This window comes from Leucopleurus acutus (assembly GCF_964270905.1).
Source record: "Leucopleurus acutus genome assembly, chromosome: 1".
NCBI classification, from domain to species: domain Eukaryota; kingdom Metazoa; phylum Chordata; class Mammalia; order Artiodactyla; family Delphinidae; genus Leucopleurus; species Leucopleurus acutus.
Genome location: NC_139142.1, coordinates 180,584,482 through 180,656,570, shown reverse-complemented (window position 1 = coordinate 180,656,570; position 72,089 = coordinate 180,584,482). Strand labels below are relative to the sequence as shown.

Below are 72,089 nucleotides of genomic sequence, written 5' to 3'. Positions count from 1 at the left end.
ATGCAAAAAGAACACCCAATCACAATCTAACTGAGATATATAACCTTTTCAGAGCTTCTATCACTTAAAACAAAATTGAGACATTCAGAGCAAACAATTGAACTCAGTTACTCAAATGAGGCACAAACAAGAATATGTCGTTTATTCCATCTTAAAAGATCCATTGTATGAAGAAAGATCCAGTATAAGGAGAAAGTATTTACAAAGTCAGATAACATGAAAGGCAGAAAATCTACATTGTATCTAAGTATTCCCTTGTTCGATAACTATATAGGAAGTGGTTTTGTTTTGCTTTGTTTTTTATATATGCAGGACATTTTCAAAGCATTGAGATACGATCATGAATGAACGTAGAAGTTCCCGCTCTCCTGGAAATTCACATGCTCATGAGTGAGACAATGAACTGATAAGTGTACCAAGAAGTCGAGTATAATGTCGAGTAATGAAAAGTGTGATGTAGAAGAAAACAGAGCAAAGAGATAAGAAGCATGATTGGGGGAATTATGATAGAATGTACCTCTCAGAAAGGAGGCTTTGAGCAGAATGAAGCTAGAAGGGAGTTACACCAATACAAAACATTTACAAAGAGATTATTCAACAAAATCACTGTGGAAAGAAAGCCTTAATTACCAGGGAGAAAATAGATCTTTATATTACATTTTAAAGCAAACTTTATTCCAGAGAGCTTAAATTAGTTAAATGTAAAATAGACAATTTGTTTAAAAAACAAAGAAACATAGATAAATATTTATGTAATATTAGATTAAGAAAGGATGAACTAAACATGTAAGCAAAACAAAAGCTCTAAAGAAAAAAGCTAAATGATACAAAAATGTAAAATTCTGGCATGCTTGAATTTTATGATATAAACAAAAGAAGTAGAGAAGTGACCAAATGATAAAATACTCGAATATGTCTATTTTCAATGTCAATATAAAGAATTTTCAAATTAAAAAATACTTTCAGGTAGTATCTGAATAATAATTAAGAAGCAATTCACAAAAAAAAGAAAGAAGAACTACCAATGAAGACAAAAAAGAAGAAGTTCAGCCTAACCTGTGTCAAAGAAATGAAAATTGCTTTTTACATTATGCTATGATATTTCTCTTATCAACCTAAGAGAGCAGGTATACACGATAGAAATATTTCAAGTAAGAGGGATTTTTAAAATTTTATAATACAAGAAAAATATGTTATAATAGCTTCGATTATTTATGTCTCCAAACAAAATAGTGAACTCGATTAGAATCATATTCTTCATTTTACTCACCAGAATGAAAAGCAAAGGCAAATTGCTCCATTAATACAGGAGCAAAAGAACTGAAAACAGGCTACATTCTTAAATCTTCTAAATTATATGCATTCTTTTAATCAAGAGTCTCTGCCATCTATGAATCCATAGACTTTTTGTGAAGAAAAAACCTTTTTATTTTATTGAACACTTGGATGATAGTATTAACTGGGTTTTTTATTTTTTTAATTCCTGGATGGACAGAAGGAAATGTTCGAATAGTAAATCCCAGAATGGTGTGGACCCAGGATTGCTGCCAATTATGTTAGCTTTCCCATTGGGAATCTTGGCAAACTGAAAAGGGATCCATTAGGAAATGAAATCTGGAAGTATTGTGTCCGGTGAGTCCCTTCTGGGCCACCACCTGTGGTGCACTGGGCTCAAGATGAATTCTGCATCATCACAGGATACAGGCTGTACTGGGAAAAGAAACCCTAGGAGGCTGGATCTGCAAGAGAAGAGAAAGCATGAGTCCTCTGACTGCCATCATCCCACAGAGAGGTACACAGCAGCCAGAGGTTCTGCTCCTGTCTTATGGGTCTGTGTTCTACTAGAGGGCTATTGCTTCCTGCCACTTAAGCCTTTTATAGGGCAAAAATGCGAAAGCAGCCTTATCAGTGGGACAATACACAGGCTACGTGGAGATGGGGTACCAGCTGTTCACTGGTCTCGTTTGATAATGCCAGCTGCCCAGCACCTGAAGCCCAGATGGCAAATAGGATTTGTAGTACCCTGACTTTGGGAGGTACATCAGGTCTGGTGGGAAGCTGAGCTTGGGAGCAGTCCCTCCCACTAGGAGAGGGAACATCTCCTAGTCTCTGGCAACTATCTAGTTAATCCAGAACCAACACCCAGAGTCACTTTCAGGCAATTTTGTTCACTGCATCACAGATAGAAAGGGGGCTTGAAGCTCCTGGCCTGAAGATGTACCAGGTCAGGTTCAAAGATTTGTTTCCAAGTAAATTTCAAGAGACACAGACGTAGAGGACAAATGCATGGACACCTAGTGTGGGGAGGGGCGTGTGGGATGGATTGAGAGATTGGGATTGATGTACATACATTACTATGTATGAAGGAGATGGCTGGTGAGGGCCTACTATATAGCACAGGGGGAAAAAAAGTACAATCTGTTTGCAGGATATATATTAAGTTAATCTTAAAAATGCATTCCAATATACATTAGGTGCAAACGAATACTGTTTGATTCCACTCATACAAGGTACCTAGAATAATAGTCAAATTCATAGAGTCAGAAAGTACATTGGTAGATGCCAGGGGCTGGGTGGGTGGGGAGGGGGAATGGGGAGTTAGTGTTTGATGGGGACAGAGTTTCAGTTTAGGAAGATGAAAAATTCGGGAGATGGATGATGGTAAGAGTTGCACAACAATGTGAATGTACTTAGTGCCACTGAACTGTACAGTTAAATATGGTTAAAAGAGTATGTTTTAGGGCTTCCCTGGTGGCACAGTGGTTGAGAGTCCGCCTGCCGATGCAGGGGACATGGGTTCGTGCCCCGGTCCGGGAGGATCCCACGTGCCGCGGAGCGGCTGGGCCCGTGAGCCATGGCCGCTGAGCCTGCGCGTCCGGAGCCTGTGCTCCACAACAGGAGGGGCCGCAACAGTGAGAGGCCCGCGTACCACAAAAAAAAAAAAAAAAAAAAAAAAAAAGAGTATGTTTTACATTCTATGACTTTTACCACAATAAAAAAAATTTTTAAAGAGAGAGAGACGAAGTAAATTTCAATCTAAAGGGAATCCCTAATTTTTTTTTATAAAACTAGCTAGACTTTATTAACACTAGAGTGTTTCAAACAATACATTAAGTGCTTTACAGCTATTATTTTATTTGATCCTCCTAATAGCAGCATGACAGAGAGGTTATATTTTCCACTTAACAGACAAGTCAAGCACAGGAAGGTAAAATAAATCTTCCAGTTCCACAGATCTTATATGTAGCAAAGTGGAGACTTGAATTTAGACTAGAATGAGCGTTAAACCAGTTTTCTTAACTCTTACTCTGCTCTATCCATCTTAAACTATAGATTACTCTTGTGAAAGTGTTTATAAACTGAAGTCACTATACGATTTTTTTTCCTATTGGGTACATATCCTGGTACCAAGTCTTTAAATATATATTTATTGAGTGAAAAAATAATTGACAAAGGGCTAAATGAAGAAAAAGCAGGATATTTTAAACCTACTGAATATACTCTGTGCCTAAATGTCTTGGCTTTGATTTCAGTACATGTTGAAAAACTGCTTTACAGGTTGGACTTAAAAATAATTCAGAGAAAAGAGAGTTTGTGTCTGGTCAGCTGTTATAAAGTAAATTTTATCCAGTGAGAACAACCTCAGTGCGCTAATGCCGTGGATCAAATGTCTCTCTATATATTTACTACAACATATAAGGACATAAGTAAAGACAGGAGGAATGGCGATGAGTATTTTAAGTCCTCTAAATTATACCTAATTAGTTAGAGGAGAATATGTATTTGAAACACAAAGTAATCTGGAATAAACTTGTTTTATGATCATGAATTTGGGCCAAATATCAAGAAATTTGGAAAGTGATCCAGTTCCTTTTACCTTCAAGAAAGAGAAGTAGGTGGTCTACTCCTTTCATAAATCTAGGAGAACATATGCAAAAACCAGCTGAAGACACTTGTAATGTGTTGGGTTATCCATGCAAACAACAAAAAGGAAAGTCATTCCTCCTAGGGTGTTCCGTTTCTCTTGGTAAGAATTGACCGAGTGTGAACTAAGAATAGTGGCTCTACAAATATCTAGGGCAGATGGAAACAGAGAGTACAAATGTAATGAGGTGCTTGAGAATTTCCTCACAAACACTATTCCAATCTTTATGATCAGACAAAATTTCTCCTGAGTCACCTAAGGAAGTGGAACAGTTGATGTTGGAGAGTCATGGCCTGGAGTCTCAACTGCTTTCTTGGCAAATCCTATGAGTAATCATAAGGGTAATGCCCCTTTTCTACTTCACAAAGATGTTTTGCAGATTAACTAATTAAATGATTATGAAGCGTTACATCTTATTAAGTTTATTATGATCGTTAAGTTCTCGTGATGAAGAAATAGATTTTGAAATTTGAATTTCAGTAGGTAGTATTCTTCCCTCTGGATCTGTCATGAATCCCAGCTATGTTCTAGGGACCATCTCTGACACCTTTTCACTCTCAATTGTTAAAACAACACTATCCACTAGCACTTTCTCGAGGCACAAGGAAGAGTTAAGGAAGATGTAGGTCTATTTGATGAATATCATCTGCACAAGCTTTGCCACTAGTTCCGTAAATAAGATAGTATGTCATCAATATATTTTTTCTAGTATACTTTAAAAATATAATATAAATACTATATTAATATATACATGAAACAAATATATAAAATAAATGTATATTTATTGTATAAAATAAAATATGTAAACAAAATATATTTCTATAAACATATAAATGTAACAAATATAAGAATAGCCAACATTCACAGAGCATTCAGTTAGGTACTGTTTAATTGCATAAGTTATTTCACAAAATCTATTCAACAATCCTCCTTTTTTTTTACTGATAGAAATTCATTTAGTACTTTTTTCCTATCTGGTAGCATCAGGTGGGTTGAGTTCACCTATCCTTTTACCTACTTTGGACCAGAAGGAACTCAAAACTGTGCTACCAGATCCCATAAATAATTTGTTCATTACACCTTTCACTTCATCAGAATCACCTGAATGGATCTGCTGAAATCATTTGTCTAAAGTTGCATCTCCCTCAACTTCTCATCCCTCTTCATTGAACTTGCCAATCAATTTACCCTAATTTCTCATATTAGGATACTAGATATATGTTCTTTGCTTCTGCAATGAACTGTTTTGGCTTAGGTACATCTCTAACTGAAGGACTTCTTAAAATGTTATTTTACACATGAGAAACTGAGGAACAGAGATATTAAGTAATTTGCCCCAGGCCACACAACACATAAACTGTGGAGCCATATATATGAACCCAGGTAGTCTGAATCCAAACTCCCACCTCAACTGCTAAGCCTTCCTCCTTCCTGACTGCCTTCACATACCTCGTCACCACCGGAAAATGCTTATGATCATTTTATTTTGCACACAGAAATACAATTTACATTTCTTCCATAAAAAAATGGAAAATTTTGATTGAATATAGGCCAAAATTTGTTATGGTGGTGATATTTTGGAATTACTTTCTTTAAAAAAAACCACTCCAGGGCTTCCCTGGTGGCACAGAGGTTGAGAGTCCGCCTGCCGATGCAGGGGACACGGGTTCGTGCCCCGGTCCAGGAGGATCCCACATACCGCGGAGCGGCTGGGCCCGTGAGCCATGGCCGCTGAGCCTGCGCGTCCGGAGCCTGTGCTCCGCAACGGGGGAGGCCTCAACAGTGAGAGGCCCGCATACTGCAAAAAAACAAAAACAAAAACAAAAACAACTCCAGTTAACGTTGTTTGTATAATAAGCTTTTTGTTTGTTTACACACAAAAGTATATCTTCTGCTATTGCTAAATTTCTGAATGATATTATTGTCTTCTTTCCTTATTAATTCAGGGAGTGTCTGTGTGTGAACACTTTGGGATGGGGGGAAGAGTAGTGAGGGAAGGATTGTCGGCTTTAGAACCTCTGGATGAAGTTTCCTGGAGATATTGACAACACCAAAATTTTGGCCTCAGGACATTGTTTAGGTGACGGAACTTACTGGGACATTGTTTAGGTGATGGAACTTACTGGCAAATGAACAGAGGAAAATGAGCGAAGATGATTTCAGAATGCTGAACACCTCCGCTGTACTATTTAAAGGATTTTTAATCCTTGATATCACTAGTGATCTCTTTAATATAACATGACCGTCGTGTGTGTGTGTGTGTGTGTGTGTGTGTGTGTGTGTGTGTGTATACGTATATATGAATTATTCTGTCACCTCCTCTGAAAAGACTAGAGCACAAATATTGATTTAGATTTTGGGGTTTTCTTCCAATGCAGAATATGATCAGTAACTAAGAAAAATAATCCAAAATATATGGATCTGACCTGTCATTAAAAAATATTGGAATCACCATAAACTGTTTTTTGTTTTTTTGTGGTACGCAGGCCTCTCACTGTTGTGTCCTCTCCCGTTGTGGAGCACAGGCTCCGGACACACAGGCTCAGCCGCCATGGCTCATGGGCCCAGCCGCTCCGCGGCATGTGGGATCTTCCCGGACCGGGGCACGAACCCGTGTCCCCTGCATCGGCAGGTGGACTCTCAACCACTGCGCCACCAGGGAAGCCCTAAACTGTTTTTTTAAAGATAATTTTTTAGCTAGAAGGCAGGCAAAAAAAAAGTCCGTATAGAAAACAAACTAATGGTTACCAAAGGGGATAGCAGATTGGACGGAGATAAATTAAGAGCTTAGGATCTTGGGATTAACATATAGATATTACTATACATAAAATAGGTAAACATAATAAGGACCAACTGTATAGCACAGGGACCTCTGCTCAATGTTATGTGGCAGCCTGGATGGGAAGGGAGTTTGGGACAGAATGGATACACACTTATATATGGCTGAGTCACTTTGCTGTGCACCTGAAACTATCATGACATTGTTAATTGGCTATACTCCAATATAAAATAAAAAGTTTAAAAGAAAATAGGTAAACAAGGACCCACTGTATAACACAGGAAACTATACTCAATATCTTGTACTAACCTAAAAGGGAAAAGAATCTGTAAAAAATATAGATATATATGTATAACTGAATCACTTTGCTGTATACCTGAAACGAACACAACATTATAAATTAACTATACCTCAATTTTTTAAAAGTATGTTTTATTAAAAAACAAAGTCCATAAAAGTGCTAGACTTCATAAAACATGCATCAGGAAAAAAAAATACTTCTAGAACTTGAATAAAATTCAATGCAGACTCCACTTAAGAAAACTGGAAGAGTAGCACCTATTTTTTTTTTTTAAAGATTTTTTTGATGTGGACCATGTTAAAGTCTTTGTTGAATTTGTTACAATATTGCTTCTGCTTTATGTTTTGTTTTTTTGGCCACGAGGCCTGTGGGATCTTAGCTCCTCAGCCAGGGATCAAACCCACAGCCCCTGTTTTGAAAAGCGAAGTCTTAACCACTGGACCACCAGGGAAGTCCCCTAGAGCAGCACCTATTTTAAAGAAAGCAGGGAGAGTTTCTTGCTGTGACATTTGGTTCTGCTGCTGTCATTTCTGTGATGATGAATGGAATGTTCGCCTTCTGAAACTGAAGAGTCCAGAGGAAATCTGCCTAAAGTCAAGCTTGTTCAGTAGCTCCGAGGTGAACCTCAAGCCCAGTATCTTTCTGTCTCTCTTTGCCTTTTGTTGGCTGACTGCACAGCCCCGATGTGCTGCTACGTACCTCCTTATTTACCCCAGCTGGAAAGGGGTTCGCTTTTACTCGAGAAATAAAAATAAATAGGACTCTAGGCCAAAGAGGTGAAAGATGGGGAAGAAAAGAAAGATATAACTGAAAGGCATAAAAATCACAAATTATATAGATAAGCAAAATGTGTTGCTTTTCATAATATAGCCCCAAATACCCTAAGATCCACAGTTACAGATAACAGGGCTGTAATGAGTGACTCAGGAAAAATCAGAGATGTTAGGAGTAGTTGCTGAGTCTGTGGGAGTTGATTTTGCAAACACAATGTCTCAGGTAAGATCCCTTTGGTGGCTGTAATCCAGCACGGGGATCCTTACCATACCTATGACTGGTGTCAAGGTCTCTGGATGTGTTCCTTGTGGGGAGGGGAAAAAAATGTGGCTGGCCTTTTAAACTAATAGACCTAACACTATTTTTGAAAGTGCATAGTAAATGAACTGTGACAATGAATACAGGTGACACAGGTAAAATAAATCATAACATTATATACCTTTCAACGTTGTTTTCCCAAATGAGCTATATGTCATACCATTATAGGTTTATAAATAAATTTTCTCCAACTTATGTCAGATTTACCATCTTCACATATGAGCTTGATAAAGCATCCTTAAAAGATTGCAAAGGGACAAACTTTCAACAGCCAAAGTAACTCTTAAAAGGTCTTTTTGGATTGAAATTATAGAATCTCAAGACAAAAACTTAAACGGTTTCACCTATATTTGTCACATATACAAATCACTTGTCTCTAAACCACTGATATAAAAACATTTATTCTGGGCTTCCCTGGTGGCGCAGTGGTTGAGAGTCCACCTGCTGATGCAGGGGACACAGGTTCATGTCCCGGTCTGGGAGGATCCCACATGCCGCGGAGTGGCTGGGCCCGTGAGCCATGGCCGCTGAGCCTGCGCGTCCGGAGCCTGTGCTCCTCAACTGGGGGAGGCCATGGCAGTGAGAGGCCCACGTACTGAAAACAAAAACCAAAAAACATTTATTCTTGGATTGACTTGGGAAAAACTTCATGAAATCTCAGTTATCTTGTCTATAAAGTGGCGATAATAGGAGCTCTACCAAAGTCATCAGGATTAAGAGAGTTGGAAATTCACACAGAAAAGAAATGTCTGTTCAAACAGTCTTGATCCAAATTCGGCTCTTTCGAATTTGATGAGATTGTCATCCTCAAGACACGGTTGCTGGAGGATTACACCTGGTATTGGGGGAGAAGGAATTGAAATGCCTAGAATAGGGCAATGTCAGGCAGATATGTTCTGGCCGTTAACACGAGACAGACACTGAAGTCAGCTTGCTCTCACGTGCACCTGCCTCCTACAGCTATCCCTTTGAAAAGTGTCAAAGTATCACACACATGCAAAACATTGGGGAAAAGCATCTGCATTCTCAAAAGGCAAAGTTTAGCTCATAGAACTGGGGATGTTTTATGTACCACCCATGGCAGATGGTCCTTCCCCTCTCCAAGAGCTAGGAAATAGTCTGACATTCTCTCATTGATCCCTAAGCCTCTAGTTTAATGGGCCAAGTGCATTCCTACCTCAGGACATTTGCTCTTGCTGTCCCCTCATCTCAATGGCTGTTCCCCAGGTCTTTGCACAGCTCACACCTTCACTTCCTTCTGGTCCCTTCTCAGATGAAATTACCATGAAAACCTACCTTAACTACTCATTTCAAGGTCCAGACTCCACTTTCTCATCCCTGCCCAACACCGCTTGCCCACCTTCCCTGCCCTGTGGAGACAGAAAAACCCAACTCCCTCAGTTGCTGTCAGTTTATTTAACAGTTAGTCATCACTCATCCAATGCTCCCAGAGTGCCAGATTTGCTAAGCAATTTATGTACATTACATCTCTAAATCCTCACCAGGGCTCTCCAAGATCTGTATCATCGCCTCCATGTTACAGATGAGGAAAATAATCCTAGAGAGGTTAGGCAATCTGCTCCGAATCACAGGGCAAAACCAGGTAATCTATCACCAACCAACACTAATCAACTGAGCATCTCTGATGTGGGAGGGCATTTTGCAGGCTGAGGATATATAAATTGACCATACCTCACCTTTGCTCTCAAGGAACTTCCAATCCAGAAGAAAGGCCAGAACAAGGTTGTTTACAACATAGGACAAGTGAAAGAAACAGACAAAAACTGTAAGGACTCAAAGGAGGAAGGAGTCACTGTAAAACAGAAGCAGGAAGATTTCACAAATGTTACGGACTGAAAGTGCATGTCCCCAAATTCGTGTGTTGAAGCTCTAAGCCCCTGTGTGATAGAATGAGGAGGTGGAACTTTGGGAGGTAATTAGGTTTAGATGAGGTCGTAAAGGTGGGGTCCTCAGAATGGAATTAGTGCCCTTATTAGAAGAGACCAGAGGGCTTGCTCTCTCTCCCCCTCTGTCTATCATGTGAGGACACTGAGAAGGTGAGAAGGTGACTGCCTACAAGCCAAGAAGAGACCCCTTACCAGGAACTGAATCAGCCAGCACCTTGACTGTGGACTCCCCAGTCTCCAGAGCGGCGAGAAATAAATAAATGTCTGCTACTGAAGCAGCCCAGTCCAGGGTATTCTGTCATAGCAGCCTGAGCTAATACAACACAAGAGCAGTGATTTGAGCAAACCATAAGGAGAAGTACGTAGCGTTTTACTCAATGAAGATGCATTCCAAGCAGGGGGAGAATTTCCCTTCAGCAACACAGTGATTTATTGATTGATATCATATTAAACAAGCTCCAGGTAAAGCTAGATTTAAGAAAAAACAACTTAAGAAAAACAAATATCTGTGTTGCTGTTTAAAGATATTCAGAATAAATCTAGAACAAATATACATTCAGGGAGGTGGAAATAATATATCTGCGTAAACTAGAAAAATGAATGGGTGAGATGGTGCCACATGTAGCCCACTGGAAAAGAATATTGGCTATGTAATATTGGAAGTGAATCTTTGTAAAATCCCACATTTTCCTGTGGTAAACTGGAGTCCCTGACTATGATTTAGAGATGTATACATTTCATTTTGTCACAGAGTTTTAGAAAGAGGTTTTTTTCTCCCCCCAGAGGAGCACCCGTAAGTGACATTTATTGTCTCTGTGATTTTAGTTCAAAATCAGTTCAAGTTATGACATGAACTTTCCAACTGCCAACAGTGCAAAGTCAACTTGGGATCTGAAAACCTGAGTGAGGTTTTTCTGCCTCTTACATCATTATTACCAGCAAGAAAGGCTGGGATTAAAAGTTAGCTGACAATTGAGTTCATTATGCCTACGGCAAAAATATAAAGCGCGTTCTCCCACAGCTGTACCAGTTCTGCCCTCCTGGACGGGTGTAAAAACTCGCTTGAGAAAGTGAAGTTGGAAAGTGTGCCTTAAGACAACCAGGGACTGGCTCAGTGCTTCTGAGTTTTGGCTGTACCATATCACCTGGGATCACGTGGGAACCTTTTAAAACTTCTGATGCTCAGATCACTGGGAGTACGATGCAAACATCTACATATTTTTTAAAGCTCCCAAGGTGATGCCAATGTACACTTAATGTTCAGAATCACTGCTTCCATTTGTCTGGTTAGTTTCAGCCCTGCATGAACATTAGAATTACTTGGGGAGCCTTTACAAAACAATGACGGCCAGACACCACCCTCAGAGACACTGATTCCGTGGGTCTGGGATCAGCAATACTTAAACACTCCCCAGAGGCTTCTAATAGGTATCCAGGGTTGAGCACTGTTGTTGGTACTGATCCCACATCTGTCACTATATCACGCAGCTCTTTGTCAGGAAAATGTTGATTGAAAAATTATAGGCAGGCCCTTCTGTAAGACAAAACCCCAAAACGAGAGGGCTAGAGTTCCCCCCAGGATTGCAAAGGAGAAGAGGAGTTTGTCCATGGCTCTGAGTCAAATGTGTTCTTAGACCAATTAGACAAATTTTACTACATCAACTAAGACTGAGCAGAAATCAGATATTGATGGAGAAAATTTGATAAGGGTAAGTTCTTTGTTACACGGAATTTTCAGGTTCAGAAATATCAAACCTTCAAAAAGTTTTTCCTTAGAACCTTCTTCAGGTTAGAGGGGAAACAGGATTTTAATGCTCTTTATACTTTCTGCTTCCTTCTTCTTCTCTGTGTAGATGGCTTTGGATTATTGAACAGCCTGCTGATGCTGACATTCTGAGGGTCCATCAAGCCCAACCTTCAGCATGTCCAAAGCTGAATTGTCCTCTGCTCACACTAAATCCCTTCAACCTTCCGATGCCACCATCTCCAGGAGTGGCTCCACGATTTCTTTCTCTGCCCAAACTCAAAGCTTGGGGTCCCTCTAGGTCACTTTCCTTCTTTCCTGGATCAAGTGAGAAATCACATGACGTGAATTTTCCCCTCACAAGTCTACTGTTTCCCTTCTCTCCCCATCTGTACTAGACTCTTGTTCTCTTCCAAACCTGAATTATTGAATATTATCACCCTTTTCCCCTCACTTCCCTTTTCAGTATATTTTATTCATCACCAACACATGACCTTGCTTGAGCACACTTTCATCTTGTTACTTTCTTGTTCATGAGCCCCCCATGACTCCCTATTTTCTACCGTTCCTAAACTAAACCTTTTTTTAAGACATGTCGTCCATCAATTTTACGCTACTTTTCAAATCTTAGATTCCCAACTACTCCCAAAAGCATTTCTTCCTTTATTTCTTCATTGATGTCTTAAATTGCTCCACCGCCCCCTCTACTTACCCAAATCCTACAGACACTTAAATGCCCAATAAAGTAAATATAAAAGCCACTGTCACAAAGAGCCCTTGTCTTAAAGTTCAGTACAAGAATTGAAACAGGCTGAACTTAATGTTTAGATGACTCATCCTGTCAAGGGAATTACACACTGCGTTTCATGCTCCAGACAGAATGAAGAACACCCATTGGAGGTGAAGGAGAGCTGACACCCATTTCCACTGGAACCACCTTTGCATACCCAGTTCTGCTGGTCCAGCTGTGGTGACTCTTGTTAACTTCAAAGGCTGCTCGTGCCAAGGAAGTCCAGGAGAGCAGGGAACAGGAAAGAGCGATGCCCCAGAAGAATTGAGCCCTGGAAAGGGGATGCCTCCTGAAAATATGGTTTTTAAAAAAAGACAAAAATTGTAATTTTTTTGGTTCAAGTAATTAACCAAAGTGCTCTCCCACTCAGGGAGTGGAACTCCATCTCAGGGAAAGACAGTCGAGACCCACGAAACATAATATCATGAAGCACACCACTTGAGCACTTTGTGATTTGAAGATTTATAGGGAAAACAGAAATTATGAGCTGTCGGGAATTCATTTCACAGATCACTACCGTCACACAGAATCCTTCTGGACTGCTCCTCCTAGGATGAAGAAGTTTCCAGAATGGCAGTTTTCACTGAGTTTCTGCAGAAAGAAAAAGACTCCAGTGGGGATGGTACACCGCATGGCATGCGATGCCTAGCAAGCTGAAATTACACCACGGCCCGGCGCCTTAGGAAAAGGACACAGATGGCTCCCCAGGGTGTGTGTCTGTGTTTTTATTTTCAGTTTGGGGCCTGTCAGGATGTGCAGTGCAGGTAAATGATTATCTCCTAGTGATGTCAGGTCTTTGTAGAAAGTTTGTTTCCTTTGGATATTAAATCACCCAGGGTTGTATATGGCTGTTTCTATTAATAAAATATGTTCTGCTGAGTTTGGGGATATATTTCTTTTCCTTATTTTCAAAGGAAACATTGAATTGCTTTTCTGGAGCAAGGTTTTCAATCCCTTCTGCATTTTCCTTGCATCTACACTATTGTCATTGAGGTTACGGAGCTGGGGAGAAAAAAATAATTTCAAGAATAGGAGTGAGAGTCATGTTATGAATAAAATTTATGTGGTGAGTCTTTTTTTACCTCCGGAAATCAACTTTCCTGTCGCTTCCCACATTTTAGAGCCTTCCCTCTCAGCTGCTTTTATACCGTGCCTAGTCCAATTGTAGCATCTGATACGCTGCGTTGTTATTTTTGTCCATACCTTGCTTCTCTCCCATCAGACATGCATTTCCTTTAGGACAGGGACTGTGTCCCTCATCTCTGTATTTTCATTGCCTAAGACAGTGCTCAATAAATATGTGGAATGAGCCAGAGATAACAATTATGTGATTTTGGACATACAGGAATTGGAAGACATATTTATATGAAGACTAGAGAAAAAATGAAACTATGTTAAAATGGAAAGATGCTGGAAATTGTTATAGGAAATTTTGAGACTTTTTTTTGACATCTCAGAAGCATGGAAGGGTCCATGCAAGAAAAACTGACATAACAGGGCTCTTCTGTGGGACAGGGACTGATCAGGGGCTGATGGATCTCTACACATGCTTAATGCCCTAACTCTGGTGACACTTTAGGGACACAAGTAAAGAGACCTGCACTTCTCCAGTCATGGGAGGACATTGCTACAAGGAGCGAGTCAGTAAAAATAATTTAAAAAGTTAAACGCGGAAGGGTTACTATTTTTATTGGAATATAATGTATGTGTTAAAGTTTGTCTATGGGCAAATTTGGGCTTTTACTGAGATGAAATAAAGTAGACTAAACCTAATGAACTTTTTGTCACCACATATGAACACTGTGGAAGCATTTGAAAATAGGTATGGCTGGACCTACCCAAATGGGACCAGAGAAACTCTTTGCAAGAGCTACCTTGGAATGCTCCCTAAGAATACTGGATTGGAAGTATCCAGGAATTCGTTTTACATCGTTTTTGAGGGGCACAAACTCTGGAGTCACACAACTTACATTCAAATCCCAGATCTGCTGTTTACTGGCTGTGTAATTTGGTAAATGTTTCTTAATCTCTCCTTAAGTTAATGCAAATGATATACCTGGTCCTAACTCATTTATGAGATTTTGGAGAGGATTCAGCAAGATGACACATAGTAAGCAGTCAATAGATATTGGTTCTTATCATAACAACCTTCCTAGTTAGGGTCGTTGCAGTTTATGTTCTGCAGAAGACTATGAGATACTATTTGATAGAGCCATAATGAAAATCTTGAGGAAAATCTGGTCCTCTGTGGCCCTTTAAGACTGACACGGGGGTAGGAGGGTCAGATCTTCCCAAAGATGTCTTTGGTTGTTCAAAAGCTGAGAAGGGGGCTTCCCTGGTGGCGCAGTGGTTGAGAGTCCGCCTGCCGATGCAGGGGACACGGGTTCGTGCCCGGTCCGGGAAGATCCCACGTGCCGTGGAGCGGCTGGGCCCGTGAGCCATGGCCGCTGAGCCTATGTGCTCGGAGCCTGTGCTCCGTAGCGGGAGAGACCACAACAGTGAAAGGGCCGCATACCGCAAAAAAAAAAAAAAAAAAAAAAAAAAAAAAAAAAGGGTAATAAACCAAATTAACTAATATTATCTCTGGGTGAAGAAATGATATGTGGTTTTTGCTTTCTTCTTCATTCTTTTTCTATATTCGTCATTTTTTGTCAAAATGAGATCCTGACAAGGAAATGAATTAACTTCAGACTATCTAGCTTATCTCAATAGAAGTTGGATTATTTTTCTTCATTGACTATGTTTTTTCCATTACTTACTAGATTTGAAGACCATTATCTTTATAGGAAAAAATCCTTATACTTTCTGTGTCAGACATCAAAAATTCCCCAACAATAAAACTGCCAACTTGATAACCAAGACCTACTTAGAATATACCCAGGGAACGTCCCCTAAAGCGTTCACTTATTCACCTGGAAAAATCGTTGAGTTTCTCTACAACCTCGGAGCAGGTTGTGATATTCTTTGTGGTATCCGGATGTGATCACATCTATGTGTAGCTGATGCTTTGCAGGAAGAAACCCATCTGAGACAGGCAATTAGAAAGAGAGAAATTCAGATTGCATATCTGAGACTCAAAAAGTCCCTGAGGGGCTTCCCTGGTGGCGCAGTGGTTGGGAGTCCGCCTGCCGATGCAGGGGATGCGGGTTCGTGCCCCGGTCTGGGAAGATCCCAGATGCCACGGAGCGGCTGGGCCTGTGAGCCATGGCCACTGGGCCTGGGCGTCCGGAGCCTGTGCTCTGCGGCGGGAGAGGCCACAGCAGTGAGAGGCCCGCGTACCGCAAAAAAAAAAAAAAAAAAAAAAAAAAAAAGTCCCTGAGAACTTTTAAAGACCTGGTAAAACCTATTAAGTCTTTTTATAAAGCTCTGTGTCAGGTAAGGAACACTTGTTGGCCGCATAATCTTAGGTTCCCATGATTTGGATAGTGAAAACCACTTTGATAGCTCTGTTACCCAAGTAATCTGATCTGTAAAAGTGACAGTTCTCCTGTTATATGCCCTTGACAGTCCTCCAGTGTTCCTTTGTTTTGTCTCTTACATGATTCATGTTTATAAAATGTGTCTGTATCATTTTACTGATGTGAATCAATAACATACCTTACACAATGAAAATTTAGGCATATTTCATTTCTAACTTAACACCATTTGTTCTATTAATTCAAGGAATATGTCCCCCCATGGAAAGTATGAATGCATATATGTGAGTCCAAGATGAACTACGGGCAGAAAAGGAAAATGCACAAGGGCAACTGATATACACAGAAACCCGACTTGAAGAGATTATCGTTCTGTGATGGTGTGGCTCTAAAGACTAATCAAAAAGGAGCTTTTGTGTTTGAACTAATAGGTTCTCTCCATGAAGGATGGCAATTACCAGCACCGGAAGCAGCCAATACCCAGAATTGAACACAATACCTGGGGTGGGGCAGCCACTGGGGAAGCAGAGACAGAATCAGGTGCTGGAAGAAAGTCTGGTCCAACAGGCAGAACACGATGTGTGGAGAGAACGGGAAATAACCACGGATGGGAATCTAGACTGTCATTCTTGGGGGTATAGAAGTAGGGAAAGAGGTGGCATATTAAGAGGGAGGGCGGGGAGAAAAGGATTAACACACAGGAAGGGGGAAAACGGACATGTAAATAGAGAGCAGCAGCAAGGGAAAGATGAGAGATGATATTTGAGATGATATTGAGAGGCACCAGTTGAAAAGCTATTGAAGTCAGGAGTAAGCAGCAAAAGCCATTAGTTTCACAGCTACAATGTGTTATCTAAGAGTAGCAATAACAGCAAACATTTCTTGCGGTGCGTATCAGGCATAAGTGCATCCCTTGTGTTAGTTCACTGTACCCTTTGCAATAATGTTATTGAGTAGCTACTATTATCACCATTTTGCAGTTTAAAAAACCAGAGGTTCAGAGAGATTAGGTGACATGCCTCAGGTTAGCAGCAGGGCCAGGCTTCAAACTCAGCATTCTGGTTTCAGAGTCACGTTCTTGGCCATTACGCTGCATTAGCTGGCTGGGGCTTGAGTACTGCCTATTTACGGAATATTTTCAAGAGAAATATTTTCCTGAGAGCTGATGCCTCTTCTGCAGCCCTGCTCTGGTCTCAGCAGGAAACAATCAAGTAGGTTTTCCCTTTTTAAGCTGTATTGAAAGGCACATCACAGTTCCAGAATTGCATTTTGTTTCCAATATTTCAGGCATATAGAAGATAGAAGCACAAGAAAAGGAAGGGATGGGGAGAAACATCAACGTGCTTTCAGTATTTCCTCTATGAATAAGATATTTTGTCTAATTAAAAAAGAAAAAAAAACTGAAAGAAGGCAATGAAAACAACCATATGTGGTGTGAAAATGCCAGTTTTGCTAAGCAAAGCTAAAATGAAAACGAAGAAGCCAAGTTAATCCAAGGAGAGAAGAGGCAGGGATGAGCCCTAAGAACAGATCCACCCACCCAAGTAACCAACAGCTTCAACCTCTGAAGAGACTTCCCTTTTGCTAGTAGGGAAAAATAAAACTGCCAAACCCAGAAGTGTGTGTGTGTGGGGGGGGAACAAAAGCAAAAACAACTCCTGGCTTAAACAAAAAAAGAAAGGGAGGGAGGGAAAGGTGAAGAGCAGTCTTTGAGTAGGTCAGTTTAAAGTAAAAGACACTGCTTCACTGACTCCAAAGAAAATTGGGACAAGAGAAAGATGCTGAAATGGCTACATGTATGTCCAAGCCACCACAACACCAGTCATCACTTTGGCATAGGAAAACCACAGGTTAGGTTCAAATGTGCAAAATGAATTTCAGTTTTAACAGGTTGGGAAAAAAATAACCATCTTCCTTTAAACATGCATATTTGCTTTATTCTTTTTCCTGTTACTTCTTTCCTTTTTTTTTTTTTTTTTGTTTTTTTAACTGGTGAAAGTGTTACTTCCTATGTAGAATTTGGGATTGAAATCTGTGGAGTAACTTTCTAATTTTCCCAGCTAACCTATTTTACTGTTTATAAAATTTATTTTTCTTGGTAGAAATGTACCAAGAGCTCAAATATATTTATTATTATTATATATAACATATTTTATATATAATATATTTTATTGTGTGTGTATATATATATATATATATATAAAATCTAGAGGTTTGAAACTATAACTGAATTTTTGAAAACGACCGGGACCGTGTCTCAGTTGCACTAGCAATTTCAGCCATTTTAGGAATCCATATAGATCCCCACAGATCAATTCTACAATGGTAATCAGCATCGAGACAAGTGACCGTATCAGTTGTGCAGCAATCTGCTATGGAAATAAAATATGTTGACAGGGTTTTGACCAAAGAACTGTATATTGGCTCAGTTATAATTTAGAAAAATATGGAGCATGGCGATAAACTTAGAGTTCACAAGAATATACAAAGCACCAAGATCAGCATTTGCCCATGTTTTAAGCCATGCTGGGGGATGCGCGCTCCCTCCAAACTCCACCGGTAACTAGCTGCGTGCTCCTCCATATATTCCCGCCCCTCCCATCTGGGGGCTCCATAAATCAGGCTGACACGCATCTCCAAGTTATGGCAGCAGTGTTGTATAGCATCGGGCCTCTCAGCACACTGAGCGCGGAGACTCGTACTCAGTCGTGCTAAATACATATTTGGCTAATAAATGAGTGAGGGACGCTTTTCAGGATCTCTTATGGATTCTTGTATAATAGGAGACTCGAGTTCCCAACGTTTTCCCCGGCCTAGTCGGGAAAATAGCCAGTTCTTATTTTTCATAATAGCAATAGATTTTTTTTTTCATTTTGAGATCAGCAAGTGCACCAAGACAAGCTTCAAACGAGGAACCGTTTCCCACAGCCTATGATCCTGCCCCAGCTCGGTTTGCAGAAAGACAGCCTGAGGCACATAGAGGTCATACAGACCCAAAGGTCACAAATCTGAACTCCCGTTTAAAGCTGTTCACATATAATCTAGGATATGCTTGGCCATCAATTTTCATTTAAAAAAGAATAAAAAAGATGAGTATATAAAATACAAAATTGTTATAATTGGACCTCCCTAAAGAGAGAAATGACACTTTCCCCCAACACTGCTATACATATAGTATATTTACTTGTTTATACTCTGCCTCCTTCCACAAAGCCTTTGAGAAAGCTTCTAGTTTGATATTTTCCACAGATGTAACAAAAAAAAAAAGAAAAGAAAGAAAGAAATAGTAAACACTTGCAAGTCCTGGAAATCCTCCCTAGGGTCCTGATGCCATGTACATTTGTCCAGTTTGCCCTATTCATCCCATATAACCCTGTTTACAATGATCAAAATCGCCCTTTTTACCTTTTCTCTGCAGAAGTACAGTTTCCATCTTTATTCTCCCCAAACAGGTGAAGAGAGAGGGTTGGGGGAATTGCCACAGAAATAGCGAGACATAATCAGAGCCAGAAGCCAAACGTTCTGAATCAAGGGGGCTCATATGCCACACCAATGAGCGATTTCTTTATTATAGCCCTCTAATTAACAAAACATGGTTATAACATACAGCCAACAGAGCGTATTTCACTGTGTCCCTGTAAAACACTGCTGGCAAATCGGAAGTAACATAATAGCTAAATCACGGCAATTTTCACCACATGAAGAAGACCCAACTTGAATTTTACATGACATCTACCTGACATCAACCATAAAAGGATAAAAGTCCAATATTTAGTCAATATTTAGTGCCTAATTCAGCAAAACTTTCGAGTCTATACTGTAGGCAAAACTAACATACATAAAATCATTGGAAGTAAAAGCAGGATTCTATCTACAGCCCAAATCTCAGACACGCTTTTAAATCTTAACGACTTTGTTTAAAATTTTGTCAAATAATCATTTTGTAAATTAATTTACTAAAATAACTGTTTGGGGGCAGAGGATAGACAGGATCACCTGGGGCGTATTGTTCCTCCATTGTCCCTTTAGGGAGTCGGTCTAATTCTAACAAAACGAAGCAGTTGAAATGTGGCTTCAGTGCTCATCATCCCTTTCTTAACACTGTTGTCATTGTATTACTGTTTAAGGATGGTGATGATGGCTATGACGAGCATCATAAATGGTAAAGTCCTTCATCTTCCAAGGTTCAGTGATAATTGATTGAGGCGCAACCGAGCTATTTAGTTTTTTCACAACTGGCAAGTGTATTTTCATAAAACCCAGGTCTAAAGAGAGAAAGACCTTAACTGGCCACTGAGGTCCACAGCCTCTCTACGCAGCATTAGAAGGATAGCCCTGGGACCTGGCAATGTTATCTCCTTCTCTGTTTCTTAGGGGGGTAGCAGCTGAACCACCTACAAGCATAGTGGTAAACAGCTGCCTGCGTCTGCCAACCAAGCTAAACTATGCTAAGGGAGAATGAAAGGTCATTGCCATTCAGCGCAATGACTGCTGTGCAGAGGGCTGGCTCTCAGCATTAGAAATGCCTGCAGCCTGAGGAGAAATAAGGCTGAAGAACGGGTCAAATAAAATCGTGTTTCTGGGCTCACACTTGGTTTTGAACCAAGAAGGTGTCCTGATTATATCCAGTTAACCACATGCAGGGCTGCTGCGTTTTCTCTGCAATGAAAATGCAGGTGTTACCACACCAGGAAGTTGGTTGCATGAAGAGGTTGCTCTCAAAGCCCTGCCTCTAGGACCAAGGTCCTGCTTATTTGCAGTCCTGTGCCCCCAGCATCCCCTCCCATTGTCTCTCAAGCCCCTTGTGGCATATGGAGTTTAATAAACAAGGCTTGATTCGGAGAAGACCAAGTCCTCCTTACACACATTCATTCCTGGAGAGCAATGAGCGTTGTTCCTGAGGTGGGCACTGAGAATGCCCTTTAAAAATCCATCACACCTGCAGAACACAGCCTCTAGAAGGAGCTTCCTGGTGCTAAAGGCAACAAGGGTATGATTTCTCTTAATCTGCTAAAATGCAATCATTCATTTGGAGCAGTGGATGGATGAAAAACTCATCAGGGTATGCTAATGCCACTATCCTATTCATTTAGGTACTGTCCTGTAGGTTCCAACCAACAGCAGGATATGAACACTAAGTATCAATCACTCAAATTATAAGTACCAACTGATCGATACTTAGTAAGTATCTATTCTGCACCCAGAATATTACTTGGTGCTAGAAAGGGATGAAAGATAAATATGAGACATTTCCCCTACCCTTTCTATAGTTAAAGAACACATAATTCACTTCGTAAAAACTCTTGAGTATATACTGTAGGCAAAACTAACACACACGCAATCATTGGAAACAAAAGCTGGACTCTATCTATAGACCAAATTTCAGACATATTTTTAAATCATCCTTTAAATCTCCAAATAAATGTAATCCTTTTTTTCCCATATGAAACACATTCAAATATATATATATATTTTTCTTTTGTTGTTGTTGTTGTTTGTTTTGATTTGTTTTTTGCGGTACGCGGGCCTCTCACTGTTGTGGCCTCTCCCGTTGCGGAGCACAGGCTCCAGGCGCGCAGGCTCAGCGGCCATGGCTCACGGGCCCAGCCGCTCCGCGGCATGTGGGATCTTCCCGGACCAGGGCACGAACCCATGTCCCCTGCATCAGCAGGCAGACTCTCAACCACTGCACCACCAGGAAAGCCCAAAACACATTCAAATATTTAAAGATAATATATGTCTGTCTTATTTTTCCAGGCTAAAATTTCTTTAACCCCTTCTCACAGGACAAGATTTTAAAATTATTCCCCATCTTAATTGCCTCTTTCTAAATAGATGCTTGTTAAGCATCTCTCTTAATATGCTATGGTTCTGCACATGCCCTCTATGAAATTCCGTCTTCCTCTCTGCAAAATGGCAGAGCTGGGCTAGAATAATATGATTGTATCCTCCCACCATTAAAGGAGCTGATTTGAACTTGCACACCCATAGCTCTGTTCATCTAGGGGACTTCCAGGGAATATCCACAGAAAGCACTGTCATCAGATCAAACATGTTGAAAAGGGCCCAGGGGTGTGTGATAACCGCTGTAAAGGATGTGGTTTCCAGGGGATTTGTCAGGAACCGAGGTCTCAGGTTATAGAGGGTGACAGGTGGGCTGGCTCACTTACGAGACCACCAAGTATATGATCTGCAGAGCCTCTTAGAGCTCGGTCTCTTCACGGAGTAGAAAATAGAGACCAGGGGCCAAGGAACGTGCTGAGGAGCTACTCTGAGCAGCAGATTGCATTTTCCAAAAACGTTAGCAGAGCATTTCTGACCCCAGCTGCTCGTTCAGGACCTTGTCACATCTCCCACAAGAAGTGGGGCTTATTTCCTGTCCCCTAGTGACAGCTTCGAGGCCAAGAATGCTCGAATGCTTTTATATGTTTCTCTCTCTGTGTCTGTCTCTCACTGTCTCAGTCTCTAGCCATCTATTTATTTATCTGTCTGTCTGTCTATCTATCCATTTATCCATCACATCTATCTATCTATCTATCTATCTATCTATCTATCTATCTATCTATCTATCTATCTATCTAGCCAGCCAGCCATCCAGCCATCCATCTAGCCAGCCAGCCATCACATCTATCTATCTGTCTCTCATCCATCTCTGTCTATCTCTCTTTCTATCTATCCATCCATCCATCCATCACATCGATCTATCAATCTGTCTGTCTGTCCCTCTATCTATTCATCCATCCATCACATCTATATCTATCTATCTACCTATCTATCTATCTACCTATCTATCTATCATCTATCTATCCATCATCCATCCATCACATCTATCTATTTATCTATCTATCTATCTACCTATCTATCTACCTATCTATCTATCCATCTATCCATCCATCACATCTATCTATCAATCTATCTGTCTGTCTGTCTGTCCATCTATCTATTCATCTATCCATCACATCTATATCTAACTATCTATCAATCTATCTATCTATCTCTATCTCTACCTCTATCTCTCTGCACATCTTTGGAGCCCTGAACCACCATGTAGTAATTCTGGTTTTCCCAAAGCCAACAACCTGGAGAGACCACAAAGAGTCATCTGAGATGCCCTGCTGTTCAGCCCCCAGCTGTCTGTGTCGTCCCAGCTCAAACACATAAGTGACAGAGCTTCCCTGTGAGACTCCCTGAGGGAGAGCCACCTCGATGAGCCCAGAACCATCAGAGATAATAACATGTAGTTGTTTTACACCATTAAGTTTGGAGATGGTTTGTCACCCAGACAGATAACTGGGACTCTTCGTTCTTCAAGGGGGCAGGGAGACCCTTTCTTCCAAGTCCCCCCATTCTACACAACCCCATTTGCTTTCCCTAGAGTTGCCTCGATGTGTGATGATAACAGAACTTGGTCAGGCTGAGACTCCAAAGGAGAAATGCACTTCGGGAAATGATGAGATCAAGTCCAAAATCCAGGTCCTTCATCACATGTGGCTTCCCCTTCCCTGACTATGTTTACACAGAGTTCTGCTTCAGTGGACCTTAGGAATAAGTGTCCCACACCGTAAAGAAAGGTACACGTCATCGGGCCAAATAGGGTCCTTCATGGTGAATGTGGGGATGACCGCTGAGAACAGTGGACTCTTGAACCCAGCACAGAGATTTAGGCATCTGGTGAACCTGGGGTCCACCGGGGGCTCTCCTTCTAGATGGATGGTCTTGGGCAACTGTGCAAAACTTTCAGAGTCTCAGTCTTTTCACCTCTCAGCGTGGCTATAAAAATGAGTGTGAATAATAGACGTAAAAACCTGCCACCACATAGAGGCTCAACAAACGTACTTGTCAATGTTGTTGCTGTAGCCTATCTGTGTTATTGTGATACTTTAATTCATTTCCAATAATAAAATAAGAGTATTACAAAAAATGGAATAGGACATAATCCCCACACATTGAACATTGAACTCATAATTTCAGTAACAGGGGTGGGTAGAGTAATCATGAAGTATTTATACCAAAAAAAAAAAAGGGGCGGGGCATACGCTGAAGAAATTATTATCTTCTGTAGTCCTTCATGGTGAAATTAAGTCTGGGGTTTCTGGGGAAACATATTCAAGACTGCAGAGCTAGAAATTTTACAGATTTGATGAAATAACCTTGCTTCCTATTGTTTATGCAAACGTAGATGAAATCAAGCAAAATATCTGAAGGAACTTGAGCAAAAATTAGGCTCTGGGAGTTTTGTTTTCTTTCATTTTTCTTAGACTTTCTGGGAATTTTTGTTAGTGGGGAAATTGAGACACCGGCACTGATTACAGATGGAATATTCTCAGCAGCCCAAGTGGGTGTTGGTAGCTGTACACAGTCATCTGAGAGCAGAGGAAAAGGGTAGAAAATGAGAACGTAGTCTCCAGAGAAAATTATTATGGTCCTAACGATCCTCAGTGGATAAATGCCTGGGGAGAAAGGGTAAAAAAATAATTCTGGGAAAATAGGAGCCTAACAATGGAGCTTATTCAAAGTTAATTTTTAACTGATTGCCAATAAATTCTATGCTGAAAAATTGTGGGAGATAATTTCTATTTAATAAGATGAAAAGATCTCCTTGCCCCCTAAAATCTGGCGCTAAGAAGATAATATTCTGGTGAGTAGTGGTGCTTCCAGGACTAGAAAAGAGAGTCCTTCAAAAGCATCCTGGGCTTTAGGCACCAGGCAGCATGGTCCCTCTGTTGAAAGATGACTTGCAGTTTTTATATCTCTTCAAAGGGAAATGAGCTGCAGGGACTTACCAGGGGACTTATTCCCAGGCTACCAGACATACCAGTCTTCTGTTTCTCATTGAGAAAAAGACTGAGGCTATGGAAAAAAAAAAAAAAAAGTCAGGAGACCTAGTTCTAGTCTGTGCCCTGACAAAACAAGCTGTGTGACTCTGGGCTAGTTTCTCTGAATTCTTCATCTGAAAATGTCCTCATGGGCTCAAAGACTCTCCAGTCATGTCCAGCTCCTTCCATGACACACATGCAAGATGTCTTTCCTTATTCTTTCGGCACCAGTTCTCCTGAAATATGAAATTTGCTTAGGAGCCCCCACATCTCAAGGGAATATCCCTTTTAAATCTAAAAGGAGTGCTTGCTGGTTACTGCTCTTTGGCAGCTCAGGGTCCCTTCCCCACATGCGATCTGCAAGCACCCTGGGCAGCCTCCCAGCACGGCCCCTGACGCTGAAGGATGCCACAGCCTTGGCCAAGTGGGCTGCCCTGTGTGCACTTGAGTCCCTCAGCGACCCAGCCAGCCTCGTCTTCACCCCACGGCAGGCCGAGCAGAATGGCAGGTGAGAGTCCTATATGGGATTGGGATTCACTCCAGGGCTGGGGAGTTAACCAGCTCAGGAAGGGGTGACGCTCCCCAAGAGGAGGCCACACCCAAGTCCCAGAGTTGTCACAACACCACCAAGCTCCAGGACAGAGGAGGAGTGCTTGAGGCTGAAGAGAGAGAAGCAGGGGCTGTCGCAGTGAAGATTATGAAAGTATTTTTATTATTATTATTATTTTTTTCTTTGCAGTACGCGGGCCCCTCACTGCTGTGGCCTCTCCCGTTGCGGAGCACAGGCTCCGGACGCGCAGGCTCAGCGGCCATGGCTCACGCGCCCAGCTCCTCCGCGGCACGTGGGATCTTCCCAGACCGGGGCACGAACCCGTGTCCCCTGCATCGGCAGGCGGACTCCCAACCACTGCGCCACCAGGGAAGCCCTGAGAGTATTTTTAGATGCAAAGAAGATTTGAGTGTGGTGAGGGGTGGATGGGAAGGAAGCCATCAGAAAAGGCAAAGTCAGAGAGTGAGAATGAGGCAGAAAATTCAGAGATTAAAGACTTGACCCTGATCGAGGAAGTGAAACTAAAATAGGAAAAGGAAGAATGGATCTGATGGAGAGAGAAAGAGAGGGGAGGAACAGCAGAGGGAAAGAAAAACAGAGACAGAGAGAGACAGATACAGTCTATAGTAACATGAAGAATGAATATGATGGAGAGGGGAAGAGAGGAGGGAAAGAGAGACAGAGACAGAGAGAGGCAGATACAGTCTAGACTGGTGTTTGGCCAAACAGCTGGGCTCCATAGCTAGTCAAGCTGAGGCATAAGGTTAACCATCAAATGTACTGTATGCGAAGATGTCTCACAGAGAGCGGGGACCCCGCAGAGCGCTCACCCCCTCTACCTCCTCACTCACGTTCTCTCTCTCTCTCTCTCTCAATGTAATTAACATTTCCATCAGTAGATTTTCAGTACAGCTGATTATCCTCCCAAATGTGGGTGAGCTGATCAGTCAAAAGCCTTAAGAGCAAAGACTGAGTCTGCCCTGGGAAGAAGGAATTCTGCCTCCAGAGGGCAAGACGGAAAACCTGCCCGAGCTTCCATTTCCAGCCTCCAGTCCTACCAGCTTCAGACTTGCCAACCTCTGCTATCACATGAGCCAATATCTTAAACTAAATCTCTCTCTATGTGCATATACCACCTGTTGGTTCTGTTTCTCTGGAGAATCCTGACTATAATCTGGTACCCAAAGTACTGTTCACACCTGACCATTAAGAAAGGTATCTTGGACCCATCTGACAGATAAGAAAGCTTCAGAGACTCTACCTTCCCCCAAGACCCCCCCGGCGACTACCTACCTCGGTAACTCCCCCAAGGACTTTCATGTGGAAAGGAATGGACACTTATTCAAATCTAGGTCATCTTTACCTCCAGACCCACTGTGTCCTAAGCCTGGCAGAGGCTCTTAGAAGCCATTTTGACCCCTTAGAAGCATTTGAAGCTTTTTAGGAATGCCATTTGGCAACGTCTGACCAGAGGGGCCAACAGAATTCCTTTCCACAATTCTGTGTCTCTGGCAACTACGTGGTCCTGTTTCTAAAGTGGCCTGGCCCGTGGGGTGCAGAAAGGAGCACTGGACACACAGGAGCTTAATCACAAATGCCAAGACCCAGAAAAAAGATAGCATTTCTAACGATGGCTTACCCACACTCGGGCTGTGCTGTAGCTAAAAGTCCATTTTCTCCTCATTATTTCCTACTCCCACGGGTATGAATTCCTTCCTCTGGTCCGTCTTCAGCATCTCATATTCAGGGACAAGGCTTATGCATATGTGTAGTTGAATTCTAAATTATACAAGAATGCAAAACCGTCTCACTGTGAATTTTGTTCTATTCTCAACTCACTGGTTTATCCCAGACTCTAGGCACCATGAACAGTACTAATGAACTTGAACACGTTTGCAGCCCATAGTATCAGTCAGGTGTCTCACAGGAACCAGGAGAAGGGCAGGGGGTTAACCACCAACGGAAGCTCAAGTTCAGCCTTTATTAACCCCACAAGTAAGTCTAACCACTGCCTTCAGGATACAGCAAGGGACCCGGTTTCCCTCACCGCCTGAGTACCGCGGAGCTGATGTTTAGGAAGGAGAAACTGTTAGGACACCTGTAGATGTCTCATGTGGCCTTTGCTACCTACCAATGTAATCAAAGTAATCACTTTTTCTCTTGATTTTTTTTTCCTGCCAGAGGTAAGTGATTTCTCCTGCTCAGAGCTTTTTCTTAGGCTTTCAGGAGTCAATACTGAATCTTTTAACTATCAAATTATCAACCAGCCTTTTCCTCAGACCTTGAGGATGAGAATTATAGAAATTTGATGAGGTAAGCCAGCCCGGTACCCCGAAATGATGGTGCACGCCGGAAACAGAAGATGCAATGTAATAAGTCAATCATTTAACCTCTTTAAGTTCCATCCAGTGTAGGTGATATTTACCAACTCTTCTGCATGCACTGGGCATTGTGTTGAGCGCTACAGACATAAGCACAAATAAACTACTGCCTTGCCTACAAGGGAACCTAAGGCTCAAGCGAGAGCCAGCCAGGTACAAAAACCACTGCAGTCCTGGGTGAGCCGTACCTCAGCAGAGGGGCCGACAGCACGGTAGGAAACGCTGGGATTTTTAACGTAGGTGTTTCAGATTCCAGAGTCCACATTCTTAACGACTATGTTTGTTTAGGATGTGGTATTTGACACCCTGTTTGGAAACAGATGCTTAATCTAAGAGGCAATAGAAATGGTGTCACTGTTAAGGAGAGGACTAATAGAATACAGCAGATAAGTCTGGCAGCCATATGGAAAATGATCTGAAGCAGGGAGAGACTGGAAAGAAGGAGATCTTTGACCTGAATGCCATTGTAATGATATTTATGCAAGAGTCATAAAGGGTTCTGGAGTGAAGCAGTAGCCGTCAAAAAAAGAAAGGAAGGAAAGGTATATATGAAAACCGTAATGGAGATAGAGTCACCAGGACCTGGCTAGTGGTTAGATAGATACAGTAAGAGAGAGGAGAATACGGAGCTTGGAGAAAGTCCACTCCAAGGACAGAGTCCATCCAGCCTCCCAGATCCATAAGAAAGGGAGAGTGAGTTTTCTTAGTATACCAACAGCAATCAGTTACTCTTTCAGTAAGGTCCAAGACATTTTATGTAAGAAAGTTTATCATCTGGAATGTGGATAGGCAAAATTTTCCTTTATAGAAAGTCTGCTCCGATCACCTATTTCTGGAGAACATTGCGTATAATAGGTGTTTAATTAATATGCTTTAAATAAATAAGTAAATAAACCAGAAGGACTTTCAACTTTTTTCCTTGTGAGGATTTTCCTCATACTTTTCTTTCAAATCAGAGCTCCTGAATCAGGAGTGAAGAAAAGCAATAAAGGACCTGAGGACACAGGAAGGGAGAAATGCACGATGTGGGCTCAGAGACCTCGGAAGAGGGGTCCTAGCTGGGTCTGTCTTCTGATATTCGCAGTGGCTCCTGACACACAGTAAGACTTCAGTCAGCCTTTGTTGAATGAGTAAATGAATGAATGAATCAGATCATCTAAACTGGAAGATCTCTGTAGCACATATTTGAATGGGAGAGTTTGTGCAGCCACCAGTCCCATTAACCGTACATACCGATGTGATTTATGTTGCCTTTTCCAAAAGTCTTGGCCTGAAAAACCCAATACTGAACACCTGAAGAAAAAAAAAAAAAAAGCCCATTGGCAAAGCTTTCTTTTCACAGTGGGAGACTCCCAGCAACGTTGCCAATATCCCGGAGGCTCAATACCTTTCTGACTTTGCAATAACTCCCAAGTCAAACAAATTGCCAAAGAGTTATAAGCTCCTTATTAGTTGGATGTATTCCTCCAACTGCTCTGTTGGCTTCACCTTCCCCGCACACATGTTGGTGAGTTGCGCCGAGCATTCGTGTGCCTGCAAGTTTGCTCTGTGGCAGAGGAGCACCGTCATTTCTGGGTTAGCATCTGCTCTGTGATCTATGATCTACGATCTCCACTCCCTCCTGCCTTCACTTTGAACTGAAGTGCAGTGTGAAGCAACCCCGCTACCCACCACCGAACAAGCCGAGACCTGAGTCTTGATGAGTGTTACAACACTCGCATTGTATCCCAGGCTAACCAGTAGCACCAGTATTCAAACTGCAGCGTGATGATAACCACCACGAACTGAATGAAATGACCATGGTGGCCAGAGTCGGGCTGGGCACTGGAGATTGTCAGAACTCGGGTCACAGAGGCTTTGAAGGGGAGAGGCCCTAGGGAACCCCACAAAAAGCTAAAATAGAGAATTAGCATTCTCATGTGGCCCTGAACTTACACAGCAGAGACTAAAATGGAGAACTGGTAGAGAAACAGTACTTGTCACCCAAGTAAAGGTCAATTTGATCCTTTAGGGTAAAAATCCACTTTAGGAATGAAATTGTTCATTTCAGTTAACAGCCTTAAATTCATAAGTTGATGTCCAATCTTCTCTCTCATTTTGAGTTGAGAAAAATTTTGCTACCATACCTATTTTTGTTTCTGCATGGATTTCTGTAGGATGTGTGATGATTTCATTATACGACGTGAAATGAGAATGTTTTGTCAAAATTTATTCTTCACTGAAAGCTCCTTGAAAGGAATGATAAGCTAAGTTTTCTGTTTTGTTTTTCTTTGAACAGCACACATTCTACAGTACATTGGTTCCACTCTTCCCCTTGGGTGGGACAAAGTTTATGACAGGGACCACAAGGTGGATTTCTACACACTATTTCTATTGATTCTATTGATTCTCCTCCTACCTGGGATTAGAAGAAATGATCATTTTATTAACTACAGTCAAGGAGTTATGGAGAAAATCTGAGTCCACTGGATATCCATAATTCCATCTTTCCTCCTTAGTGGCATTCTCTTATTTCACCTAGAGTTTTTCCCAGACGTACAAACAAGATTTCAGGAGGTTGGCTGAGGAGTGGAAAGACAGAAGAGGAGGAGAGAAAGAGGAAGGGCAGCATACCTGCACAAGGTGTGAATAAGCCAGCAAATTCCACACAAAGGTCTCTGATACTCAGGACCTGACTCTGAAACAGAGAATGACCTCAAATTGAAATGGAACACGGTCATGACCCAAATGCTTCCTGAGAACCTCCCTCTCCTTGTGCTAAAAAGCACTATCACTGGTGAAAGAGGACATTTCCTTGATAACTGCCTTCTCTCATCCATGCCCTTATTTCAGCAACTCCAAGAAGACAAAGAGACACACGTGACCTTCTTGGCGTCTAGTCATAGCGGAGAGGCCTTTCCCAGTTCAGTCTTTCCTAATTCCTTGTAATCACTTTATTTTGTTAGTAGAATAAATCTGTCACCCAGAGTTTTCTAGAGGCTTCATTATTTATACTTCCACAACCAGAAATAGATCTTGATAAAGCAATATTATTTATAACTACTGTGACATTAGCCAAAGCTTTATCCATTTTATAGAAAGGATCGCTATTAATTCCAACCATATTAGTCTTAGTGGTGCATATATGAAGTAAAGAAAGCTACCAGATGACCAAGTAAATAGGAAGAATAAAATATGTAGATTTTCATTTTCTATACTGTAGTAAAATCCATCAGATTTACCCCTTTGTCATAAGTGTTTGAGAATAATAATAATAGAAGAAAATAATTTAAAAAAGAAAGCTACCAGAAATAATCTGCTGGGGTCACACTGAAGAAAATCGCTACGATTTTTCAGAATGTAGAGATGGCTCAATCCATCAATATTACTCCTAAAAGCAGGAGAAGCAAATGAGGAATGGTCTAATTCCTGCTCACCTTTCTTTAAGAAAATCATCTAACTCTTATACATCAGTTTTCCCACGTGCGAATAAACTTGAGTACAGAGTTTTACTCTTAAAATGATAAAAAGTGCAAACTTCGGTTGGAGATGGTTAAACAATTGCTGAAATACTAAGCATCTTATTTATTCTCAGCATTACTGGGATCAGAAAGCAATTTTGTGGTTTCCCTTGGAGTAGAAAGGAAAATAAACTCTGAAAATGGAATGGGGGTTCCAAAGTAATGTAAGGTTTATAATGGGGGGAATTGGGTGCGGGACAGACCAGATCCCTGCATTATCTGTTCAACTTCCCTCTAAATCTAAAATACTTTCACAGTAATAATGTATTGAAAAGAAATGGGGTGGGACTGAGAGATGAAAAGACTAAACCCAGAGCTGCAGATGCGTCAAAGAGCTGGTGCATAAATTCTGGTCTTAAATTGCAGATAATAACCAGAGGAAGCCCCACCTGAGATGCACAGAGCACCCACCCCTTTGGTAACATAGATCACCCATCTCTAGATTGTTCTGATCTCTAGAGAACAGTCCTCAACACCTCTGCTGGACGAAGAAGACCTCAATCATTTTGCACCTATAGCAGCCATGTCTCCAACCTCTGCAATTTGTTCTCTCTGTGCATCATTTTTATTCAGGTATTTTCCCGAGCTCTTTCTCTCCATATATACACAATGCTTTGACAAACCATTTCTTCCTTCAACAAACACAGCTTGTGTGTGGAATCAAGTCCCAGAAGTTACAGTGAACACATACATGGTATCTGTGAACCTCTTCTGTGTGTGTGTGTGTATTTTAATCTGTTATTTAAATTGTAAGGCTTACTGGGGAGATGAAAAAAGAGTATAGAAGAGGGAAAAGCAATGATATCAGTTCTATGCAAAGTAAATGTGGTCGGTGCATGCCAAGATTAAATGTAATCAAGTGCTTCTGTACAAGGGGGAAATATCCCAGACTGAAAAATAGAAAACTGCCTCAGTCCTTCCTTTGCCAACTTCTTAAAATAACTACCATCGTGTTGGATTAAAAGGTATTTGCTGAAGATTTTGTGAAGAATTAAGCGTATTTGTTATTCTTTTAAAACAGAAACAAGAATAAAAGGAAAGCCGTTAGCCAACATTCTCTTAGAAGATAAAGCTTTCAAGATAGCAGAGTATCTGGGTCAGTGGAGAGCCTGTGCGAATGTTCTCTTGACTGGCAGCTCTTCAGAGTTTCAGCTGCAAACTTAACACTTCCTTCCCCACCCCCCAGTTCAGAAGCTCATCAGACTTGATCACTGAGAAGTGGTCTGTTCCAGTGTCCTGCGGATGGGTGGTGTCAACCCGGCCGAAGGGTTAAACCCTTATCTTGCCAGTATAGAACTTGGGGACCAGGGAGAAAAAGAGAATAGTCAAATTTGACAGACAGAGAGAAAGGAATTCCAGAATATCATAAGTGCTCTGAATTACTTTGCAGCTGTATCTGATGGTTCTTCCTCCATACCTCCGTGACAAAAGAAAACAAAATCATTCCAGGATGCTTTCCCATAGATGAGCCCCTGACAAGAAGCCCAATGTCAGGTGTGGAGAAAGCAGCCTGTTCCGGAACAAGCCAGAGCTTCTGCAGCCAGGGAAGCCCTGGGAAAGCAGCTTTTACAACGTACAGGTCGCGATGGTTCAGCACGTAGCCCTCGACAGCGCCCCCTTGAGACCGACAGCAGGGAGTAGAGACAGCAACACTTCTACGGGGTGTTCATTCTGCCCTATGATTGGGATTCATGTAGGGTTGGAGGGCTTTCCTCAAATACCAGAAAGACTTAATCTGACACTAAGTATCTCTGTGCTTTCAACCGGCCCTTTATAGCAAAATAATTCCAGCGTGGACATCACTCTTGAACAGTGGTTCTCAAGTGAAGTGATCTTGCCCCCCAGGGACACGTGGCAAGGTCTGCAAACATTTCTTGTTGTCACATCTGCTATTGGCATCTAGTGGATGAACTCCTACGATACACAGACCACTCTCCACAATCAAGAATGATCTGGACTGAAGGGCAATTTTGCCGAGGTTGAGACACTCTGCCCTAGAGCATGGAATGAAGATTACTTTCTACTTTTTTTTCCCGCAAAAGAATGTTGTGTAAATTTTTAAAACTCCACAAGAGAACGTCCCAGTGTTTAAACTCCTCTGTTTCTGTTATCCTATCATGTACACCTAGACCTTCACAACCTGCTCAAACAAAACGACTAACAAATAATCTCTGGTGGCAGGAAAAAGATTCTGAATATATACCACAACTTGTTTCTCTAGATACGCTCATCAATGAACCCAACACACACATTGGATGCCTACCACAATCAGGCCATTGCTGGTTACAATAGGTATAATAGAATGTAAAGAGGTATAGAAAGCAATTAGAATCAAAACAGAAGGAGGAACACACTTGTGGAAAATTAAAATACAATATAAAAAGCATTAATAAGAAAAGTAATAAAGCATACATTTACCTAAATATTAAAATTAGCAAGTTAGTACTGATGTTTTATCTAACCATTTCAAGGAAATTAAAACTTGAATGACAAGTAACAAGTTTAATACCTGCTGATTAATTTGCTTTGGGGGGCAGACTATTAAACCAGTGAATGTCTATCAGCATTATTTTTAATTTTCCAATTCAATAAATGGGATTCTTTCTTCAAAACCACTAGAAGGCCACCGAGAGATTGAATTGGCCCAGGATTCCTTAAAAATAAAGTGGCTGTTCCAGGGGAAGACTCAGAAAAAGAACTGATCAAGCTTGGGTTAAATCGACATAAATCATTCTTCATGAAGTCAAAGATTTGTAATTATACTAGAAAGCAGTATAGAATTAGGTGACAAAAGGGAAGTCTTTCAAAGTAGACACACAAAACCCTCTTTTTAGCTTAATTTTGCTCAAAAATGAAAAAAGAAACTTTGGAACACTTGAATTTAAAATAGTGAGAGAAGTCAAAAATAAAAATTAGATTAAGAGGAGAACATCCGTTTGAGTGAAAAAGAATTTTCCATGGCCTAACAAACGTACCGAACATGCTCAACTAGAACAACACTTAGCAATTTGCACCTGACTCTTTTCCTCCTGGTGTTATTACATCTAGACCCTATAACGGCTCTACATGGTCAGAGGCAAGAATTTTACAGCAGAGGGAGCCTCCAATGAGGTGGAATGGAGCTGTTCCCCTTCCCCTGGGAAAGTCTCCGAGCCAGCAAAGCCAAGTCAGGCTGCCCCACAGAAGCCCTCAGATGTGACATAGCAGGACTGGTTGGGGGCACTGGTTTGTCGCTCCCGCTTTTTCCCAACACTCGGCAGTTGAGTGAAAAATTATGTGCACATCTAAGAAGTTCTAGGAGCCACACAACAATATTGGACTAATGAAAGGGATTTTTTAGTGCATCATTCATGTTTCCCCATCCATCAGGCAGAAGAGGAATAAAAACTTGACAGCTCTGTGGGGAGTAAGCCCTGTGTCTGAAGCTGGCAGCCATCCTTTTGCTTCTCTAAGTGTCTGCAGCTGGTTCAAGATGGGAGGGTCTTCATATTCCATTCCTACCAACGTGGCATCTCACAGGTGCACGCCAGCATCTCAGTGCTGCCTGGCACAAAGTTCCTTCTTGTTTGCATGCTTATACTTTACTTGAAATCTAGAATGATACCTGGCATGACAACAGCCACTTTGAATAGCTGCACTCAGCAATTAGCATCTCTGTACTAGATGTGAAAAACAAAGAGCCACGGAAGATGGACATCTGGTATACCGTGCGTCTGTCTAGGCCTGCCCCAGACAACACCAGTCTCATAAGGAAGACAGATGTCACAAGAGATTAGAACCTCAGAACTTGTCCTAATGGTCACGATATGGTCAGCTTTGACCACCGTGTCTCATAGGAGTGAGCAAACTCAAATAAAATTAGTAGAGTCCTGGTTTTTAAACTTACAAGATACAGAGGGATAAAGCCATTGACTTTGATTTTAAAACAAAACAAAATACCTATATATATTTATTTATGCATATATAATCCTTTTTACAATTTGACAGTTGCCAAAATAACTGCAAAAAATTACGTTTGATTTTTTAAGGTAATGACAACCAGGTGACTTCTCAGAGTAGCAATAAAATAAATAAACATTTCATGACCAAATGGGTACCCTAGACTATCTGGAAGTCAGGGAAGATTCCAACTTCGTGCAGGCATGGCTTAGGAACAGTTCAAGGAAAAAGCTGAACTTGAGCTAACTTTGAAAAATTGATAGCCGCAAAGTACACTTTTCGTTGCTTTTTATTGATTGTGGTGATCTCAAAAGCCACCAACATTTCTGTCCTTCAACGGAGAGTTTTGGCAAAGTGTCTGGCCTCAGATTTCCCAAGTGTCTTATGTCACCCTTAATATACCACCTCCTACCCCTACGCCACTCCCACCAGCCTATTGCCTGATTTGTTTGTTGTTTGTTTCGGCTGTAAGGCTGCATTTGCACTGTTGATACTCCTATCTTGTCAGTTTTGATACCCACAGCTGCATGCTTTCCACAAAATCACTCATCAGTTGGAAGGGACACAGGTCGTGCCCTTAATAAAAATACCTTTAACTACTATAATGTTCCACTTACCAAAATTTTATATCGTGTAAATCGGCACAGAGAAGAGGAAAATGCTTTGACCCACATAGAGAATCAGATATGTAAAACCCTGATCTCCTGAACTTGAAACTCTAGCCCTCAAAGCCAACCAGCTAAAAACTCCAGACAACTATTACCCCTTAGTTGAGGTGGACGCACATCATAATATTCCTTGTAGCATGTCGAAATGTGCAGACTAGAAGGTACATTGCATTTTTGCCCTTGAAGGACGCTGAGTGGTCCTGAGGTCAATACTGTGACATGACCACAGAGGCAAACTAAGACACTGCAAGCTACTTAGGAACATTAAGCCTCAGAAAGGGAGTCACTTATGAGGCTGTTGAATATCAGCCTCCATGGATATGTTGTAAATTCCCATCAGTAACACCGCAAAGTAGTGGCCTGAGGGTTTGCTAGGATACTTGCAAATGATGGGGACCTCACAATCTCACACTGTCCCCTAATCTGTATGCAGACACAGCTAATATTTACAAAGTTATTTCTATGATCAAGCTAAAATAGGCCTCCCCAATAGTTCTTCCTATTAGTCATAGTTTTAGCCTCTGAATACACTTGGGGTGCTAGCTTCAGGCGAAAGTTCTGGCGATCATCTCCACATGCTGCTACCCCTGCTATCAAGACATAGGCACTGGGAACAAGGAATTTCTCTGGATCCCAGCCCTACCAGGAGCAAACTCTTGTTGAAACCTGTAAAGACTTACTCTTCAAAGCAAATCAGAGTCCTTAACAACTTATAAGCAATAGTTTGTTGGCGATAAGAACAAAATTGAATGGTGAGCCATGGCATTTTTAAAAGAGCAAGAAAAAAAATAGACTGATTACATATAATCACATATGTTGAACTATTTCTAGCCGAGATATAATCTGAATATAATGAATATTGTTTCAAGAGATAAAGATAACAAAAATTACAATAATTTTATTTATAAACCATTTTCTAGCCAATGTGCTTCGGGCATTGCATGATCATTTACAATGATTAAAACGCTGTTAAAAACATCGGATGAATGAAACACTAGCTCTTCTTCAGATATAAAGTGAAATAACGCTAAAAGAATAAGAATGTAATACTAGAAGTACAGAAGCGTGACACCAGGTAATAGGAAACATCACAGAAGGAACTTTTCTTTGTGTTTTTCCACTCTAGTTACTCTGGAAAAAAAAATCTTTTAAATCCTCTTCACTACGTCTTCTAATGCGTTTATTTCCTAAGTACTTCCTTCCTCTTTAGTTGTGGTTCTTTATATTAATTTTTTTCTCCTTCCTTAGGTCAAGATCTAATGTCTAGGTCCAGTCAACCAAATTTACATAACAAATGGGTTTATTTTAAAAAACAAAACCAAAGATATTAGAGCGATTTAGCCATTGTTTTTAATAGTGGGATTTTTTTGTATTCATGATGTATTTTGGCTATATAACCAATGACATTTAAAACTAAAACATGGTCAATGACTGAGAGTAAAGTCCATAAAACTGTAATTTCCAACCTTTTAGCCATCACGACATTCTTTCACTCTGAGTTTTGCAATAACCACTAACTCCCTCCTCCCTTCAAAAAAGATGAGGATGGTGTGTAAAGCACTGTTGGTTACCTACACCACAACCGTTTCCTCCCTCTCCCCGCCTTCTTCCTTGCCAACAGAACACTATTTTTGTCCAAGTATCAGGGGGTCATATACTCATGGAAAGTGGGTGCCTCCCCACCCCCAGGAAGAAAATGTTGACTCTAAGAGTTCAGTGCCAACTTCAGCCCCCCTTTGCCAGCAGCGCACTCAGTCCCAGCTACTCCACGCAACTCTGGCCGAAAAGATATAACAGAAAGCCTGATAGGAGTTTCCCAGGAGACATCTTCCTCCCTACGTGCCTCAGACTCGTAGGTGTGATCTTTGGAACCAGAGCAGCTACTGTGGGACCACAGGATGCAGAACCAAAGGACCAAGCTAGCACACTGGCTTCAGTGGTGGGAAAAGATGGAAAGAAACTGGGTCCCCGAGAAATTTATGAAGCGAGACTGAGGAATTTATGAAGCCAAACATTGCATTCCTTCTTATATAAGATAATTTTTCCTCCTTGTTTAAATCCATTTATTTGAGCATTCCCCCACTTGCAGCTAAACATCCTAACCAACTCAAAAGGCGTGTCTTTTTATATAATTGAAGTGAATCACATACATTGGAGATTCATATTTTTAGGAAACACTCTCATACAACTGAAAGCACCTGGAATCTTTTAAACCAATTTGAATATTACTCAGGTAACATTTGCATGCCATTAGGTAGATGTTAAGCTACAGAGCATATTCACATACATCATATTGTTTAATTCCTATAATTCCATGTAATATAGGTATCATTCCTTTTTATAGATAAGAAGAACAAGAGAGGTCAAGGAATTTGCTGACGATCACACAGTTTGGAAGTGTTAGAGCCAGGATTTAAAGTCAGATTTTCTGAGTCAAAGTCCAGATCTCTTTCTACGACATTTGCTGCTACATTGAGCTGATTCTTATTCCTGGCTATGTTCCTAGACTGAATATTGACAATGATCTTAATCAACTTTAGGTTACTGTTGACTGACCATGGAGTTATATTAGAACTTTGGTTGAAATACTTTACTTACATAAAGTTTTTTTTACTTAGTAGGGTCTCAAAAACAAATTTCTTGTTCAATATAATCAATATCACGTTTGATGAACTTAACTGTCCTATAAGAATTTGGGTTCAACTGTTAATGACAAAAGCTAAAAATATATTGCCCACAATGGATAGGGTTTTCATTAACCAATAAACTTTAAAAGACAACTAAAAAAGATGCTGAGGGTCAACAAGACATGTAGATCCATGCTCTCATGAAACTTTTATGATTCTAAGGTGAGCGGACAATGAACAAGTAAGTAGGTAAATAAATAATTGTTTCAGATAGGAATGACATGATTAAGAAAAAAACCAAGAGAAACAACATTGTAAATCAACTATACTTCAATGAAAGAAAGAAAGAAAGAAAGAAAAAGAAAGGAAGGAAGGAAGGAAGGAAGGAAGGAAAGAAGGAAGGAAGACGGAACAGGAGAAAGAAGGACCAACCTTAGATAGGGTCATTGGGAAAGACCCCTTACTTCAAAAAGCTGACATTTGAACTGTTATATTCATGAAGGAGGTGTCTGTGAAGATATGGAAGAAAAACGTTTGGCTCAGAGTGAACAAAAGGGCAAAAGGTCCGAAGCAGCAATAAGGTGTGCATCTTCTAGGATGAGTGTTGACGTCATTAGTCCTGGACTCCAGCCTGCTGCATCCAGCTGCCCCTCAGCATCTCCACTAGATGTCTAAGGTATTTCAAACCTGAACTCCTCCCCTCAACACCTGACCCTGAAATCTGCTCCCCTGTGGTCACCTCTCTCCCAGGTCGCGGCAACCCCATTCTTGCTTGGGCCAAAGCCCTGAAAGTCATCCTTGATTCCTCTCCTTCTCTCACTCACCTCCTGCGATCAGGCAGGAGCCTGTGACTCTGCTCTCCCAGTAAGTCCAGATCCCTTCTCACCACCTCCAGGGCTGCCACCCCAGTGCAAACAACTGTTATCTGTAACCCAGATTATTACAAAGGGCTAAGAGGAAGATGAGGCCAATTCTGCCCGCAGGGTACAAAATTTAAGGAAGTACTTAGTCTCAGGGTCATTTTCCTGTTACGGGACTGGATAAGAGAGAAAAGTAGGTGTTGAAGAGATTGGTTCCTTAGTCCAGGTAATGTGTGATATACTTGGATCAGGGCGATAGCAGGAAAAATTGGGAGAGATGGATGGCTATTTTAAAAGTCAAGCCAACAGAATTGCTGGTGAATTATAGATAGAAATTACCTTAAAGAGAGCAAGGCTGATACGGTGGAAAATGGTATAAGGTTTGTGGGAGGCTGAGGTAGACAAGTTTGCAAGGAAGATGGAAGAAAAAGATCTATTTTTTTTAATGTTAAGATGCCTATTAGATATCCAAGTGGAAATAGAAGAAAGTGATTGAAGAAGCATGGTATACAGGAAAGAGAAGAGACCAAGCTGGAGGTAAAAAGTCATGAGTCCTCAGCACATGGAAGCCATGAGCCTAGGTGAGATCACCTGAGAAAGTCACACATGGGTAAGAGAAACGCAGAGAGCCCAGCAGTAAAGGTATAAAATGTAAATGACAACATCTGGGAGACTTCCGTCATGGAGAAGGTTTCCCTCTCCTTGAAATCTTTGGATTTCACCTATTTCCAGAAATCTGCATTTCTCTGGCCTCTTTCTGTATATTTGCATATTCACTTTTAATTTCCTTCCTTGTCAATTATTTCCCTAATGCATTCACTGATCCTCAGACTTGGCTTTCTAGACCTAAAACCATTCTCAAACGTCTTTAAACTCAGACAATTTGTCAGTTAATTCATTATGACATATACATGAAAACAATTACATAAATTAAAATAGGATTTATTTCCTAAACTAAAAATTATTTTTTATCTCCTCTTCTTTCTGACTGAAGACAATGGTATCTGGGCCAGTGAAAGACAAGGAAAATCATCCCTAGTTTACACTTTTCAAAAGTATTCTGGGTGCTTGATATTTCACTGGCACACCCAGTCTGCTGTATCTTTTTTTAATTGAAGTAGAGTTGATGTACAATATTGTGTTAGTTTCAGGTATACAACAAAGTGATTCAGTTATATATGTGTGTATGTATGTATGTATATATATATATATATATATTCTTTTTTCAGATTCTTTTCCATTATAGATTATTACAAAGTATTTAACATAGTCCCCTGTGCTATACAGTAGGTCCTTGTTTGTCTATTTTATACGTAGTAGTATGTATCTGCTAATCCCAAACTCCTAATTTATCCCTCCTCTCCCTTTCCCTTTGGTAACCGTGAGATTATTTTCTAGGTCTGTGAGTCTGTTTCCATTTTGTAAATAAGTTCATTTGTACCATTTTTTGAGACTCCACAAATAAGTGATATCATATGATATTTGTCTTTCTCTGCACAGTCTGTATTTTAACCTCACATCACGGAGGTGGCCCAAAATCCTATTCCTAGAACAACCAAGCAGTGTTTTGATGACCTTCTAGTAGTTTGTTTCTACAAAACAGAAACAGACTCACAGACATAGAGAACAGACTTGTGGTTGCCAAGGGGGAGAGCGGGTCAGGGAGGGAAGGATTGGGAGTTTGGGATTAGCAGAGCCGAACTATTATATATAGGATGGATAAAAAACAAGGTCCTACTGTACAGCAGAGGGAATAATATTCACTATCCCATGATAACGTGTAACGGAAAGGAATATGAAAAAGAATGTATATATGTATATATATATATAACAATCACTTTGCTGTACAGCAGAAATTAACACAGCATTGTAAATCAACTATATTTCAGCAAAATAAAGTAAAAAGAAAAAGAAGACGGAGGAGGAGAGGAAGGTGAGAGACTCCAAGAGGAAGGTGGATTTGTTAACTGAGGAATCCCTGGAGGCTCTTTCTAATGACTTGATCTGCTATCCAGCTGAGGTCCCTGATGCTAGACAGAATACAGAATTTATGGTTTGAATCTGAATCGCAGGCTAAGAAATTATGTTTCACTTTATTTATCGATTAACGATATCACACACGACCTGTGTGTGGCCAGAGGAAGCTAGAATTCTGCTCCAAAATTCTAAACCCCTGAGTCCAAACGGCATCACCTCCCTAATCAGTGACAAGCCCTCGGTGGGCATCCCCAGACCCCTCTCCAGTAGTATGGCTCCTCCAGCCAACAGCAGGTCATCTGTTCCTAAAGGGTCTTTCCACTGTTTGTTTTCCCTTGCCCTTATCACAGAGGTGGATGGTATTAGATATGTTTCTTTTTAGCAAGTATGAGGTAAGCAGAGGTCAACCCAGTGTCAAACAGAGATGTAGAAAAGCAGATATCGTTACAGTGCAAACCCGCCAGCTTGAAGTACAAACAAAAGAATTCTTTCAGCGACTCTTCAAAACCAATTGAAACCATAGTGAGGCTCTGGGGGCCACTTTCTAGATAGAAGTCAAGCCAAATCTTCAGGCTCAAGGGCTCTTCTGTCCTGAGCTGACGGAGAGAAACAGGCTTCTCAGGCAACCCTTCATTTTCTCTCCAGCTCAGACCCAGCTATGGGGGTCACTCTAGGGCCTGTTTCAGAAGGCAGCTCAATGTGACAGAGATTAGAAACAAAACCTAGAAAACCATATGGTGTCCAGCCTGTCATCCTCTAGTGCTGAGTCTATGCCAACCCCTAAGGTGGGAGAAAGTCAGCCCACTTCCTCAGAGCTGCCTTTGACTCAAGTCAAGAGAGGAACGCGAGAACGCAGGATGCTACTCTGCATTTATCACCTCAGCTCTGAGCTCCAAGGTGGCAATTACCTTACCTCTCTTTTCATCATCATTCAAACTTTCATGGTTTTGCACAGAGTAAGAACTCAATAGATCCTTCGGGAACACATTCCCTGTCTTTTAAATCTTAGTATCTAATATCCTTATATTTTCAAATTACAGTTAAGGAGGCCCCTAGACCCAAAAGAAACTCTCATTTTATTCTCATTCTACTTTCCATGCTATTTAATTTGGTTAAACCTAATCTCACTAGTTCTTTTCCTTTTCTTATTTTTTTTTTTCTATTTTTTTCACAAGCCCTGAGTCCTTTTAATTATCCTTTTTCTCTGGCTCAGCATGCTCTTTTCTTCCTCCTGTGCACTCGCCATCTTTTCCCCTGGTGATTCCTCCTCTTCTGTCATATATTTTATTTTGCTATCACCCCCACTGGCTGTTGTCAGGCTCCTGCTCTCTGCCTCAGCAAGGTGACCTGTGAAGAAATCAAATTGTCCATCAGCCTTTGAGTCATAACATGATAAAAGGTGCTATATTAGCTACTCAAAGAAACAATATAATCCAACCATTGCTCAGGGGCTGTTTCCAGCTTGTCGCAACTTTTTACTGGTCTACAACACTTTACCACCAAAACCACTTACGCCCTGTACTCTAAGAAGTTAATAAACTCAGTGCCGGCAGATTGAATTACAGCCTCACTCAGTGCAAGCAGTATGATTTGTTCTTTTTATATGTATATAAATTTATTTATTTATTTATTTATGGCTGCGTTGGGTCTTCGTTGCTGCGCGCAGGCTTTTCTCTAGTTGCGACGAGTGGGGACTACTATTTGTTGCGGTGCGCGGGCTTCTTGTTGCAGTGGCTTCTCTCGTTACAGAGCACGGGCTGTAGGCGCGCAGGCTCAGTAGTTGTGGCTCACGGGCTCTAGAGCACAGGCTCAGTAGTTGTGGCGCTTAGTTGCTCCGCGGCAAGTGGGATCTTCGCGGACCAGGACTCAAACCCGTGTGCCCTGAATTCGCAGGCGGATTCTTAACCACTGAGCCACCGGGAAAGTCCCACGATTGGTTCTTTACTTCACTTTTACAATAAGTGGATGACAGTATGTAAAGAAAAATTATTATTAGCTGAATTATTTCATAAATACCCTTTATAAATGCGCTTTAGAAATTTTAGGTACTTTACTGTCAGAGTTGAGTGGTGCTGGTTCAATGGATAGAGCATTAACTAGCTATGCAACTTTGGGCACATCATTTAATGTCCTGGCTCTCAGGTAGTAGATGCAAAAAAAAAAAAAAATAGTCATGATAACAATACTTTTACCTGAGACTCCTATGTGAAGTCTCAGGTAATTTGGTCTTAAGTGAAATCACTTCCAAGTCAAAAGCATCAATCTGATAAGATGCCTGCAAACCCAGCCCACTGCCTGGCCCATAAATGTCAACTAGATAAATGAATCCCAACATCTCATTATTTTTGTGAAGATGCAATGCAGTAAGAAATGTAAAAACACTTTGAAAACTATAAAACAATATGTAAATGTAATGGATTATTATTACAGAATACAAAGTACTCCTTCAATGTGCTGACTGATTACATAAAGAATTTATTTTATTTTATTTTATTTATTTTTTTATTTTTTGCGGTACACGGGCCTCTCTCACTGTTGTGGCCCCTCCTGTTTTGGAGCACAGGCTCCGGACGCGCAGGCTCAGCGGCCATGGCTCACGGGCCCAGCCGCTCCGCGGCATGCGGGATCTTCCCGGACCGGGGCACGAACCCGTGTCCCCTGCATCGGCAGGCGGACTGTCAACCACTGCGCCACCAGGGAAGCCCAAGAAATAAATTTTTAATAAAAATATTTCAATGTTTGAAGACGAAGGAGTCTCGATAGGCTGTTACAAGCCCAAAGAAAGGAATTATCTAAAATTTTATTATCAATCCATTTATACAAACAGTGTTAAATGAGCACCCATTATAGGGTCTAATTCCTGCCCTCTACTTTTTGGATCAAACCCTCTTTCAAGACGTGTATATCTTGGGAATTCCCTGGTGGTCCGGTGGTTAGGACTCCATACTTCCACTGCAGGGTGCACAGGTTTGATCCCTGGTCAGAGAACTAAGATTCCACATGGTGTGGAGTGGCCAAAAAAAAATGTTCTTGTCAATCCATGTAACTATCTTGAGCACACAATCCCATTTAAGAGATGTTTACTTTCTTTCCCAGTGGCTTTCATACTGTAGGACTCACGTGAGTCATTTCCTAAATCAAACAAGAATTTCAGGACAGTTATGGAATTCAATTCTACCCCTCCACTGAAATTCTACTTCTCCACTAGCGATTAGTTGAACACCCCTACTTGGAGAAGGATTAAAATCAGAGTAATAGAATCATGGAGTGTAGAAGAAATCTTTTGAGTACAATCATGATAAAAACTTACTGTACTACATGACCTGGGATAAAAGAAAACCAAGACCAGGACCTGGGAAAGTGATGGTGGAAAACCTGAAAGAGATAGAACATGCCCCACTTGTGTCTATTCCGTTCCATTCTGGTTTGTGTTTTACAAGATTATTTTGAAAATGGGGGATGCAAGTAAGCAATACTTGACTGTCCTGGGCTGGTCAGAGGCTAAAGTACCATAATCCATAGTGCAAATATAGCAGAAATTGGTCAAAGGCTACAATGAAGAGATTAAGGAAAAGATCAACACTTCAAGATTTGTGGTTCTGGACCACCATTTGTAACACCGATCTCATCTCACTCCATATATATTCATTCGTCCACTCCTTTGTTCATTAATTCCTTTATTCATGTATTCATTTAACAATTATTTTATTCCATACCCAAACTTTTCTGAAGGATATGACAAAAATTAATGTATTTGACTTTCCCAATGGGAATAACTTTCTTAAAATCTTGGAAAGCGTGGCTTAAAAATGGTGGCTCTGATGGGTATTAACTAGACTTATTGTGGTGATCTTTTTGCAGTATATGCAAATGTCGAATCTTTATGTCGTACACCTAAAACTAATGCAATATTATATGTCAATTATATCTCAATTTTATTTTTAAGTTGGGTAAATCCCCAAGCAAATGTCCATTCACAACTGGCTCAGCTCTGAGTCTCATTCCCTTTAGAACAATCTCCTACAGGAGACCTGTTGTACCCAGGTTTTCAACCCAAGAAAGTAGAATATGTAACTCAATTATTGCTGTTATAGCAGAGATGAGAAATCCCCCTTCCTCCATTAAGATACAAATACCTGCAGGCATTCACCTCTTAGGGGCCAGGGTGCTCTTCAGATGGAATTCATGGGCAGCCAACCACAATGGCTCCAGAGTGCCTGCTTTGTCTTAAGGCTTCTGTTTGTAAACTCGGCCTCCCTTGAAGGAACAAACAGTCTTCATTTACATGAGCCTTTGCCTGGCATTTATTTTCGGGGCTGCAGGACAAACAAAACATCACACAGCGAAAGAGGGGAAAAAAATAAAGCTCCTTATAGTATCTCCCAAGACTTGGCCCTATTTTGACAAAAGATGGCATCCTTGTTTCCCACAGCAAGATGCAAACACATGCTCTGTTCTAACACCAGGATTGGGGGTAGATCTTGGGTTTAGATGGAAGATGGAAACTGATAGCATTTGGCTGTGTCTGCCTTTAGGGCAGTTTAGAAAAAGTACCTGGTAGGTTGTTTAACTTGTTGACATTTTCACTACTAACTGTGCTATTGACTAAACAAGGAGTAATTACTCCAGCTACTTGGAGCAGTTGTTAAAAATCACCCACAGTAACAATTCATGACGGTAGAGTAATAATCTAACGCTTTGTCTCAAGTCATTCAGCGCCAAAATCTTTCTTCTAGAACATTGAAATGATCTATTCCAAGCCCCCATGTTATAAAGAAGCAAACATGTAGCTCAGAGAAGAAGCAAGTGTCAGAGAAATAAAACACACCTTGGGAATGGTAGGACTGATTTTCCTGATTCTTTCTTGGGGGTTGTAAGTGATCATGGCCTTAATTTAAGATCAAGATGTGACTCTAATACAGTCAAGAGCACACACAGAGCTGATGGAACACAATATTTGCAACTGGGATTGTCCCAGAAACCCTATGGCACCAAAACTAGACTTTACACTTTGCTCCGCAATCACTCTGAACCAAGCCTGGGAGGGAAAGCCCTTTGGGAAGTTTCTCTCTGGGACACACGTGGTCGTGTTCCACGCCCAGCCCCTCTTTTGGAAGCACGCCCCTACCCCCATGCTGATCTAGCCCCTTAGCCTCACACTCCTCCCAAATCTAATCTTGGTTCAGAGCTTGTTTTTCCCACACAACCCTTGTCCTAAACGTTTCCGGATGAAGAAGTGTCCTAACTTGGAGGACAAAGGCACTCCCATTGCTTCTGTGCTGGTTTTGTTCTTGAGCCCGCTGCCTCCAAGGAACTGGATTTTAGAAACTAGTAAACAGCAGGAAGGCACCACTGTGCTTCTGCGTGTATACACATTAGTCACATCAGAACCCTTGACGCACAAGAAACAATGACTCCTTTATTATAATAACTATAACCCTTGGTAACATGTTCACCTGATCAGTGCACAGGGTTAATAAAGAGAGCCACGTGGTTAGTTAGCTTCATTGGCGATCTAAAGACCTCTGCCTGGCATTTCGGTGCTGGCAGCACAAGTACCGGTGGCGGGGATGCTAACAGCGTCCGCCTGGCCCCCTCCACGATGTCCAAGGCCGAGGAGGCCAGGAAGCTGGCAGGCTGCGCGGCCGTGGAGAACCACTTGAGGAATAACCAAGTGCTGGGAATTGAGAGTGGTTCTACAATTGTCCATGCTGTGCAGCAAATAGCTGAAAGAGTGAAACAAGAGAATCTGAATCTCGTCTGTATTCCCACTTCCTTCCACGCCCATCAGCTCATCCTGCAGTATGGCTGAACTCTCAGTGACCTGGACCGACGACCAGAGAGTGACCTTGCCATCGATGGTGCTGATGAAGTAGACGCTGATCTCAATCTCGTCAAGGGTGGTGGAGGCTGCCTGACCCAGGAGAAAATTGTGGCTGGCAATGCCAGTCGCTTCATCGTGATTGCCAATTTCCGGAAAGATTCAAAGAACCTCGGGGATCAGTGGCACAAGGGAATCTCCATGAAGGTCATCCCGATGGCCTGTGAGCTGAGCTGTGACCCAGAAGTTTGCGGGTGTGATTGAACTTCGAATGGCTGTCGACAAGGCACGTCCTGTGGTGATGGATAACGGGAGTTTTATCCTGGACTGGAAGTTTGACCGGGTCCACAAATGGAGTGAAGTGAACACAACTATCAAAACGATCCCAGGCGTGGTGGACATGGGCTTATTCATCAACATGGCAGAGAGAGTCTACTTCGGGATGCAGGATGGCTCGGTGAACGTGACGGAGAAGCCTTTCTAAACTGGCCCTGCAGGAGCGGAGTGTGCTCCTGTTGCATCCCCAGCCCAGCGCCGAGGTGGACATGCCTCTCCAGGAGCCTTTGCCTTAATGTATCTGTGCCAGGTGGACAGCTTGGCAGGGTGGGGGTTGAAGGTTATATCCAGTCTTCTGAAGTATTGTTATTAAATGTCTTTTTAAAAAGAGAATTATAAACATATATATTTTACTATTAAAAATACTTAGTTGTTTTTTTATAAAGTAGAACTTGATTTCATGTTTTACATGAAACATTTACCAAAAAAAAGGAGGACTGTCTTCTAAACTTTTAACCTGAGCCTGCTGGTTAAGCTTCTGAATAGTGGGTTTCCTGAGAAATGTAAGTCAAACTTTTCCTTAAACTGGTGAAATGAAGGGCCCAGCCAGCAGCGATTCCCTGATGTCTTACTGGAAACACTAAAGTTTGTTTACTTTGCTACCACCCTGTTTTATTTTTAGTTTTTGTTGTGTACAGACGCACAGTGTGTAGTCACTGTGTTGTAAGATGTGAATTACAAAAGTCCGGTGAAAGTAGGGGTGTGGTGTGTGTGACTCAGAATGTGTAAACCTCCAGGGAGAAAATGTGGGGTCTCTTTTGCCGAGAACAGGGGGTTCATTCAGACCCCTCTTGTTGGAGGCCATTGGCTAGAAGTACGTGCCAGTACTGCCAAAGCACTGCCGTGAAGCACATTTAAATGATTGTCTTTTCGTCGTTAATATATTTTTTTGTTCCTTTATTGTTATTTGCATGGTTCAGCAGCAGAAGTTGCTACCTCTTTATATTGTTTGAAGGTTGAAATAAAACAGTACGGTGCCAAACAAAAACATAAATAAAAATAAAAAAGACCTCTGCCTCCTCTGTGAAGGGCACCTGGTTTCTATAGTTTAATTTGAATTTCCATAGTACTTGACTTGGTAATAGGTCAGATCAACGTGCAAAAATTGGGTAGGAATTAGCTATTCACTTTAGGCATATTTGGTCTATAATAAACTGATAATTTCACAAGGAGGAAGAGGAAAAAATAGTTAAAACACATCACAGTACCAGATGGTCTTCAATGCATGGTCCCTTGTGTTTCTCAAGGTGACAAAAGTTTTGGTGTAAATTGTGGCATTTATCTATTACACACCTATGTAATCAACTCTGCAGAAGATTAGTACAAACTCCGGTAATTATTGGGGGAGGTGGTTAAAAATCCCACGGGCTCAGGATTTTCCCAAGTGTGCCGCAAGGAACACTAATAAAGAGAGGGTTTCCGTAGACAAGTGATTTGGGTAAATACTCGATCAAATAAAATAAATAGGTTTCTTAACCATTCTTCTCAGAGTCTTTATTATGTGAATGTCATTATCACGTGCACTCAGAGGTGGACCAACGTCCACCATTTTCCCATCTTAGCTGACCGCAGCTTTCTTTTTCAGAGACGATCTCATGGGACTCATGCTCTTCAGATTAATAACAATAACAACATGGGTGACCACATTTGAGTTCTTACTCTGTACCAGGCATTGTGCTAAGCTCTTCACATTGCATCTCGTTTAACTTTCCAGGGACCCTAGGTCATAGGTCCCATTAAATCACCATTTTACAGAAGAAGAAACAGGCTCAGAGAAGTCAAACAGCAAGTCTACAATCACACAGCTGGCAAGTTGCAGAACCAGAATTCAAGTCATTCTGACTCCAGAATTCATACTCTGAACTCTCTGTTGTATATCTGTTCTCAAGAATCAAATGAGGAAGATAACCCCTGCCCCTGCCGATTCTTGCTGAGCTAGGTTGAGAATAACTGCTTTGGGGGTGGAAGGGGAAAGAGAAAAGGAGGGAAGTCGGGGGAGAGGGGCATGATTTGGTTTAGATTAGAATAAAGTGATCAGATAGGTCATTGCTATTATTCTGAGTGTTTTGAGGGAGTGGAAACCTGGACAGGACAGCCCATTCCTCATTGACAGGATGGGAAAAAGAACGGGTTTCTGGTTTTGACAGGTATGTACTAAATTCATCCTTTTCCAACAAGGTGCAAAGAAAAACAAGAGACTTGTTTTATTTTTTGCAAATATTTCACATTGCCAAGGTGACCGGAGTAACATCCCAGCCACAGAACTAGTGCAAACCACAGGTAGCCAAGGGAAACCAACGCAGCTCAAAAGGTAGATTCCAAAGTGAAACTAAAAATTTGAAAATTACACTAGATGGGGAGAAGGCTGCATCACAGATAAAAAAGAATGTCATTTTCTTTAAAAAGTGTTTAACTGCAAATGAAACACAAGTTTTTTTATAGGATCCATATTCCTATAGGGCCAGTCCTTCCACTACAAACCCACAAATGAAACAGGTGAAAAAATGGGGGGGAAGAAAGAGAAACTGCCTGGTACAATTTTTTTTTTTTTAAATAAATTTATTTATTTATTTATTTTGGCTGTGTTGGGTCTTCGTTTCTGTGCAAGGGCTTTCTCTAGTTGTGGCAAGCGGGGACCACTCTTCATTGCGGTGCACAGGCCTCTCATTATCGCGGCCTCTTGTTGAGGAGCACAGGCTCCATGTGCGCAGGCTCAGTAGTTGTGGCTCACGGGCCTAGTTGCTCCACGGCATGTGGGATCTCCCCAGACGAGGGCTCGAACCCGTGTCCCCTGCATTGGCAGGCAGATTCTCAACCACTGCGCCACCAGGGAAGCCCTGGCCTGGTACAATTTAATTGAGTTTCCTGGAGGGACAAGCTGAAACCAACCAACTTTTCCAGACTCTGGGAAGGAATTTGAATCTCACATGCCCAGTGGGGGGAAAAATAAAAAGAGGGAGCAAGTCTTCGTCCACATTTTAAGATCCCTGGGGTTTGGGCTTCCCTGGTGGCACGTTGGTTAAGAATCCACCTGCCAATGCAGGGGACATGGGTTCAAGCCCTGGTCCAGGAAGATCCCACATGCCGTGGAGCAACTAAGCCCGTGTACCACAACTACTGAGCCTGCGTGCTGCAACTACTGAAACCCACGTGCCTAGAGCCCATGCTCCGCAACAAGAGAAGACACCACAATGAGAAGCCCGCGCACTGCAACGAAGAGTAGCCCCTGCTCGCCACAACTAGAGAAAGGCCACGCGCAGCAATGAAGACCCAGTGCAGCCAAACATAAAATAAATAAATTTATTAAAAAAAAAAAAATCCCTGTGGTTTCTCGAAAGCTTTGGAAGTTTCTTCAGGATGCCAGGAGCATTCAGAAATTTAAAAATCGGGAATTTTATGGTTCATCAAAAGTTCAGAATCCCTGGCCCAGAAAATAAATTTAGTTAGGATGTCCTTTAAAGGACAGGGATAGACAAAGAAAGAGGAAACCACCCAAGGCCAAAGCCCCCGGGACTCCCTGAGGACCAGAACCTCTCCCCACCCTTCTACTTTCCACCTCCACCCACCCTTTATGGCCCTTTGACGCAGCACAGCTGCCCTTCTGGGCGGCCAGGAAAGGCCCAACTGCTCGAGGCCCCGGAGAGTCATTTGTGGCATGGCAAAGTTTCTCAAAGGGATTTTCTGCCTGCTGATTTTGTGGTCAAAAGCACATTTGACTCTCATCACTGCAGTCCCTGACTTAGTGAGACCAGAGAAAGGCCAAACTTCTTAGCCATTAATGGTCAGGAAAACCAAGAAAAGCTACCTCCAGAGTGACCGTTTCCCACAGACAAACTGTCAGCTAGCCATACCTGGCGAACGCAGGCTGGCCAACAGACTGAACTAGAAAGTCTGGTGTGGATCTTGGGGGGAGGGAAGTTGGGGCTTCTAGAAAAACCTGGAATGCTGTATCTGAACTCACATCCATGACAGGACCAATTTGGTGGGGCCCAGGGTGCCTCAGTTCAAATGAGAAATTGAACTCATCTTGAAAGAGGCCTAAACATCCAACTTGTTAAAAACTTTAACTCTGAGTCTAGCCCTCCAAAAGTTCACCCCAGCTGTACCAGTAGCATCAAGAGGGAAAGGCCCCGTTCTGGACCTATATCCCCAAACCTTTGCTGAGACAGAGTAAGAAAGGCTGAAGTTAAATTACAATAACTGAGGGTCTCTTGCTGCTGTGTTTCACCACGTTTACACACATAACCAGTCATATGTTCAGCTAACAGTCACTGAAGCCTATCTTGGGAAAGATGCTGCGCTGGGTACCAGGAGATAGAAAAGTAAAGCCACCACCATTTCTGCCCCTCCCAGAGCTCACGATACAGTCAAAGAGGGAGTAGGCGGAGGTCTTGGAAAGAAAGGGCCTTCGGTGGAAACACGGAACCTGGATGCACAAAATCACTAAAAGATTCGCTCATAAATATTGGCTTTTAGGATGCAATAGACCATTTTTTAGAGGTTAGAGATTTTTCCATGCAAGTATTCCAGGATAAAGTAAGCCCAGCGCTGAAACCCTAAGAAGCTCATAATCTGTCAGAAATGTATCTCTTTCTTTCAGACATCAGATGTTTCAGACATCTGATCAAAAAGCCGTGAGGAGATGAGAGAGGGTTCAGCGTGAAGACTCTAGAAATGGACCCAAAAACCTTTGGTGACTTTCTTGAACAGCCCCAAGTCAGAATCACTTTCTGAGAAGTGACTTGGTCCCATTTCTGAATCCATAAAGTGATGACAAATGACCCCTGGCACCGCCTTCCTCTCTAGGATGTTGAAAGAATTAATGAGATAGTGTCTATAAAATGCTTTGAGCTCATTGGAAGATGTCAAGGAAGCAAAATAAGAAATACTGTTATCACTGAAGCTCTTCTAATCCAGCGAGCTTCAGTGGAGCTTAGAAATACCTCCATTCTCTCTTCAAATCTTTCTCTCCCTAACTTTTAAAGGTTGGTATGACTGATTCATCGAACATGACTGAAAGCAACCAACAAAGTGGAAAAGAAAAGCTTCATGCAAATCCCTCTGTGTTTCTGCACAGGGGGTTAAGCAGAGCAAAGAACACAACCTACTTCCTGTCCTCCCGATAGCTCAGGGCTCTGTCTGGTTATGTGGCTGTAACTTATCCTCACTCATACAAAAATTATTCATTTTCCACTCTGAGTCAGAACCTTCTGGTCTCCAAACCTACTGACAAAAATGCATCCACTCAAGTCATTTTATGTTTGGGATGTTTTTCCCTTAAGCATACATTTTATCTCCTTTGCTCCGTGTCCCTTCAGAAATTACACACTTCATTTGCATCTCAGTGATTTGTATATATTAGTATATTGCTCCATTAGAAACATGAATGTTTTTCCCCTTGTGCTGATGAGGTATACTGGATCCTCAATTAATTAAAAGCTCCTTGGTACTTCCCCTTGATCCTGATTTTTGGCTTGTCATCTGCATTTGTCTATTTTATTGTACTCTCAGAATAGCTTCTGTGTCTAGGGAGATGGAGGAGGATGCTGAGACTTGCTGGGAGTGCTTTTTGGAGATGATCCTGGTATCGATCCTAGGGTTATAGTGGGCACCTGGGAGAAGTGGGCTTGCCCTTTACATTATCTCTGTCCATGTTGCAAATTCACACATTTTACATGGGAGGTGAAGACTGCTCCAAGATGGTTTCACAACTTAAAGATGTGGGAAATACCCACATCCCATCGCAAACACTGACCAAATGAACTCTTCAACTGAGTCAACCGTTCAACAACAACAACAGCAAAAAAGACTAACGAGAAGCCAAACAGAAGGAAATATGCTCAAATATTTTACTAAAACACTTCAAAGGAATGAGCACGACATCCTTCCAGGCAAAGACATTGCCATTCTCACCTTCCGTGGAGCAGGGACTTCTAGTCTCTCTAGCAACGGTCGTGACCTCCATTAAACCACGCAGGTACTCTGCACCCTTCAGACCAGACCTAGAATCATACCAGCTCCATACAGTGAATAAGATGGCAATGGTAACTGATCTCATCCTGCTGTAGACCTTCAACAAAAAGAGAAAAATAGTGAGATTGCAGTTTGGCTGAGCCAATGGCCCTTACAACTCAGGGAGTTTCCTTTTTTCTTTTTGAATCCCCCTCTCCCCAGCACAAACCGTCTCAAGCTCAGACTGGTCCGTTCTCAGTTTGCCCATCATTTCTCAGCCCCAGAGAACATGCCTTTTAACCTTTTCGTCCTGCAAGAACAGGTACTCTGGAAAGCCTTGCCTGTCCAATCACCCCACAGAAGGCATCCCTTATTGGGCACTGAGCATACACGGTTCTCCTACTATGTTTGCCATTTCTTCAGTCAGTCACTCTATATTGAAATGCTTAGCAGACGCCAGGCATGGTGAGGTGTCGGGAACGCAAAGCTACGTACACACAGACGCTGTCTTTGAGTGGCCCACAGTCTGCTGGGGTAAACAGCTTGGTTCTTCAGTCTGAAAACTCCTGAGGGCAGAGGTCTCTGTGATTGTTTTTGTTTCCCTCCCAGCAGCTCGCATGCTCCCTGACTCAGGTAAGAAGCACTCAGTGAAGAAGGGTTGATTCAAATATGCAACCAAAAAATCCAGAAGAGACTTTCCCCAAAACTGATGCATGAAAATGCTTCATTTTCAACTCAAAGTTTCTAACAAATGCCAAGATGTAACCCTCAGAACAAGAGCAATACAGCTCAATTCCTTTAGGCGTTTTCTAATTACCATTTACCTGCTCTCTAATTTAGGAATTCTGGAGGGGATTGGAAGGGGCAGTGGGGTGGGGGGATGACAGGGCATTTGCATAACAAAATATGTTTACAGTAAGAGATTCCAGTCCCTCAAAATTAAAAAAGAAACCCAAACAAATTTGCAAGGATGAGGGGACAGTTTTTCACCTTCCTCTTACCTCTAGCAAACAGCTCAGTCATTCTGAATGTCTTTAGAGGGTCCCTTTCTTCCACTGGAGGGTACATTAGCTAATCACATCATTTATCGCTAACTAAAGACCCAAAAATCACAGAAGAGGGAAGTCGATCCCTGCCCCCAAGACTGTGGAACAAAAGCCATACATTTTCCTGAGGAGACAGCATGGCTCTGCAGCTCTGTCATTCCTTCAGGGACACTGGAATTCACCTCCAGGACAGTCCCAGACAAAGCGTGCCTGCCACAGCCAAGTGACCCACCCTGGATGCCTTTGTGTGCAAGCCCCGCCCTCTTCGCCCATTCCTGCCCCTCCCAAGCCCTTCCTGTACCTGCCACACCTCCCACCCAGAACAGCAGAGCACGGGGACCCAAGGCCATATATTTTGACCAGCGTTCCTTCCTTCCAAAGCAGATTTCCATCCGACAGTCTCATCAAGATAAAAAGAATCAGAAAATAAGAGGGGTTGGAGAAAAGGGAAGAGAGGGGATGGGTAGGATCATTTTAATTATGAATTGATAGCATAAAAGTCCTGTGGAGACTCAATATTTGTGAATCAGATTTGGTTCAGAGTAAAATTTGAAAAACATTTTTTTTTTAATGCATGGTCTGTGTTTTCCTAGAGTTCCTAGAGTGAGTTGGTCTCAGCTGCATTCAGCTTCCTGATATGAAACCCAAGACTTATTCTGTGACAACACATCCTGCTGGTCATGGGTTTCACTGTCTATTTCCAGGTAAAAGGAAAGAAAAAGAAGGTGGGGGGAGGAGAAGAAGAAGAAGAAAACGGCATCCATGATGTAATTATTTTCAAGTGGGGTTTTTACAAGCAGTTTAATATGAAAGCTCATACAAATTAGGAGAGCTTGTTTAGAGTCAGAAGGACCTGTATTTCAATCCAGCTCTGCAAATCACTAGCTGGATGACCAAGCAAACTACTTCGGTATTCTAAACATTAAGATGTGAGGATTAAATACATGTGATCACTGTGATTAAGTAGTGTATATACAATAGTGGAATGCATATAAGGGACTGAGGCAGAATGCCTGGCATTTAATTAGCCCTCAATATGTGGAAAGGAGAGAGAGTGAGAGGAGAGAAGGAGATGAAAAGACATATTAAGCTGTCTCTCTGTCTCCCCCCACTCCACCTCCATGTCTCTCTGTTTACAGCTCTCTCTTTACACACACACACACACACACACACACACACACACACACACACACACACAGCCCTAGATCTGAACCTAGACAGACGTCCCACATAATGACAGTTGAATAGATCTGGGCATTCCTGAATCCCAGTCCTTGGTTGATTCTGGAGGAAGAGGGTTATATCAGGACAAAGTTGAGAAAGAGAATTCAGCCCGGAGTGGACTCCCAGAGAATCAGAAATAATTGGACCTTCAGTCCACCCAGAATAATATAGGATGACTTCACAAACCAAGTCATTCCCTTTAACTCTCCTCTAGCCAAGGCAGAACCCAGGACTGGATGTCAAAGTGCTTTTAAAGGGGTTTGCCGAAGAGAGCAGAGAGCCCTTCTCAAATTTCTAATCAATGCAAAAGAGGGAAAGGAGGGACAGATGAGAGCACCAAACTCAAGGCAAGAGAGTCAGGGAAGACTTCGCAGAGACAATGACTCCAGAGATGAATTTTAAAGAAAGAGTAGGAGTACTTTATGCCAAAGCTGGGGCTGCAGGTGGGAGTCGTACTGAAAGTACAGAGTCAAGAGAAAGATCAGAATGAGAGCTCTAGATGCTTCCCAGGGCGGGGGAGGAGAATTTGAATCTCAAAGATGACACCAAAGAGGTAAGCAAGACCAGGCCAGCTTATGAAGTACCAGTTAAGGAGTTTGGATTATTTCCTGAAAGCTATAAGCCTTTAAGCAATGGAATGATACAATCAAATTTCAGTTTCAGAAACTACACTCTGATGACAGTGTCAAGAGATTGAAGGTGGGAAGTGGGAGGTGAGGGGTGAGATAAACTTGATCTGCAGGCATGAAAATGCCTCATTTTTACTCAGAAACAGTCACATGTGCCACGGCTTCATCCCCTGAATGAGAATAATACAGGTCAATGCCTTTAGGTGTTTTCCAACTATTCTTTACCTGCTTCCTAATTTAGGGATTTTTAAGCGGATAGGGATTAGCAAAATTGTTAACTGAATTCACGTTTGAAATCATGGAGACATTAAGAAAGACTCCTGCATGGAAAATGAGTGGAACATTGTGCCATTCACGAAGTAAGGATGAGAAGGAAAGAAGATCGGGAAGGAATGAAAGGGAGATGACTTGACCTTCTGAATTTGGGGTCCTGGGGTATCCGGAAGCACAGATACCCAGTGGGCAGTTATATATATTCATCTGGAACTCAGGAGAGGAATCTGAGCTAGAAACAGAGTCGGGACACGTCCGTTCCTGAGGAAAGCTCACCTGGGAAGTGTGTGCAGTGAGAAGACCAAGGTCAGAACCAGACCAACACCAACACATAAGCATGGTCTGTGCTTCCACAGTAGGAGCAGCCAGAGATGAGAAAGGTAAATAGTGTCAAATGCAAGAGGAGAGTCAAGCAGGTAACGGAAAAAGCCCAGGGGATTTAGTAACTTAGATGACCTCAAGGAAGTTAGTTCAGGGGCACAGTGTGGTCGGATAGCATTCTCCTTCTTTTTCACTGGGGCATTTGACTCACTGCTACTTCAACTTACAACTTTTCTGATGGTGTGAAAAGCAGATCAGGAGCTGCTTGGGCCCTATTGCAGAGTGTTTTGACTCAGCAGAGGTAAAAAGTCAACCACTATCTGCTCAGAAGGTCAGCGGTGGTAACCAGGCGACACATGAGGAGGCGTGGGCTAAAGGGCCTTCAGAAAAACTTTCTGATTATGGCCAGAAATACCCTTCTATTACCCTAGTATAGTTTAGCAAGGAAATAAAAATGTTCATTTTAGTTAGAATTCCTTAGAATTGCAAAGTTCCATCCAATGGTTGGGTTTTTTTTGTTTGTTTTTTTTTGCCGTACGCGGGCCTCTCACTGTTGTGGCCTCTCCCGTTGCAGAGCACAGGCTCCGGACGCGCAGGCTCAGCGGCCATGGCTCACGGGCCCAGCCGCTCTGCGACATGCGGGATCTTCCCGGACCGGGGCACGAACCCGTGTCCCCTGCATCGGCAGGCGGACTCTCAACCACTGCGCCACCAGGGAAGCCCCTAATAGTTGGGTTTTAATTATCTTTCTATTTACTGGGCTCTGCACATCCAAAACCAAGTGAGGATGTGTATGCTTATTCTTTGCCCAGGTGGGGTCTTTCAGAAGAATTCGGTGCTTCAGACCTGAAACCGCAGGGCGTCGCTGTCCTGAACACACGCGGGTACGGCACAGGCACCATGACTGGGGCCACCCCGGGGGTCCCCACGACTCCGAGCCCTAGTGGCAGGAGGATGGCCGCAGCGAGGTCGATGGCTTCACCAGGGGGTCCCGGGCAGCCCCATAGGTGCGGGCACGCAAGGTTGACGCGGTGCCACGAGGCAGCGGTCGTCACGGCCAAGGCCATCCGGGTGCAGGTGGATGGGACGCCCCGCCAGCTCGCAGCCTAACACGCTCTCAGCTTCCTGTGCAGCCCGGCCACCCTGCAGAGCGAAGCTGCCAGTGCCCGGGCAGCTGCGAAGGGATCCAGGCGAGCAGCCAGCACGCACAGCCACGACGCCCAGCTTTACAAGGTGTCGCCCAAGGAGGCCTCCGTGCCACTGGGCAAGGTGGTGGTCCCGGGTGACAGTGACCTAGAACATCTGCCAGGCCTATATCAAGAGGCTCCAGCAGGAGCCCAGAGGGGCGGGAGTCACATCCCTGATGTGCCTGAACTGGCCCCCAGGTGGTGCTTCCTGGAGACCACCACTGTCAGCTGCTTCTACACGATCGACCCAGGCCAGGAACCCCTCAACTATGTGACTGAGATCGCATGCAGTGAAATTTATATGCTGGACCCAGAGCTGCTGGGGCCATCGCCCGGCCTGACCTCCCACGTCCCCTCTCCCCATCTCACCTTGCTCCCGTGCCTCGGTCACTGCCAGGGACGCCGCACCTCTGCAGGGGAGATGCATGAGGCTGCCGAGAGGAAGGGCTTCTGTAAGATCCAGACGCTGCACGTGGGGACCACCAGTTCCTGCACCCCGTGGTCAGTACTGGCAGCGGGGAAAGGGTCTGCTATGTTCTGGACCACCGCCACCCCCCGCACCCCTCCTTGATGCTGTGGAGGAAGACGGGGAGACCTGTCTGCACCAGCTGGCGGCCCTGGACTACTGCACCACCTGCCACTACATCCTGGAGACGGGAACCTTCGTTATGAAGACAGAGTAGGAGGGCCACATGCCCCCGGCCGGCTGAGAAGTCTCAGGACGCCAAGCTGGCCGCCTACCTAGAAATGGGCAGTGTGACCTGATGATCCAGTCAGAGGACCAGGAGATGGCTGTGTAGCTGTGAGGCCAACACTCGGCAGTAGGGGGGACCAGCCGGATGATGACCACCCCCTCCTGGCCCGCCTTACTGCCAATGTGCCAGCTGGAGAGCTACAAGGGGACCCACTCCCCAGGAAAGGAGCCGCCAGACCTAGGGCTGGACTCGGGACCTAGAGGGTCTCACCTGTCCCCCTGAGGCCCCAGCGTGACCCACAGGCTCACAGGGGAACAGGAAACTGAAGGGGGCTATGGACTTCTGAATACGGAGAGTGTGTAAAAAGGAACAAATTTGTATATGGGATTTCTTGAGATTTCGTAATGAATAAAAAATTAACTGGATGGATTACTTATTGCCAACATAATGACAAATTAGATATGGGAACTAAGGTATATGTCAACTTCATTTTTTTTTAATTGACAAAGTAATTAGTTATGTATCAAATATAAAGGTCACAGAATAAATGTACTCATTTCTAGTCAGTATCAGGGATGTAGAGAATTAATTAGAAAAAGAGGTCAACCAACTCCCACACGTTAAAAGACACAGAGCTCATCTGTCACCTTTCCCAACATCCCCCATTCCAGCCATAATTATTACAACAGTGATGAGCTTGTAATTCCTCCATTTCGCTTTTTGACATTGTGATCTTATTGTTATTTCTTTTCCTCTGAGTTGTTTCAGCAAATGTTGGCAAGAGAGATTCTGTACCTAATTAAGACACAATCATCTTATTTCAATTTCATTGACAAAATGTGTTGGACAAGATTAGCTATCTCACGATTCGAAGTATTTAAAGGTGTGGCTGGTGTGACCCATGGTTCCATAGCTTTGCTACCTCATATATAAACACATCCTAAAAGACAATCTTAATCCCAGGAAAGAAACATTTCCAGCACCATCTAGGACAGCACTGTCCAAAAGAAATACAATGTGAGACTTACATGCAATTTAAAATTTTCTAATTTAGGAATAATAATACCTCTCTTAGCTGCCTCTGAAGTGGTCATCAATTAAACAGTGGTAATGAAATTGTCATTATATAAAGACTACCTATTATTATTACCAATTCAACTTAAGTCTCAACTGACATTTATTATCTATTGTGTTGCAAGCATTCTTAGGGACTTTTGTGTCCATCATCCTTCCCTTTATCCCAAACTATCCCCCAATCCAGCATAATATCTCCTCTCCCATAAACTCATCTACGTCAGCCTGGCGTTTTCCTCACCATCCCAAGAACTGCTTACCTTCACCAATGCTTTCCAAATGCTGGTACATTGGTGAGTACCAGGCTGTGAAAAAGTTTTCACAGGTCCAAGTCAAAATAATAATAGTAATAATAATAGTCACAGCCATGTAGATTTTCTTCATAAAGCCAAATCGGTTAAAATCTAAATAATTTCTGAGATTGTCCGTCCTTTTCTTTTTTTTTTTTTTTGGCTAAAGTGTCTCCTTTTTTTTAAACGAAAGGATGATGGTAGTGGTGGTGATTATGATGATGACAGACTTTTTTTGTTATTGTTTTTCTTAATGCCCTTTTTGGGCAAAAATGTTAAATGGCATTGTTTATCCCCACCATTTAAAAAACTATCATATTAGATCCATGAAGTCCACATTCCATGCCTCCACCCCTTCAGGTGACAGTGAGTTGAGGAGAGGGTCCTATCTTACTATTGTTTAGCCAGATTCCCTGCGGAAGACCCTTCATTGGCTACTCACTGTTGTTGGGTTAATATCAAAATCCTGAAAGCACTCATGCAAGCAGCTTCTTATCTGGTTTCTGTCTCCGTTGGCTGCTTCAGCCTTGCCGGTCACCCACCCTGCCCCACGTCCCCACCCAAGGTCTAGGTACGAAGACCTTTCTTTTTTTTCCATCAAAACTCAGAACTCCTTTCTCTTCAGAGCCTTCACGTACGTGCTCTCTGCCTGGAATACCCTCTCCTTGCCCACTCCCTTCATTCCTCCCCCTCCCCTGGGGCCAGCACTCACCATCCTTCAGGGCTGGCTGAAATGGCACACCACCACCTCCCAAGAACTCTCTGGGGTCCTCCCAAGAGATCTTTTTCCTACTTCACAGAACGGAGGTGTTGCCACCCACAGGAGAAGGTAAATGGATTTCCCAAAGGTAGAGCCAGAACTGGGTCCAAAACCTAGGTTTCCTGGTGACAAAATAGAGAGGTCTTGACAGAACCTCTATACCCCAATGAGGTCTTGATATTGGTGGAGTAGGGTGAGGTAGGGTGTAATGTGGGAAAATAAGGGGGGAGGGATTGAAACGGAAGGGCCCAAGACAGAGGGCTCCTGCCTCAACTCAAAACCCAGCCCCATCAGGAGACAAAGTCATTAACAATTCTGTGTTACCCTTGGTGGGTTAAATGTAAATCGGGATAAATCCTTTGTACCCTTAAAAACAAACAGAAGAGAAGCCTTTCTGAAAGTGACATATGTCTCTTCTTTATACATATTACAATGCCTGTAAAATGCCCATTTTTCTCATTCCCTTCCACCTCTGCTTGCTGTAGAAGAAGCCCCCTTGCACAGCAACAAGGCCAACAGGCTCTGGGACAGTTAGCTGCGGGTCCCCTTCCCGCCAGCTGACCTGGGCCGGCTCACCTTTGTGTGACACCAGCAACGCCATCTCTGGGAGCTCCTCAGCCACTCTGTCAGCAGGTCCTTTGTTCAGACCCACTGCCTCTCAGGAATGGAGGCATCCACGGAGCTGGGACACTCAGGGGCCCCAGGGGCACCCTCTGGGGAGGCTGCCTAAAGAACACCGTCCACCCTCCTGGCTGTTTACAGCACTTACCTAAAGACGCTTAAGAGCCATTTTTCACACTGGATGTTTTGTGAGGACTCCCCCCCAAGCAGTGTAAACTAAAGATCCCCAAACATGTTGCTTGGAGTTTGGAGCAATGTGGGTATTTGGTTCAGTAGTTCTGAGTCCTTTGCCACCAAAAAAGAAAAAAAAAAAAAAATGGACCCTTGTAGACCTTTCAGACACTTCCCTATAAGAAATTATATAACAAAGCCCAGCCTATAGAAGAAAATCCCAAACAAAACTCCTGTCCCAGCTGCTGTTCAATTCTCTAATGGGGCTCATTCTGGAATGACCCTCAGGAGGGAAGTTGCTCAAGCAAGTGACATGACTCATTGGTTTATGAAAGCTGGGACAAACAAAAGGAAGCAAGTTCCTGGAGAAACAATAGGAAACATGAATGGTTTGTCTTCTGGAGAGCATGAGAACGGGGCCTCTTCTTGGCAGTCAGGGGAATCCTGCTGGATGGCAGGACATTGTATTCCCCGACTGGGTCCTCTGCAAGCACTCGGCATGACATCACACACCCTCCATGTCCTGTTCTACCCGGGGAGCCCCCTGCATTTCTTGACCTTTCGTCCAGTGAACCGCATGATGGGAACCACGAGAATGAGAAGGGGGAGAGCCAAAGAGATACCACTCTGACTGGATTCCTTTTCATGTAACCAGGGTTAAAGCAGAGAGAAATCTAACGCCGAAATAGCATCAGTGGGTCCACCCATTCCTTTACCTGTGCCGTGACCATAAATGGCAACAAAATGGAGCAAGGATGAGAGGTTCATGGTTATCTTAGTGAACAGGAAAAAAAGGGGGGTGGAGGCTGTCAAAATAGGCCACTGGTTGAGTAATTACTCTACAGTATTTTTCTACTGGTAAAAATTGGGAATGTCAGCAGAGAATAAAGTACTTAGGACTTAGAGCTGGCCCTCCTTTGCCCACCTAGAAGAAGAGCCACATGGGGTGATAAACTCTTTGAACTGTGTCTAAGTACCAGTACTGTTTACTTTGAGGAAGGAAACTGTCAGTTCTGTTTCTTCACAAATAGCCAACCACAATGTGCCTGATGGATTTGGGACTAGTGAAAGAGGGACCCGTCAAGTGTAGGAAACAAGGTTTATCTCGGGATTAGATTTAGGAAGACAAAGGTCATCAGGAGATGGCTGGGCAGGCATTGTTTGCTGTGAAACTCCAAGCATGGAGCTGTTTTTCTTGAGGGTTCCCCTCACATTCTGGGTGGGGATAGGAGGCAAGACCCTAAAGTACTCTTTCTATTAGTCACCATTTTTAAGAAAAGTAGATTTTCCCCCCACTCCAATAGTTTAGAGGGTGATTTCTTCCTCCTTCCCCAATACGATTCTCTCTTAACTGAGAGTAACACCAAAACTTCATGATCAGAGGGTTATTAATAATCAGTATGGGGAGAGTTCCATTCCATCAAGGAGTTCCACCTGAAATGTCTTGAATGTTGATAACTACTGGGGCAGGAAGCAGATTTTGATAGTCTACCCTTTCTGTTTCTGAAAGCAAATGTAAAGTAAAGCATATATGCCCAGGGATAAAACAAAGAAAACTCTCATGGGCCAAGTCAAAATGTGTGTGGACTCGAGATCTGGGAAAGTTCTTTCCAGAGCGTTCCATGACACAAGCATATGCAATTTGAAAAATGAAGAGTTTCACTTAAGGTTAAACATACTTTGAGTCACTGGCAAGTGCTGCTACCAAAGGAAAAAAAAAACCATCAGAATTCAAGGAAGAGGCCAAAATGTCCTTTATTTGCAAAACACCTTTTCTACTAGTCCATGAAGTAATCTTACGCTCTCGGAAGAATTCAGAGGCTTCAAAGCTGCTGACAAATTGACCAAGTATGTCTGCTGTAATGGCTTTTACTCTACCCTCAGAAAATGCTCAGACTTTGATAGTGCCATTTTTCTGAATACTACAGACTGGCCTGCTCCCACTTCATCTTGCCAGTAAGCAAGACAAACCAGTTTGTTTTTTTTTTTTAACAGATTTAAATATTCTGTTGGGAAACTTTGTTATGTCTTAGATCCATTTTGCTCAGCATTTCTTTTAACTTCTGCCCTCTTCTGCATTAAGATGAAAATCTCGTACCTTTCCTCCTAAAATAGCCAATATTCCCCTCTGTTGAGATTATGTCTTCAAGGTGGGAACCAGTTGTTCTACCCTCACAGCCAGTTTTGTAAAGGTTTATTTTCTGTTCTTTGTGCTAGGAAAACAATATTTCCCCCACTCTTTTCAAATAAGAGATCATGCGCGAAGAGAAAATGCTTTTCCAAACCATCTCCCAATAGAATATTCCCATATAACAACCATTACCTACCCCATGACCCAATCCGAGTTGGGAAATCTTCCTTGGATTGTTGCTTTTCCAAAAGCACCCACACTTGGTAACGATAATCTTTAGGGTTCTAACCATACTTAAATATTCGAATTCATGGTGGGTCACAAGGAAGCACAAATTGATTTTGGTGACAAACTGAGGGAGACTGAACAAAAGAACTGTAGTTTGTTTCTGTTGGGGTGTTTTATTTATGTATTTTAATTATACCACAGAGATTCCCTAACTGGGCTCTTTGAATCCCAAAAATCTTAATGGGAATTTGATGAGTTCCAAGAGCTTCTTAGAAACAGTGGGTTTGCTTTTGAAGAAGACACACGATGTAATGCAAGCCATCCACCATGTTATTAAATAAATCAGTTTATTTCTTCTCGTCATTTGCTGTTCGCTCTAATTATGATGGCCCCTTCAATTTTATTTGCTTTGAATAATAAAAAAGAGGAAATGAAACATAACTTCCTGCAAACGAATTTTAAAAGCTTACACGAGGGTTCCCTGGTGGCGCAGTGGTTGAGAGTCCACCTACCGATGCAGGGGACACGGGTTCGTGCCCCGGTCTGGGAAGATCCCACATGCCGCGGAGCGGCTGGGCCCGTGAGCCATGGCCGCTGAGCCTGCGCGTCCGGAGCCTGTGCTCTGCAACGGGAGAGGCCACAACAGTGAGAGGCCCGCGTACCACAAAAAAAAAAAAAAAAAAAAGCTTACAGGAGGTTTCGGCCACTTAGAGATCCTTGAACGAAGAATGGTCCTCTGGTCTCTGGGAACTTGATTCTGTAGGACAAAGTCTTGGAGGTAACACCACTGATGAGGTAAGAGAGGTAGGTGGTTCCCCAAGCCCTACCTCTGACCCAGGCTGTCAGATCAGATCACTCAGCTCTGGAGTTCTGGGGGGGCAAAAAATGCTGCTTATTTAATTGGATAAACAAAATTCTTTCCAAAATCGAAACTAATTTAGATGTCATCTAAAGAGTGCTTCTAATACAACGGTGGGAAAACCTGTTCTGGGCCATTTAAGACACTGTGATAGGGGCTGGACTCGGACCAGCTCGCCTTCTTCATCTTAGTGCGTCCCCCACCCAGCTGGACCCGGGAACCCGATGTGTGCTCAAAGCTGGGGGCAGGAATGACTGACCCACTGCAGGCCTACGGACACACAGAGGATGAAAGAACAAGCCATCTGCCTGAAAGCTGAAAGTAAGAGAATCCCCACGCAAGCTAGTGTGGGCAGGAATCAAGAGAATGCCCCTGGGCTAAGACAAGTCTTGCTTCCTTCAGGACTCCAAGCCTCCATCTAAAGGAATTGCGGGGAGTCAGGTGAAAACCTCAGAACCCTGCATGCTCCCTGGGAAGACAGAGGAAGGACGTTTGAAATTTTGTTCTGAGTCCGGGAGTGTAAGTCTGACGACAAGCCTCCAGGTCTCACTAACTTCTGTCTCCGGGACTCAAACAAAAGACAGAACAGCAAACCTTCTGAGTCTCCCCTCCATTCATATTCACAAGAGGAGAAAAAGACAGAAGAAGGTCAAGAGTTGAGGATTTTGTATGTTTGAACATACAAGAAGGCAAAGGAAGTCGATACAATGTTGCACAAATCTGGACAGAACTTAGAGACAGAGTCTGTCCAACTCGCACAGACTATGTACCAGGTATGCTCTAAGGGAAGAGAGAAGGAGTGCCTTCTGGGGCTTCCAGCAGATTTTTAAGGGTTTAAAGCATATATTTTATTCGCATAAACTGTTATATATTTTCCCTGTTGGGCCATTACTTCTCTTTCTGTGTCTGTCTATCTCTCTCTCTGTATGTTTTGAGAAACACACGCACCAAGAATACTGCTAAAACAGTGCCCACTGACCTGATTGAGGATATGTGTTTTGACACTTTAAAGTATTAAAACACTTTAATACTGGTTCATCTCTTTGGAGATATATTCCATAACTTTTCTCCCGAGGGTGGTGGTAACTCTAAAACCTTACACCTACAAGAACCGTAATCTGCTCTGTGGATATCTCGTTTCTTTCTTCAGTCACTTCTGTATACAGGTTCCCTCCCGGTTCTGAATTGGGAATTCTGACTAAGGTAAATTCTAGAATTTAATCAATAAACGTAATTACATTTAGTCTTTAGTCGCTTGTATGCTATAGAGGAAGTATGATAAGACAGTGAAAAACAAAAGTCCGACGTTAGACCCTTTGGATTTGAATCCCCACTCCAAGAGCGTGAATATTATGTGACCTTGGGTGGCTTGCCTCTCCCTAAGCTGACAGATGGATAGCTAGACCTCCCTGGGGCTTAAAGACGATGGAGTGAGGATGTATGTTATAACCAGAAAGCACTCGGAAAAGGGCCTGGCATGCAGCAAGCACTGTAGAAGTGTTTGCTATTCTTATTTAATCTATTAGTGATGCCAAATTGCCAGGGAATTAACTAACTCTCCATCTAGAAGCCTAGTGATTCCGTTATTTTTTCAACCATCCTTTGCATAAATATGGGTGGGTACACACACGTGTATCCTTGTACGTATATATGGGCGCACGCATGCACACACATGAAGTTTTTTCTAAGTTTCAGACAACGTTAGGATACGTTGCCTAAGAGTAAGGATCAACTACTTAACCACAATAATATAATCACCCAGGAAATTCTATCATATTTCCATACTATAATCTATTAAAATATCTAATCCATATTTAAATGTTCCCAATTACACCAAGAATTTTTTTTTTATAGCTGTTATTTTCCAAACAGGATTCAGTCGGAGTCCAAGCATTGGATTTGGTTCTTATGATAACTGCTAAAGTCCCCTCCCCCCAAAAGTTTTCCTATACCTTCCCAAATAGAATTCCTTAACCAGAGAAATTAGGGACCCCCTGGCTCAGAACCATTTCTGTTGACTTCTGCTGCTCTTCACACAGCTCAGAGGGACGTCTGTTGTGGTTTCCAACGGTTGTATTTCCATTAAATGAAACCTCGATGAGAACAGTAACCTCTGGAGACCTGTCACCACCCCTCTCCACGCTGAAGTTTCCTGGGAGCTTTATATTCCTTTGTGTCTTCAGCATACCTGCTCTCTTTGTTTCATTGTTATTTTAGCAATCTTTGCCAGCTCTTCCTTTTCTCTGCCCTTCTTACCATCAGGCCTGACACCCAGCATCTCGAAGGTGAGAACTGAACTCCTGCTACGTTGGCCTCTGTCTCATGTTCCCACACTGACTGCCAACCCTTCCAACAGAGAGCCAACGAGACAGGGACAGGAAGCTTTTACTTTGACTTGCAGATTATTCGAAGCTAGACAGTTAAGCTATCTGATGGCTTTATTCACTTCTCTGTCATTTGGCCTGTACTCTTTTTTTTTTTTTTAGTTTTATTGAAGTACAGTTGATTTATGTTGTGTTAATTTCTTCTGTACAGCAAAGTGACTCAGTTATACACACATATATAGATATTCTTTTTAATATTAAGTGGTGTGTTCTCCAAACTCTTCTGAGCCATTTTGAAAGCAAAGCTGGCATTTCCTCTTCCGACTGAAAATCTCCAGGAGCAAACTGGATGAGGCTTCCCAGAGGAAAGGGTTTGGTTTGCCCCTTCCCAGAGGGTCACCGTGCTATCTATTGACACATTCCAAAGCCTCATAAAAGCTGTCAGAGACTACCCGAGAGAAACACCCATTAAGTATTATGGGTCTTGATCTTTACAGCTCCTAATAACTTTTCCCTTTGAGTTTTCCCAGAGCTCTGCACATAATTAAAACAAATAAACAAACCAACCTTATTTCTGCCTTGCCTATGAGTTTGCTGTGTGACCTCAGGAAAGTCACTTAACCTTTCTGGTCCATATTTTCTTCTTCTGTTAGGACCAAAAAAAAAATAGTATGGACAGAGAAATCACTAAAGAATAAATTATCATAATAATTGAGTAGATCTTTTAAAAAATCTTTAATTCATCACTTCAAAAATATATCTAAAATCAGAGAAAACTTAGTTACTTCTAAATGACTAAGTTTTAAAAGACTGAATTTCCAAAACATAGTCACTCATCTAAGCATATAAAACTTTCCTTAAGAGTCAAAGATCACATGAAGGGCTTCTGTATTTTTGCCGAAAGCAAACCAAAATAAAGTAGGAGGAATTTGAAAGGGAAAGGAAATTTCTCTTTTAAATGTCCTGGAATCATCATTGTGTGGTCAAAGCAAATGTTTTCATGTGACTCTTATTTTCTGCATTAAGTATATCAATAACACTTAAGCTCTGATCCAAAAGTTTCCATCATTTTCCCAAAGGGACCTTGTTTTCTCAGGATGAATTTATATAAATTTTGTCCAATAGAAATATTACCAGCTAAGAGGTTTTTGTCCTGGGCTTCCAACATTGCAAAGCTCTGTCTCAGCTGAGTACCCATTTAGCCTCATTCTTCATAGCTTTTTGGCAAATGCTTTCTCACTGTTTTTTGTTTTTAGCGAAATATGAATACTTCACCTTAGTTCACAGAGATCTGCCACCCCTTCTTCTGTGCTCTTAGAGTTGCCATGAAATTCACAGTGTTACGAATTATTTTGAGAGTGTCACCATGTAGCGATTATATTCTGATCTTACTTCATTCCTATGGGCGTTTCCTCCCCCATTTCCCAATGGTAGTCCTATTTCTACTGTTTGGGAAAAGCTCAGAGAATCTAAACAGACTCTAGGAGTCTAAAAATTTAAAAATATGCAGAGGGTGTATCTTCTAAATAGAGAACTTGAAACCCTAAATTCTAAATGCCTAGCTTACTTCCATCTATTTTCAAAAGCAAAGAACAATATTTTATCTTGAAATTAAAGTTAACATAAATAACAATGTTCGGAGAAAACTTTATGCCAATGTCTAAAGCCAAAGGGAGAGGCTGGGTCCTTGCTGAGGCCTGAAAGAGAATTAGGGGAAAGTCAGAGATTTCCTGTCTTTGTAATGAGTTTACTAATTAAATCTTAATTGTAAACCAAGCTGAGCAAAATTTAAATGAACCTCTGGTGCCAGCAGCCAGGTTATTACGGTGGAATTGTTTATAAGGACAGGAAAGTGACTTTCTAAACATCAGATTCCTGTGCGTTAGCCAAGACTCGGAGAAAGTTCCCAAGAGGGGAAACACAGAAAAAGGCAGGATAAGTGACTTGGGTCTTAAGATAATTAAAGGACACTGAGATGTCTCCAGTCCCCTGAACTCAGTCATTGCCGGGGGCCGCCATCTTTCAGTTTGGATGGGCTGGAAGCGGCCACATCTGCAATAACCGATGTGTTTCCCCCCCATTTTACAGCCATTTCAGCAGTAACCTAACAGTCATGGAAATGGAAATTCCTTTACTTTGTAAACCCTGACTGTTCTATTGAAAAATAAGCCTTGCAGATACACAGAAGTCCAAGCACTGGAGAGAAACAAAGCTGCCATAATAAGAGAGTGAAAAAGAAAGTTGATTTTATTTTCTCCTGGTATGATGGGAGAGAAATAAAAGGTAGGGTGTAAAATAAATAAAAAGTGTCTCGTGGCTGTGTACGTGGTTCAGCATTATTTATTAGAAGATTAAGAAAGTGAATTATCCAAATGCTCCTATCTTGCTTTGATTGTTTACATTCACTCATTTAAAGTGAATTCACTCATTAAAGTGAATAAGCTTCCTTATAGCCTTTCTTTTTTTTTTTTTTTTTTTCCGGTACGCGGGCCTCTCACTGTTGTGGCCTCTCCCGTTGCGGAGCAGAGGCTCCGGACGCGCAGACTCAGCGGCCATGGCTCACGGGCCCAGCCGCTCCGCGGCATGTGGGATCTTCCCGGATCGGGGCTCGAACCCGCGACCCCTGCATCGGCAGGTGGACTCTTAATCACTGCACCACCAGGGAAGCCCTAGCCTTTCTATTTAGAGGCAATTTTTACAGCCAGCTTTTCTTTTCCTTATAAATGTAGTTTGCCATTAAAACCCTCCATTTGTGAAAAAGAATATATGTATGTATGTATAATTGAATCACTTTGCTGTACACTTGAAACTAACACAACATTGTAAATTAACTATATTTCAATTTTTAAAAATCCTCCATTTGCCTCATTTTCCACTGGAAATGGGCCTATGTGCTGAGTACCCAGCAAAGTACCCTCACAAACTAGTAGCACGTCACAGAGCAGGGACCATGTGGGAAATATTCCACCGCAATCCTAAAGGCAATTAGGTTGATAGAAGAAGTGTTGTCTGATACCTGTGTTCCAAAGGTGGGCGACTGGTAGACATGTTCATTAGCATAATTCCATCCTTTATCTTTCTCTGCTCTCCAAGGAAACCAATGATAGGAATGCTGGGATAGATATTCTATAGAGTAAAAGATTAAAATAAAAGAGGCAATATAATTTGAAAATAGATTAATATTATATATAATTAAGATATAATGTAGTCCATTCATTTACGTAATTTCTGAAATACAAAGTGATCTTTCTATTCCACCAAATTTTAAAAATTTTTTCCTTTAGGCCTGCTCTTGGGTCAGAGTAAGAGAAGTTGCCTTCAGAGCAAATTATGGGACTAGGCTCCTTCTATTTGGTCAAGTGTCATAATCTATACTCTTGGGTCCTCACATCAGATATAGGGGGCTTGGAGGAAGTCATGATTCCAACAGGAGCCACACTGAACATAAATGCGACACGTCTCTACTGTTCACAAGGCTATTAAAAGGTTTAAGGGAAGGACTGGGAGTGTATAATTTATTATTAGTGTTATTGTCATTTTGACCTTTTAATCCAGAAGGAAAGAACTCAAGGAAAGTGTTCCCTGGAAGGCTGTATGTATTAAAAAAAAATCTCTTCCGGACTTCCCTAGTGGCGCAGTGGTTAAGAACCGCCTGCCACATGCCGCGGAGCAACTAAGCCCGTGCACCACAACTACTGAAGCCCACGCACATACAGCCCGTGCTCCACAACAAGAGAAACCACCACAATGAGAAGCCCGCGCACCGCAACGAAGAGTAGCCCCCACTCGCCGCAACTAGAGAAAGCCTGTGCACAGCAATGAAGACCCAACACAGCCATAAATAAATAAATAAATTTGTAAAAAAAACCCTCTTCCATCTCTAACTTCTTGGAGTCACTTTCTCAGTTATCCCCAAAGAGAATTTTTAAACTACTATTTATTTACTCAGTAAACTTACATTGTTTTTATGGATCTTTGCCAAAACTCCTAATTGTTGTTTCCTTTGTTTTGTTTTTAATAGGACCCAGAACCTACATGGAGATTTACATGATAAAACCTCATTTCATCTTCGAAATCTTTTGAGACGATTTTAAGCTCTGGTAGAGCCCGTATTTCAGAAATACAACTTCTGCTTAGTGTTTTCCATTTTCCAAGTAATCAAAAGATAGAAACTGGTGCTGGGATTTAACTGACACATGGTTCAACTGCACCTGGACGGCACAGTCCTATCCAGAATCTGAGCCTTGGTCTCACTCTACCAAAAGCCCAGTCCTTAGGCTTCTGCTAATTGTCTAGCTTTTGCAGGCTAAAGAGATCTTCACAGGAGTAACTGGTGCTAGGACAGAAGTCAGGGAGCCTGCTTTGTTAAAAATATATTTAGCATGGGACAGAATCCAATTTCTTACAGCATGTAAATTGTCTGCATTGAGGTGCCTACAGATATAAACATATACGGGCTTCCTTCACCTTTTGGTTAATTCAGAACTTAGTGAGGGTTAAGAGCTTAAATATTATTTAGTTTAATGCCTTAATTTTACAGATTAAAAAAAAAGAGAGGCCAAAAGAAATAAGTAGTCTATGGTAGAGACACTTTGGCACTGCCTTCATAATTCCTTATATGATTATGTCCAGAGAGCCCAGAAATTATAGGGAAGCCATATACATGTTTTACTTCAACAAGGCGGCTTAGCCCCCGTGGTAACAGGCGAATGGGGATGGCATAATAAAAACTGACATCAAGTTTTGGGGGAAGTTCGTTTCATTAAAATGGATTTTTCCCAATTAGCCTTCCATTTCTAGATTTCTGGGATGTCAAGTGATAATCTAAACTGTACTGAAAAGCTCTAGCCGTCTGGTGGGAGCAAGATGGGAAGC

At 42.2% G+C, this 72,089-nt stretch overlaps 1 pseudogene across 1 annotated transcript; it reads left to right on the top strand.

Annotated features, from left to right (window-relative positions):
• The first annotated feature begins 25,120 nt into the window (after window positions 1-25,120).
• LOC309969183 (ribose-5-phosphate isomerase-like) lies at window positions 25,121-47,577 on the top strand (annotated as a pseudogene). Its single transcript has 2 exons — window positions 25,121-25,278; window positions 46,775-47,577. The product of its transcript is annotated as a ribose-5-phosphate isomerase-like (transcript).
• The last annotated feature ends 24,512 nt before the right edge of the window (window positions 47,578-72,089 follow it).